Source organism: Zophobas morio, unplaced genomic scaffold, assembly GCF_036711695.1.
Source record: "Zophobas morio isolate AGI-343-1 ecotype UQ-CSIRO unplaced genomic scaffold, CSIRO_AGI_Zmor_V1 ptg000021l, whole genome shotgun sequence".
NCBI classification, from domain to species: domain Eukaryota; kingdom Metazoa; phylum Arthropoda; class Insecta; order Coleoptera; family Tenebrionidae; genus Zophobas; species Zophobas morio.
Window position 1 is genome coordinate 2823689 of NW_026972126.1, and position 72089 is coordinate 2895777.

Here is a 72089-nt window from a genome sequence, read left to right on the forward strand (position 1 = left end):
GTCCGTCTGTCTGCCGTCCCGGATTTTAATTAGACAGATAATCTCCGAAAGTACTGGACCGATTGTTGTGAAATTTTGCACTTATATTAGGAATATCACGTAGATGGTAAAACCCAAAATTTGTCTAACCATCCCCACCACAAATGCGATGACGTCACTTCAAAATTATACATAGTAAATGGGTTTTAAATTAAAATAACATAGTCCTACACATGTAGTTTACGACTCCGAATTGAGTTTTTACCCGAAACCTCCAGATTTTTGGAAAAAAAAACAAAATTATAAAACAACATTTTGCAATTTAATTATGAATCTGCTAAACCGAATATTTTGAAATGTTGCAGATGTTTTAAGGCTCTAAAGAGCATCATAAATTTTTAGTCAAAATATATTTGGTTATCCCGTCCAAAAACTTGATGACGTCAGCTCAAAAGTTTGCCGAATAAATCCTACCTAAAATGTACAAAATATGATGAGTGTGTACTTGTGATATATCACTCCATTCATTTTTTTTTTTGGATTTGCACGTACAGGGTGACTCAAAAAAATTAATGAATGCGTAAATGTATTTTACTGATTTATTCAGGAACTACAAAACCGAATGCTTTGAAATCTTGAAGATGTTTTAAAATTATCAAAAGCATGATAAATTTTTGATCAAAATCTATTTGGTCGTCCCCCCTAAAAAATTTATGACGTCAGCACAAAACTTTGCTGAATTAATCCTATCTCAAATGTACAAAACATGATGAGTCTCTTCTTGTGATTTATGATTCGATTCATATTTTTTTTGATTTGTATATACAGGGTGACCCAAAAAAATTAATGAATGCGTAAATGTATTTTATTGATTTAATCAGGAACTACAGAACCGAATGTTTTGAAATCTTGCATATGTTTTAAGGTTATAAAGAGCATAATAAATTTTTAGTCAAAATATATTTGGTTATCTTCTCCAAAAAACTGATGACGTCAGCTCAAAAGTTTTCCGAATAAATCCTATCTAGAATATACAAAATATGATGAATCTGTACTTGTAATTTATCATTCCATTCATACATATTTTTTGAATTTGCATATACCCGGTGACTCAAAAAAAATAATGAATGCGTAAATTTATTTCATTGTTTACTCAGGAACTACAAAACCGAATGCTTTGAAATCTACTGCGAAAAAAAACCATAATAGGCATGCAGTCGTCACGTTTCCGACAGGGAGGGAAGTACTGTCTAAACTCCTTAGACCAATTTTTTCATTCTCTGCTGGAATATGGAATAATAGTGTGGGGACACTCTGTCATTCGTCATAGAATCTTTGCTCTCCAAAGACGAGCCATACGTAGCATAACTGGTCTTGACTACCGTGCTGACTGCAAATCAGCGTTCGTTTCTCTTAATATTCTAACTCTACCTTCACTGTTTATCTATCACTGCTTAGTTTTGTCAAAGAACATATAAATAAATTTCCGAATTTCATCGTGTCTCATTTTCATGACACCAGAAATAAAAATAATCTAATTCCAATTTACACATGTTTAACAAGGGCACAAACAGGTACAAGATACTTCGCTGTCAAATTTTACAACATTTTACCTACTAACTTCCGAGATCAACCACTGAACATCTTTAAGAATAAGCAATTAATGACCTGTGTAAAATAATTTGTTTTTAACACCAATAAAAAAAAATTCTAACTAATTGCCATAATTTCTTCTAAGATTTTAGTCGCAACTTTTTTTTTTATTTTCTTTTGATGTACCCCTTCGCCACTGTATTTGATTTCCAGCCTCCACGGCGTTTTACGGTTAAGAGGTCTGCTCCAGAGTCTGCATGTATTAAAGTGGAAGAGCGTCTGAAGCAACGCCCAGTGTATTCTTCAGGATTTGATAAATTCAAAAATGTAGCAATATTCTTTAGCATACTCCCAAACGTATTAATGCCTACAGATTTTATTCTACAAAAACCTGTCCTGTATCCAACAAAAATTGTTCCATGGTTGGCATACTGAGGACGTAGTACCAACTATTTCCTTCCATATAAAGTCGTTGGATGTCACCAACCGTTACAAAGAATTCTCTGGAAATTTTGATTTTGGTGTTCTGAATTTGTATATGGAAAACCAACCCTTCATCCTTAAAATTTTCTAGGATCAAGTTAGTGAGCTCTTCTTTTCTACAAGCTCCAGCTATGCTAATTGTCAATGCAAGCTGGCAAAAATATGAATCAAAAGACATAGGGATATGTGACCTTAGTAAGCAAAAACTGCTTATCATCTTTCAGGAACCTTCCAATCTCATCTTTCGTAAATATATTTGACTTTTTGGGTCTGTACCCTTCTGGCTGCCTTTTTAAAATATGCAATCAACTGCTTGCATTTTCTTATGTCAAGATTGTTTTTCGTAAAAATCGTCGCCCTTAACATTGAATAGAAAGCCCAAACACTAGAGGATTTGTACTTTTTCGACAATTTGTCGAAGTACGCCAGCAGAAACTTCTCACTAGTTACATTTTGCACTTTTTTCTCGTTACATCAATTCAGATACCCCTCGGAAGTTTTTTTATACTTCAGTTTTGATTTTGCTGGTAATAACGCAGATAGAACACTGGTCGCAAATTTTTTTATTTATTTTTATTAGTTTTGTATCTTATCTAAGCGGTCGCAGGTAAAATGTTGTACATCACTCGTGGGCTAGAACATATTACACTACTCGTGTGTTTACCACGACTCGTTCTACGAACTCGTCGTGACAATCTCCACACTCTTTGTGTAATGATGCTTCTACGGCATTTGTAATGTAAATAACTATTATCTGCTATTATGTCATAATGACATCAATACCATAACGACGAATATTAAAGTACCAGGACTATAATCATTTTCATTATAGTGCTAGGACTATAATGAAAATTCTTATTCAGACATGTAGTTGCAAGAAAAGTTAATCCAAATTTCAGTTTTTATTAAATTCTGTACAAACGATATTTATGATAAAATTAATACAGTTGGAAAAGTGGAAATGCTACATCTGCATCTGCATCTGAAACTTATTTTCCACATTTTGAACTTGAATACTTGAAAAGAAGAAGTGCTGCGGAAATCTGTTTTTTACTTTCACTTGAACTTTCAATGTCTTTCTGCAACACTATTGCCCTACCAACGCATGTGACGTTTAACTGTGAGGAAATCAACACCAGAATCTGCTAATAAGCAAAACAATGGCCAGTATATTCCTCTGGATGAGCAAGTTTTAGAAAAGTTTCAATAGTCTTCGGCATATTTTCAAACGTATGAATCTGTGGAGTAGGACGCAATCGAATATATTTTCGAACAAGTTGTACCATATGTAGTCCGGAAATATTTCCAGATGTGACAAAAAATTCCGCGCAATTTTCGTTTTTGTGTTCGGTACAAGACATAGCCTTCGTCAATTATATTTTCTGTAATAAAACTCATTAATTCTCTCCTACATGCCCCAGTTATTCCTATGGTCACCACTATGTAAAGCAAAAATTGCTGAATTTAAAAAATCATTAAATTGGGCCTTTTACCTTTCTCAAGAAGAATTTTTCATTTCCTACTCTTCTGCTAAAAATTTTGTGATATCTGTTTAGTCAAAATTCTGGACTTTTTAACTTTTTATTTAACTGAGAAAATAACGAGCGTTCAAATAAAAACGACGTCAAGTTGGCTTTGGGAATATGAACGTAGGGCGTTGTTTGATTACATTATTTTAACTGACAATAACAGGATTTCATTAGTGTCATTGCAATTAACACACAATGGTTTTCACTTCCGAACAGAGGATTTTTATGACAGAATTTTATATTAGCAATAAGAAAAATTAAAGGTCAGTGGCAGTACTTTTTAGCTGATTGTTGGGACGAATTTCAAAATAAGTTTCCCGGCGTTGTTGATTACAACACCTTTAGAAGTTCGCTAGAACGTTCTTTGAAAGTGTTTCGGGAAACCGGCAGCTTGACGCGAAAAGAAGGAAGTGGTCGGCCAAAAAGCGTACCTACTCACAAATTAGTTCGTATTCCGGCTCAGCAGTCAGTAGTGTCGATTGGAACAAGCCACACTGTCCTAAAAAAAAGATTTACAATTATTTCCTTATGGCATAACTATTGTCCAAAAACTTCTTGAATTTGATTAATTGATTATCCACGTAGAGTGGACTTCTGTGAGTGATTGTTGACTAATTTTGATGATCTGTTCAACAGAACCTTCTTCAGCGATGAGGCTTAATTTCACCTCAGCGGGTACGTTAATACGCAGAAAGAATATGCGAATGTGGTGTGCTGAAAAACCACCAGATCTTTATGTTGAAGCCCCTCTCCATCCGCAGAAAGTAGGTGTGTGATGTGCTGTTAGCAGGAGGAGAATATTGTTGGTCCAATTTTTTTCCATGGGACGTTGACTGGGCAAAGATATCGGAGAGAAGTTCTTACCCCATTTATTCATGCGCTTGACGAAGATGAACGGGATTTTGGATATTTTCAGCAGGATAGAGCTAGAGTCCATACAGCGGCTGAAACAATGAATATGCTACAACCCATATTTCAGGATCGGTAATTAACCTGGGTGCTGAGCACGAATTGGCTCCAAGATCGTGTAATATCACTCCTTGCCACTTCTTTCTAGCGTTTTTAATTCTGTTAACAAGAGGTGTTGAAATTGAAACGAGCAAAACGTTGGTCAATTCCAACATCTTCTATAGAAGTTATTGTTATGAAAAATAAACGCTCCTTTCGCACTAAAACTGTACTGTGAAATGGCATAGTTTTAACGTAACATTCACTACGCCCTACGTTCCTATTTCCAAAGCTAACTTGACGTCGTTTTTATTTGAACGCTCGTTACTTCTTAGCATGGAGAAATAGAACCACAGAGAAGATACCTTTTTAGTCTTGGACAATTCTTCAAAATTTGTCAGTAAGACCTCCTCGTTTATGTTTTTGACATTCTTTTTCTTCATACTTGGCGAACACAGTCTGAAACTGTGGCTTCGGTTTTACGTAAAAATGATGAAACTACGTTTTCGGTTACTTCTATGTCGAAAGTTAAACTTGCTTCAGAATCGCTCTGCTTCTAGCATTAAAATTAAATGAGAACACCCAAAAAGAAAAAAAACGAGACAGGAAAATAAGGTAAACTGGATAAGTTACGATAGTTGACATAAGAGATAGTGGAACAAGTTAAAGAAGTAAAAAAATTGCCCAGAATTGTATTAGAAAAATCAAGTCACGAAATACAAAACGACAGAAAAAAATAAAGTACCTATTACTTTTTTGGAATCACTTGTCACTTTCTTGGACTGACTTGTCACTTTTTTGTACACATATGTCGAAAACTTACTTTTATGTCCTTGCCTTTTTGTTTTTGACCAACTTTTTTTTAATAAAAGGCCTAAAGCGCCGTTATTTGAACTCCACCTTTAATAAATAACGTTATGAAACATGACGATACCATTTTTTTTCTTAAGAGAGGAGCACTTTGGTTTTTATAAATTCTACAGGGCTTTTCCTATACAACGAAAAATTGTTTTCTAACCTCAAAACCATTCACATAACCAGTTATTTTCCGTATGGTCGCCTAAAAAACGTTGTGTGTACCTTGACCAAAGAGAACTTTTTCGGTCTCGTCTCATTTGTGCCTCAAATTTCAGATCGGCTAAAAAACTTCTCCTTTATGGCCTTGATACACAAATAACTATTGATTAGCATTGCTAAAGTTCAAAAGCAATTGGTTTAATACTTTCTAGGATAAACTGTAAAAATGTTAGAAAAATTTTGAATTGTTGAGCACTAAAGTGTAGCCTTTTTACACATTCTATGAAAAAATATTTGTAAAGCAAAATTTTTAAAATGACGTGATCATATTGTTGGTGAAGGTAAATACAAAAAGTTTGGTTAGCAACATTTAAGACAAACAATTTGGATTTCTAAGATAAATTTTCAGATTTCCTTGTGGAATTTTTAATTTTTTCCAAAAATCTAGACATTAAGAAAAAATAACAGGGTCTTGATAAACCACAAATACAGAAGCATATTATATTCTAAAATTCAAACAGACTTTCCTTACCAAGCCAAATTTCAAAAAAACGTCATCAAATTTTTGGGGGGAAACAACAAACAAATGTCGGTTACCGGTCTAGCAGTTTCGGAGACCATGGCTTGCTAAAATTGTGGTAATTGTGGTACAAGCCATCGAAAAATATGAACATAAAACAAAAATGTAGCAATTAAATTTTAAACTGATACCTAAATCACAGGGAAATTTCAAGAAAGAAACAACTGGTCTACAGTTATTTAAATAAAACTTTCCTTGTCACTGAAGCACACTCAGTTAAATAAACTACTTTTTTATGCAAAATTGATTAAATGCGATTTTGCAAATTTAATTTTTTTGTTAAGTTCTGTACACTATAATAAAATGCAGGGGTGGATGATTAAACTAGATGTAAATAAGCACAAGATGTATATTGTCAAGTGAGGTTTTGAAATTTTGTAATGAAATCATCAACATTTTAATAGGGCAAATATAACCAAAGTGAGACTAATTAACAACACCAGTAGTGTATTTCTAGAATTGTGAACATATTACGATTATTAGATACGTTGTTTTTGGTCAACGAAATTATTAATTTTTCCGAAAACGCATGTAAATGCAACAGTAGGTTAAATTAAGTGCAAGTATAAGATATCAGATAAATTGTAAAATTTTGTGGGATAATTTTGAAATGTTTTCTTAAACCTACATATTGTAAATATAGTTAAAAATATAAGTGAATTAACAAGTCACAGATACAGAAGAATATTATATCCCACAAATAAGCAGACGACAGAGAGAGACAAATAGACAAACGTTATGAAACGTCTAGAAAACATGAATACATACTCGTATAGTGAAATGTACTTTATTACTTTCCTTAAAATAAAAATATAAAACAATTATTTACTCTTTCTCGTTAAATTTTTGTTGTAACAAAAGGAGAAATAAACCAGTCACAGTGTAAGGAAAAAATTGATACATCAGAGATCAGACCTTTTATATGCAAAACTAACAAATAATAATAATGGCCCTGAGCCGTGGCCATGTTTTGAATGGTCACATAAATCACAAGTGCAAGAGTATTATATAAAATATGAAATAACATTTACTATTACAGATTTTCTCTCTCATTGGTGGTAAGAATGATGAGATAAATTTTAGTTAGCGTTTTGCCATCTATAAAATATCGCTAAAGTATACATACAAAATTTGACAACAATCCGTCAAAAAGTTTCTGAGATTATCTGGCTAATAACAATTGACACAGATGACAGACGACGTCATAAAACGTCGAGAAAACATCAAAGTAGCCATTCGTCGGACATACCGTATGATGATAGTTCCTTTCCTTAGGTTATGCTCAGAAACTAAACATATTAGAAAAAACAAATTCAAATGATCTTGTGATTTTGAAACATGACAATACAGAAAACAAGATTTCTCATAAAATAGTTGAGCATATCTGTCGCTTCTTTCCAACATAAAATTTGTAAGCTGTTCTCTAACTAAAAACTTATTGATTTTTCAGTAAGAATTGCCAGAAAAGACAATGCTCCGATGTGGACAGAAAATGATTGTGATTGTTATTACTATAAAAATTGATTACATTTTCTGTTTATTGATAACTGTGATCAAAAAACACTTGCTTGCAAGTTTTATGACGTAAACATTCTAATGCAAACAATTAAAATTTTACGGATGAATTACTAGAAATTATTTTAGATGCCGATCACTGCATGGCAATCAGCATCGTTTTATGTACTCGTATCAACGGAGTACAATAACAGTAGCGATCACAGGAATGACTAGCATCCATTAATTACCTATTTTTACGCGGACAGCAACAAAAGTAATCACCACTTCGGAAACAGATTCTATCTTGTGTATATCTACTGTTAATTGTGCATACCCATCAGTTTACGGTCAGCCTGATTTTATAATAAGCGAAATGCCATTGCAATGACTTTATTTTCCCAGCTTTCTCACTCTAACACCCGCATTAAAAATATGCATCGACTACCAGTGATAAATCGCGTGGTAAACGCCATTTAAAATTGCCCCCATCATCCTCACAACATCACGATGCGGAATGAAGTGTAGATCAGTTCCGCATTTTTAGCTAATTTCATGACGGTAGACGAACCCGAACAGCCCGGAGGATCCCGAATTGTCTCCCAGCCATGTTCCAGTTCCCATCCCATCGCGTCACGAGTCGACCCAGGGCCGGAGTTACAAATCTGCCTGCCTTCGTTTTTCGCCACTTTATTTTATAATTCATATTTTCTTTAACAGTTTCACCAGATGAAAGGAAAACCTAAAATCTGTTACCGTGGTATTTTTACTTATAATATCCCTAGTGCATTGATTATTTCCGAAAATTTTTTCTCATGCATTTCAAAAACGTAATTAGCTCTCGTGTTCCACTCGGGTTAATTAATACGTTTTTGAAATGCATTCGAAAAAATTTCCGGAAATAATCAATGCACTAGGGACATGATAAGTGAAAATACTTACTTATAATGTATATTCCGTAAGAAAATCGTACGAGACACAAATAGCCCTAATTTGAGTCATTTTATTCAAATCCGTGTGCCTAACCGACCTAGACCCAAAATATAATAACCTTAGTAACTACAATAATTGTGTGTTTTATTTAAATCAACAATAAATTTTATCCAAATTGTGATTATGTCAAAACATTTCCACTTATTAATTTCTGTTAGGTTAGTAAGGCAACAAAAATTTCTAGGAAATTTTTTGGTTGCTGCGGTTAACAGTCCTAAATTCTATTCTCTTATTGGCCTGTATTTGTGTCGTACGATTTTCATTTAAAAATTTGCTGTAGATGCCACCAATATTAAATTTTATATGAAAAGTAAGTTCAAAAATTAATGTGTCATGTTTCATTGGTTCTAGAAACAGAAAACACCGTTTCCTGAAAAAAAATTAATCCAAATATTACTAATAATAACCGCTATGAATTTTTGAAATCATTCAGTTAGTATGTACGTGAATAATCGGAGCCACATTTTGAATTGTTTTTTTTTTTCTACGTAATATAGAATCTGCTGATTTTATAAGCGTGAGCAGACTTAAAAAATTTTTGGAATGACATGATCACTAAAAGAATTCAGTTTATTTTTGTAAAAACAGAAAATTTCAAAATACTATCTTAGTACTGAGGCAGTTTCGTGAATTCATCCCACACTAGGTTACTATAGTTTGATGAACACTTACACACTTACAGATTGTGTCTTAATAATATCAGGGATAAGGTAAAAGTCAAATTATTTTTAATGCTGTTGAACAATAGTTGTCTTTTGACCAGTGCTGTTTTCTCTTCACATATTCAATTAATTTTATCCCTAAAAGATTTTTGACAAAATTATTAATCATCATCAGCATATTTAAATATGTATCACTGAGATTAAATGTATTATTAAAAAAGTAAGAAAAATGAATCATTCTGGTAAGCAGTGAAGGTGTTTTATGCTCTCACATAAATTCACTAATTTCAATGATTAATGTTTAAAAATTGCTTATGACAACAAGCAAGCGCAATTCGTTCTAATTGCATTAACTGTGTTGATCCACAGGTGTTAAATAAACAAACAATCTAATAAAGTTTGATAACCTAATTTTCCACGATTTTATACCAAAAAAAGTCTTTTATACTCACAGGAAAATTCGCATTACTTATTTGTTTAACTATGTATATACATAATATATGATGCAGTCTAATAGAATTTATTTGGGCTACAATTTACAATCACCTTTAAAAATGTACAAGTGTCCTATTGAAAGGTCACGCACCAAAGTATGTTTTTACAGATTTAGATTGCTTATGAATACAGAGTAAAAAATCGGTCGAAGGTTATTTCGCCCTTAAAGTACAGTCCGACAAATATCGGTTCTTTAAAAAATTATAAAATTTGATTTTGCGATTTTCGTTTTGTGGAGACCTCTATAAAGCAAAAACCAGTGGAGTAATTAACACCCAGCAACCCCTGCCCCGCCAGGGGGGCAATAGGACTCGGTTGGCAGAAGCGTGGACAACATGAAATTGTTTTAAGCAGACAACCAATGGAAATAAATTGGTCGAAACTTCTTTCGACAGAACTTCCCTCGCACCTAAAGTACAATGAAACATATTCAGCATTTTCGAGTTGAGTTTTTTCTTTACACAATTTTGTGAGGTGGGTGGATGGCAAAAAGCGCCCTGACTCGTGGCGTTTTTATTAATAATCAAACCTCAAACTTAATGGCGGCATGAATGGTACATTTTGAACCAAAAAAAAATTGTAGCTTTCTTGATTACAGTAACTGTATTCAATTTTTTCTATTTTAAATGGCCACATGCCCATTTTTTTTCGCTATTTTGAAAGATATTCTTTTCTGAATCTAATGATGTATGGTACAGCATAACCAATAAAAAAAACTAACAACAATTATGCAGTTTGTTGCACTAATAAAATGTTGCCTAAATCAAGTAGGCATGCGTCATACACATCTGTAAAAGTAAAAAGAAGGAAAACTACCTACGTATGTGGGAACACACTAAACATTTTATTAGGATTAAGTAATAACAAACAAAAAAAATTGGTTGAAAGTTATTTCGACAGAACTTCCCCCGCTGCTGGTTTCACTTTCTTTAATAAATTGACTGATTCATTAATTTTTTTTTCACCCTGTATAAGCAAATATAAAAAATATGAATGCAATGATAAATTACAAGTATAGTCTGACCATATTTTGCACATTTTCGAAAGAATTTATTCGGCAAAATTTTGAGATGACGTAATCAAATTTTTGGTGTCGATAAACAGGTACATTTTGATTAAAAACTTAACATGCTTAGAATAACTTCACAACATCAAGATTTCAAAGTACATAATATTCAGTTTTGCATTTCTTGATTTAATCAATTAAATAAATTGACTCAGTCATTAATGTTTTTCAGACACCCCGTATAAGCAAATCTAAAAATTGCTCGAAAGTTGTTTCGACAGAACTTCCCTCACTCCTGAAATACATTGATATTTTTTTTTGACTCATCCTGTATACGCAAATCCAAAAAATATGAATGGAGTGATAAATCACATCTGTACTTATTCATCATATTTTGTACATTTTAGATAGGATTTATTCAGCAAAATTTTCGGGTGACATCGTCATTTTTTTAGACGACCAAATACATTTTGATCAGAAGTTTATCATGCTTGTGATAACTTTAAAATATCTCCAAGATTTCAAAGCATTCGATATTGTAGTTCCTGATTAAGTCAATAAAATAAATTCACGCATTCATTAATTTTTTTGAGTCACCCTGTATATGCAAATCCAAAAAATATGAATGGAATGATAAATCACAAATACAGACCCATCATATTTTGTAGATTTTAGATAGGATTTATTCAGCAAAATTTTGGGGTGACGTCATTATTTGTTTAGGAGGGATGAGCAAATACATCTTAATCAAAAATTTACCATGCTTGTGATAATTTTAAAACATCTTCAGATTTCAAAGCATTCGGTTTTGTAGTTTCCGCTTAAATCAATAAAATAAATTCAGGCATTCATTATTTTTTTTTGAGTCACCTGTATATGCAAATCCAAAAAATATGATTGGTATGTTAAATCACAAGTACAGACTTATCATATTTTGTACATTTTAGATATTTATTTTTATTTAATTTTTATTCGGCAAACTTTTGAGCTGACGTCATCAATTTTTTGGAGGGGATAAGTAAATATATTTTGAAAAATATATCATCGTTGTCATAACTGTAAACCATCTGCAAGATTTCAAAGCATTCGGTTTTGCAAATTCCAAATTAAATTGCAAAATGTTGTTTCAAATTTTTGATTTTTTTTTCCAAAAATCTGGACATTTCAGGTAAAAATTCAATTCTGAGTCATAAACTACATGTGTAGGACTATGTTATGTTATGCATTTTAAAACCCATTTACTATGTACAATTTTGAAGTGACGTCATCTTAGTGGTGGGAATGATTATACAAATTTTGGCTAAAGTTTTACCATCTAGATTATATTCCTAATATAAATACAAAATTTGACAACAATCGGCCAAGTAGGTACTTTCGGAGATTATCTATATAATAAAAATACAAGACGGAGACAGACGGACAGACAGATGGGGTGACTCAGTCATTAATTTTTTTTTGAGACTCCCTGTATAAGGAAATCTAGAAAATATTAATGCAGTGATAAATCACCAGTAGGTATAAACTTACCATATTTTTCACATTTAAGGATTTATTCTCCAATATTTAGAGGCGACATCATTAGTTTTTTAGGGGGATGGGCAAATACATCTTGATCAAAAATTTACCATGCTTATGGTAACTTTAAAACATCTCTAAGATTTCAAAGTGGATTTTGTAGTTACTGATTAAAGCAGGTGTTGTGTTTCTGTTTGTCTTTCATCTGTCGTCTGTTTGTGTCTATTTTTATTAAACACATAATTTTCGAAACTACAGGGCCTATTGTTGTCAAATTTTATATGTATGTTTGGAACATCGTATGGATGGTAAAATACTAACCAAAATTTATCTCATCCCCACCAACAATTGACGCCCCTTCAATTTTTTTTTAGTAAACGCCATTTATATTTTATAAAAAACATATACTCTTGTGCTCGTAGTTTATGAATTCGCATTGAGTTTTTGTCCTAGGCATCCAAATTTTCACAAAAATTGAAAAAATTCAGATTGTATAATAACCTTTTATAATTATTATTAAGACCCACCACTGACCCGGAAATGACCGGCATTCAGGCAAGACTTCTATCATTACGGGTATTAAGACCAAATAATGATATGCATTGTATGAATGGCACATATTTTTTTTTAACTAATAAGAGTTCACAAAAAATAAAATTTCATAATTTTTTAGGAAACACGATTTGTTGGACTGTGCTTCAGCGGCGTGTTAAGTTCTGTCTAAATAATTTTAGACATTTTTTTTTTCTTAAACTGTGACTGGTATTAACGATATTTTTTAACTTAACTTATAAGACAAATTAAATTTCGCATAATCAAATTTTATAATTTTTCAAATAAAGTGAGAAACTGGGTTTGTTGGACTGGGATTTTCTGTATAAGTAACCTTAAACTATTTTTTTTTACAGTGGTGTGATGCTAGTCATTTATCACAAAGCAAATCACACCAAGAGTACCTACTGAACGCTAATCCTTCAAAATGCAGATGAACGATTATCAGAAAAAAATAATTTGTCAATATTAAAACTTATACGTGTCTTGTTGTATTAACTGACTTAAAAAAATTTGGTGGCCAAAAGAAATTTGAAATTATCCTTATGACAACATTACACATCAAATATTCGCAATGTCAGTGTAATTAACTTTTGATACCTATCTAATACTATCTATGTTTACAAATTCCAGTTTTCTCTGATGTTACTTTTGTGGGCATGATGTGGCACACAATGACTGTTCATTTTGCTCCTTGTAGTTGTATGTACAGCTTTATTAGCATTACTAGTAATACAAATAGTTAAATTTTTAATAACTCTGTAGAGTTCAGTAACACTGCACCATGACCCAGTGTAAGCTGCAATGATCATTATGACTTGTAACTTCCAGTATAAGTTGCAGTGATGATTAGGACTTTTAGCTAAAATTGTAACTGAAACCTTTGTGCAACCCCCTAAAATATGCCCTCTGTCTACAGATGAAAACGGTCTTGCAGTTGACCTTTTCACCGATGGGACCGGCCGTTTCGGCGCTTTGGTCGTCCGGAATCATCCGGAATCACCCGGAAAAAGCCCCCTACGCTCCGTTTCCGGTCAGCCGGAGCCAGTGGGCGGTGGCGGCGGGGGTGGCACGAATGGCCGTCACGTCACGATGGAAAGAGACGATCGGAGAAAGCGTGCGGGTGTGAGAATCTAGCGTGCGCCCGGTTCACAACAGTGCTGCCGCCCGGAGGCGATCGAATCACTCATCTCGTTCCATTCATCCGATCATCCGTGTGCTCAACCGAGTACTACGTCATTCTCCCGAGGACGCAGAGCCGTACATGAGGGGGGAGCAAGGGGCCATGTACTTTACATACGAGATGAAAATTTACTGTAAAAAGTTACCTCCAGGCTACTAAATTTTTCTTTGATACTGCAGCAGGTACGAGCGGTTACGGTTGTACATCGTGCGGTATTAGTTAGCATCCTAAATTACAGTTAATTAACGTGGAAATTAATTTAAATTTATCGTTACTGCACTGGTATTTAACAATTTATAAATGTCTAGCCAAATGTCAGGGGCGTTTTAAGTAGTTTTACAGATTTTAAATTGCAATTATTTAACTTGGGATTTTGATAGACTAGAAGTATAAAAATTACTTGAATACATAATAGTTTTTCATGTGTGGAAACGATTAAGCGGGACGTTGAACATGCTAGATGGCGCTGTCGTCAACATGCAGAAGATCAGTTGAAAGATACAAGGACACGACAAGGACTGTTAGAAGTACGTAATCAACCTTTTAAGTTTTGAAATATATTATTTTTTTATAATACATAGAAATTACAATTGTGTACAAATTACGATTCTTAATACTAAAAAAATTGCACTTTTTCTTTAATGTAAAAAATTTTCACAAGGAAATGTAAGTATTGCCACAGTAAAGTCATTTCAAAATTTTGAGTGATAATCTTTGATTTCCCCCATTATGTATAAGGAAAAATAAAATATAAAAAAAATATTCGGCATGATCAATCTTAAGACGCTGTTGTAGTAGAAATTTATACAAATTTTAATGTAACAGCACGAGAAAAAATATGTTCACTCTAAAGAAGTACACAAAAACATTTGTTTGAATTTTATAACAAACCAAAAATGAATTCCAAAATAAATCGAAATCTCAAGGTATAACATGATCGTAATATCGTCAACTTGGTTGTGAGCTAAAACTTTTCTCTGAAGGTTATTCAGTAGACTGATGAGACTGATGTCATTACTGCCCTGCGTAGTATGCTACTAAAGTTTCACAACCTGTCTTTGCACATCGTAGTCTTCTATATTTATGTAAATTTCCATTTTTCTAGTGAAATTTTCTAGCTCAAACGGTGAGTGAAAGCGGTTGTTTACCTACAACATCTCCAAAATTTACGGTATTGGTTTGAATAGGGCTCCTAGAAATACATAGTATCCATTGTTGCATGAGTAGAGCAAATGCAGTTGGTAACGCAAAAATTTCCCTGGTTTGGAACCAAATTTTGTCAACAGCGAGCTGACAGTACGTAAACCGTTGTTATCACGTGGTCGTGGCGTGCACGTTATTCTTGTTTAAAGTCAATTAATATAACAAATAATTATTAAATAAGATTTTATTGATTAAAGTTCATGCTTCTTAATATTTATCTAATCAAGACATTTTTTTAATTTTATTCAAATCAAAAATCCAAATTTTGTGTATCAACGTCAAACTTTACACCCAACATAAAACCATTTTAAATTTTGCAGTCTGTCAAACGGTGCCAATAATTTTTGTTTTTGTTAGGTTTACGCCAGGTTTGCTCCACGGTGACGATACTATGTGTTTTCTAAGGGTTATAGGTTTGAATTTCATAAAAAAAGTGGCCCTTAAAAGACACACTGACAAAATAAAACCATAGTTAATTACTAATCTGTGATTCTTGTCTTTTTTAACAAGAAACAAATTTTTATTCATTCCAAAAAACTAACTACTTATAATAATAATATTATTGACGATATAATTTACATATTTTATTTGTCGTGTGCAATTAAAAAAAAATGTATACACGAAGGTACATTATTTTGTATAGACTAGTGCCCCCAGGAGAGCAGAAAGAACAGAAATATATCGGGTGTCTAAATAAAAACTTGGTCAAAAGTGTTGTTATGTTAGCAGTTTTTTTTTTCATATGTCGTGACCGAAATTAATTTGAAAGCTGCCACCTGCTTATTACATCGACTGTTATGACTTAATAACCTTTAAACTGAGTTTGACATCGAAATGTCAACTGTCTCGAACACGATAACAAAAACTGCGACATACGGAAAAAACAATAAAGTAAAGAAAAAGTTCTGAGTATTTATATTTTCATTTTTAAATTTACATAGAAAAAGAACATTAGATCTTTATATATAGGTACATATTAAGCTACTAAATTGTAGCGTTTTGCTAATATTAATTCAAGTAATTCAAAAGAATGAAGACTTTGACAGAAATGACGCGAAAATTGTACCATATGATCGAAGAAAAAGTCCTTTAGTAGGTTTTGAAATTTATTTTTAAAACAACAATGCTGCAGCTAACTGTCAAACTGCACAAGGAGCTCATAAGTGTTACAAACATCATTTTTTAAAAAGTGGTCTAAAATTATATAGACAGAACTTCCCTTGTCCCTGAAGCACACTTAAAATAATCCAGAGTCTTGCAGAAACTATAAAATTTAATTTTGATTAATTTGTTTTTTTTTTATGATAGCCCTCATTAGTTAAAAAATAGAGGTGTATGAAAAACTGCAAGTAGAGAAGCATGGTGTGCACGTTTCAAGTGAGTTTTACTTAGTAAAATTTTGAGTCGACCAATGAAATAGTTAATGGAAATGAACACAGAAACTTTTTCGTCAGTTTGTAAGAGTAAATGTTAAAAAATTGTAATGTTGTAGAGACAAGGGAAATAATAAAAGTGTTTTTTCCGGCATGTTTTTTTAACTTTTTTTTCGGACGCAGAAATTGGAGAGTCCCGGACCTCAGATGTGTTTTTCGTGTTTTTAAAACAGATCTTGAACATATAAATACATAACAACTCTAAATAAAGGAGCTTTGAGAGTTAAATAATATCTGTAACGGCCATTATAAAATTATTACTTTGTAAATATTCATAACATAACTTTAATTAATTAATTAAATTAATAAATAATAAATAATTAATAAATTAATCGTTGCGTTAAATCTTTTCTTATATAAAATGTTTCAGTGTATCTCTTATAATAAAAAAAATTCATAAAATATTTTATGGTACCTACCTTAACTTACTACCAAATTATCACTTGAAACTGAATTTTCCGCATAGTTAAAAAATTCTAATATCTATATATTCATTTGATAACTAAATTTAATCCAAATGACTTGCAAGCACACTAACAAGTATTTTATTAGTAAAATATTTACTCTTATTATCAGCTATGTGGAATGTATTTATACAGCTTATTCCAGTGTTACATTTGTTAGTTATGTCATTTTATTGTCTTTCCAAATAACTTATTCACTACTAACTAATCCAACGATGGACACTATTTTGTTTTCATTTAACTAAAACTTTTACTAAAAAAAAAATCCAGTAAGTGTCATCGTACGTTTAAACCGAATTGTATAAAAAAACAAATGATTTTTCCGTGTGGAAAAATACCAGTACGTCGCAAAACCTTGAGAACTTTTCCACTGTACGTAGACTTTTGTTGACACATATATCTTTAGGTCATGTCTTAATTTCTATTAAAATCTGCGACTGTTTTATGTTTTGCATAAATCACTGCAGTAGGTATACGATAACCGAGTTAAAATTAGTACCAAGACACAGCATATGATGTCATTGCATAGTCTTTGGGACCAAACCGGATATTCAATTCGATGAGTCAAAAGTAAAACTTATACTCACGATTATGATCATCAATAAATACATGCAATAAACACACGCCAATCGAACCCAGAATCCAAGAAAACGCAAATCTTTCGGTTTTCCCAACCGACTTAGACCTGAAATTTGGTGGATGCGCCGCGCCGATTTTTACGTTGACGTCAAACACGTGACTCACAAAGCCAAGACATCACTATTCCCGACCTTCCGAACCCGGAATTTTTCCGTGGTCCCCCAGAGTCCGGAGACTCCGTCTAATAACATATAGCAAAACACTAATCGCTGATAATAACGATATTCCCATCGACTTAACTAGTTAAATTGCACCGTGTGATCGAGAAAACCCTTGTTATGCACGATCGTACAACAAAAACATGTAATAACGGTGAAAGCTGACTCTGGCGGCTACCGTGCTGCCTCCTTGCGTGCAACATCACTGTTTGCCAACCTCTGATTGCCCCAGGAGCACAATTTAACCCACGTATTTCCGTATGGACGATTTGGGATCTTCACCAAAGAAAGAAAGAAAACAACAGGCTGCGTCGGTTCATTTTTAATTCACATAAAGCTCTATAAGTTAATAAATATAATGCTAACTTACTTAGGGATTGCGCACTCTTAATTGCTACACAAGCACTGATGTAGTTTTTGCTGGGGCAAAAAGTACTCAGACAACTACGACATTTACATGATTTAGTACGTTATTACTTAAACTAAGAATTAGGAAAACAAAAAGCGAGACTGTACAAGTCTGGGGGTATAAGATCCTACTACATTATAATTAAAGTGAATTGCACTTATTAACAATGACAATTTAATTGTTAATCATAAAAAGTACATTTTTTTAGACTAGACGTTCTGTAGTCTGGCGCTAATTTTAATTGAGAGGGTTTTATAAATAGAACTTACGATATAGGTTCGAGGGAAAACTAAAAATAAATTTGAGATATGTACAACATGCAATAACATTCTAGTGTGTAATAAATATTTTTTGTGAATACTGTAGAAATAGGAATGTTTTGATTTTGGTTGATGGTTAGCATCTTGAGTAACAACTGTAGGCTGTAGCGGTGGAGTAATGTATTGTCCTGCAAAATAAAAACGATTAAAACATGGAAGAGGAGGTTGTGAATATTTAAAATGGGCGCATCACCAAATTTTATTGTTTGAAAAAAGCGTTAGTAAAGGCCCCAAAAGTGAATCAGAGTTGTTTTAGTATAAAAAATAGTGTGTGTTAAAAGTCTTACATTGCAATAAAAGAAGACAGGGCCGGAATTACCCATCGGTCAGGAGCCCTTTACCGCCATATGCATTGATTACATCTAAAATACCAACACATTAGGTTAACAAAATAATATATTTAAAAAAAAATTAGACAAAATATGTACAAATGGACGCCGTATTCTTGTGGCTCTTAATTTATGGGAGGCAATAAACCCGATTAGCGTCGGTCTCTCCGCCGCAGGATTTATTTGGCGATGCAACAGTTTTAATGTCCCGAACGAATCTTCAGACGCGTTGACAAAAGCCGGGACTTTCAATTAATTCGCGCGCGAATCCAGACAAAGTCTCGGAAAGGACGACACTGTTAATTTGTATCGATCGCGTTCCCCGACCTCGTCTGGCAAATTGTCGGAATGCGACCGAATTTAGAGAGCCATCATTTACCGAAGATACACAAAATAAGTGCAAAATTTACCTGTGCTGTTTGAGGTTGTCCTGGCGCTTGAAGCCCCTTCCGCAGACCTCGCAGCTGAAGGTGAGCTCTGGGCTCTTGTGGGTTCGTTCATGGATCATGAGGTTGTAAGACTTGGTGAACTTCCTCTGGCAGTACTTGCAGATGAATTCGTACTTTGGGCGCATTTTTCTACGGAACTCGCGCCCACTAACGTCGTTGTCAATCTGTATTATCGCAAACATCGTGTCTGATTCTTATCTGTTCCTGCTATTACTCAGCTGAGCGCGATGAGTTAATCCGAACAGACGTGAATCCTAGCGATATCCGGGAATTTGCAGGTTCCTGCAACAGATCGGCTGATTACTCACTGGGATCCTGCCGCCGACCCATCGGCTGCAGGAGTGTTACGGATCGGGAGCCCATCGAGTGCCGTCTTTGCCGCAAAGAGTGAAAGGTTATTTTCCCTCCTACTTGTTCGGTGTTACATTCGCACGACCGCCGCCTTCGTTACATATTAGTACACGACACTCCTGCAGTTTTGTAATAATTCCCCAGTGAAACAGTAATATTTAAGTGAATATTGGCGTGTAATTGCTGCCGATCTATCCGACAGTAATGTATACTAAATAAGACACGTGTTTGTGACTACTAAACGAACCAGAAACGCCACTTACACTTTGCACATATCGTGCGATTCATCGCCACTTGATTATTAAATGGATAAAACTAACCGTTGCGGCAGGACGATTTCATGCTAAGAAATTTTATGCGGTGTAAAGAATATTATTTGATCACATAATGGCTATTGTTACCACGTTAAGCCCACTCCTAGTCTGGGATATGAAGCTCGAAATTCATCCGGAACTATCTGATCTTAGCATATTTCGAAGTGGAGCATACTTATTTTTTAAATTCTGTCAAATATAAAGTTTTTAAATAACTTTTAAACTAGCATTTTCCAGTTTAATTTGCTCAAAACTTAGAACATCAAAAAATTGTGTCGTACTGATGATGCTTAATTAGGTTAAAATTATTGCCAGAAAGAAAATAATTACCTCTTTTTTTTTAATTTATTATTAACAATTTAGTTTTTTTTTAAGTCAACAGATTTAAATGTATAATTATTTAATAGAGAGTTGTATCAAATTTTTAAAATGCAAAAATTAATGTTAAACTACTTAATTCACTTTATTAAAAATATTTTCGTTTGAACCTTTCAAAATCCTTGAAATCGCCCGTACTAGAAAATATATCTATTTTTCTCAAAAATTTGTTTTCATAATATGTTTGCAAGGTCATTAAAAACAAAGGAAAAAACGGTTTACCTGGTAGTTGAAGGTAAATTCGTTTTTAGCATCTAAAAAAACAAGTGTTACTCAATTATCGTCTGAAAATTGACAGTGAGGAAAAATTAAAAAATATATAAATAGTTAAGATTTGCAATTTCCGTAACAAAACATATGTCCTCGTCGAAGTAGTTTCATTTTTTATTTAAAACAACCTACTTAAAATTGTATGGTTTTTTGCTTTTAACTTAATTATGTTGTAAAACGAAGTACGGTAATTATGTATAAACCTTTTTTTTTTCTCACAATCACTAAATTTAATATTTTGTGGTTATAAAAACATTAAAAAAACATACTGCAATGTTTGAAAAATGCTGAAAGTATGGTTTCCATAAAGAGCATAAAGAAGATCAACTTTCCTCTTAACGTATACCTCAAAGAGGTGGTAAGAAAACCTCACACACAAAAGCCCAACTGAACTGGGATGGACACTTCTAAAGCAATTTTGCCATATCTACAAAATTTAATATAATCATACTTTTACTAGTTTGCGACGGCTTAATCTAATTTTCCAGAAATGGAATTAGACAATTAGATTTTTTCTTACAAAAAAAAAACATTAAAAGTTTCTGCTCACATTTTAATAACATTGTAATAGTTCATATTTAAAATATATTGCTGTTAAAAATTTCAGTGCTTCTATCTTACAAGTAGAAAAGTTAAATGGAAGGAGAAAGAGAGGGAAACTACTTCTGAATTTAAAGATCTATAAGATTAACAACAGATCATATAGTTTTGGCGCAAGAGATACATAAATTTTTTGTAATCGAAATGTTTTTACAAAGAAATTAATGAACATAATTTGAAATTAGAATCATCGCCTGATAATGAACAGTGAGTTTTTCCGGGTCTGCTGCACTTCATAAATCATAATTCAGAGAAAGCAATGAAAGAAAATATCTGCGAGTTATAAAATCAATACACGCCTTTAGAAATAAGTAAACTATAACATATTTATTTTTCGTTTATTAGATACTTTGATCTAATTTGTCACGTTTGTAAAATTTTAATTTTAAATTCATCAAGAATGTGTACACGTTTATTCCTTGGTAAAGAAAAATTGAAAAACATGATTTTGTAAAAAACTTTCACTCATGGGCATTTCCAATACCCCATAAAAGTAGTTTTTCATAAATGAAATCATCCTCGTAAAGTACATATTCTGAATATATTTTTTTAGGATTCGCGCGTATGGGAAAAAGTAAAACCGTAGCGACGTCCACATCATAATTTATTATTACATTATTAAATTTATAAAATACGTAGGTAAACCAAATAAAAAAAGCAACAGCGTTGTGGGAAAGATGACAAGGCTACTGTACGTTAGAGTGTAATAAGTAAATAAAACATTGTTTTTCCAGTTGCACTCATGATTTGGCCAAGTTTCTGGATTTTCCATGACAAATTTATTATTTAATTACTGAGTTTACAATATCTTTAGTCACCGCAAACTTTAAATTTTATACCTGGTTGATTAGATTTGATTTGTATGCTCACTGGGATGTTATATCTATTTAAACTAGCTACAAATATGTTTTTAATGAATTTGTAGAAATAACTTTTCTTTTTTATTCACTTTGCAATGTAAAAAAAATGTGTGATGTATGAAAACGTGTATTGGTTTAAAATTTGCTTACGATATTTTGACGAAATGAAAAATTACGCTTATCTAAGGGTTATCTAGGATGTTCTATTTTTTTAAATTCACCATAGGTAAAAAAAGAAAAAGTTTAGATATTCCACTACCATATTATTTATTAATGATAAATGGTAATGGAATTTAAGCAATTTATTCTGACGTCTTTAAAATCCGGATGAAAATAGAAAAAACTAAAAGCGGTTTTAAAAGTGAATCCTCTGCACAAATCCGTTTGTACATTTGGTATTACATTAAGAACGAAAATATGACGCTTGCTTAAATTAATGCTAAAACTTCTATTTGGATATAAATCAATTCACAATTCGAAGCAGAATATCCCAACATACCACTACTGTATGATGTTATCTAAAAACTTTGTAATATCCACCAAACTGAATCTACGTACCTACGTCAAATTCTTACTGTCCTTATTTTTCTCCTGTTAAATGCTACTTTATTTATAATACCACTTTTTATTAATTATGTAAATGATAAAATTGTAGAACAATTTCTGCAAAAGCCTTAGTAATTAGATACCTAATTTTCAAGTAATAAATCTTTAAATTAGATTCGTACGAACCATTTCATCTTTGAATGAGAAAACAAGAAGATGAATTAAGAAACCTAAATTTTTGAAATTTGTATAAACGACAAAGATGCAAGACAATTATTGTTTGCACGACTTTATAATAAACATGTTTATGCGGTACACAGAATAGTGCTTGATCAGCATAGTGGCAATTTCTACAATCGATTGTCGTCATCGCTTTGACCTCAAAATACGCTCCATAAGCTGAAAGATGTTCCAGGTATTCCCAATAAAGCCCTCGAGTATCGTTAGATAATTGACGTAATAACTATTGTGAATTACCGTTTTTACGGTATTAAATTACCCAAAATTAGACCCAACAAATGGGGGAAAATTTTTAAAATGGTAGCAACAACAAACAATAACATTAATAACAGCCCACCTAATTGACACGATACGCCTACGGCTATTTTTTGTGAAAATAAAACTAAAGAATGTACAATAACGATGTATAACAATTTAACAAAATTATCTACTTAATAAAATTTCCTAAATCTTGCGTTCTGCAACCTTCAACGTCAAAACAACCTATATTTTAATTTCTTAATTTCACGTATCACATGCACGAAATCAAGTTTATTTTTAATGCTGACACCTCCTTTCGATCATAAAAGCATAAAATTTTAGGCACTTGCCGTCAGATTTACGACTGAAGTCATAAAAAAATGTTTAGTGAGCAGTTTAATCTACCCGCTCTTTTATCCACAATTGCGACAAATTGTAATCAATGTGTTAACATGGCGTTTAATTTAAGAAGTAAATATGCTCATGTTTTACTAAATGGCTCATTTTTTAATTTAACGTACGCTATTACACTTCTTATTTTGGCTTTTTACTTTACTTTAATCTCCGTAATTGGTAGTAAAAATACAATTACTGAACCTCTGAGCATACATCAAAGACTGTTTTGAGTAATTTTAATCCGCTTTTATTTGTTTGTGTACCTACACGTGTGACAAGGGCACAACGATTTTCTGGAGCATTTAGATTAGCTTAAAAATAAATTTCAAAATAAATCATGGCTACACATTTCGACTTAAAATTAAGTTAATTACTGAAGTCTAGTGATGCCCAACGGACTACAATGTGAACAAAGTTTTTGAACGAACATTTTTATTGTTTTAATCGCGTTATTATGATTATCAAGGAAGAACCAGTTTGTTTTCAGCTGAGTAGGTCTATTGATAAATTGAAATAATTAATACTATTTTTTATGTCAAAGAAAGGAGAAAACTCATTTAGTTATAATAGATGAAAATTAGGATAACACGTTAAAAAAATATCATGAAGACAACAATTACGTCAAAAGATTTATTCTCTGCGGTAGATAGTACCGATTTTTACGCCATTTCATTCCATGTATCATTTTTTAATTGGGCCATAAATAATAGTGCTGTCAAGCTTCGCTTTTAAAACACACCTTTTATTCTTATATACCAATTTTATTTTCTATATCAGGTTATTCCCAATACTTAGATGAATCGTTTCTCTTTTTTATATCTAATTGAAATTCTTGATTCTTACCTAGTAATACATTTCTCTGTTTCCCCCGCAACTACTTCAGTACGAAGTAATTAGTGTTCATCTGTTTTGGAAGTGACAACATTTACAGTTTAAATAAATGTGCAACGTCAGACGATATTTAACTGAAAATAATAATTTTGGTTATATGCTTTTCCAAAACATTAAATATTACTATATTTATGTCCGTATATATTTTTCAAAAACCATGTTGTATTTTTTAAAGCCTACAGAAATTGCACTTTCAGTACTTATTTCTGATTGCCCAAAGAAAATTAGTTGTTAATGAAATCTAAAATTAAACATTACATTCAGTTCAAACATTATAAATAACCAAAATATATAAATGAGAAAAAGCAATATATCTAGTCATGGGCGATTTAAATTTTAAAAAATTACCCTGCTATATGTCAATATTAAAGACTCATCAATCCTCGATATACCTAATCATAATTTTGATGTTTTTCATTGCGTAGAAATTTTAACTGCATACACATAACGGGTGTTCAATTAAAAAAGTCATCAAGTTGGCTTTGATTTTTTCTAGATATTATGAAGTATGTCTACAATTAACCTCAAATTTAATCGATGATAGCTGACAATGTGAAAAGTTATATAGACTATGAATTAATTGAATTAATAAAATACATGCATTTTTCTCTACGTTTACTTCTATCAAAAAAGCAACGCCAACTTGATGACTTTTTTAACTGAACACCCGATATATCTCATTGCAATAGACGAACTAAAAATCTCAGGCAGTTTTAATATTTTGCAGTAAATAATATTTTATCATTATTTTTTAACTTTTGGTGATTTTCTGAAAAAACTGAAATTTGTTATTTTTGAAAATTTTAAAAATCTGTTATGTATAAAATGAATGTACGCAAAACATAGATAAGTTTCCCTTTCTTTTAACTTTAATATATTAATATATTTTTAATTAATATATCGTAACACGAATTTATAAGATTCCTGTAACAAATTACTTGTTGCAAAATTTTTTACAGCAACTTAAGGATATTAACCACATTTTCTTTTGTAAAAAAATTTTAGAATATTAAAGTTATCAAATATAAAGTTTATTTTTTTTAAGCTGTAACGTAACAAATGTAGTTTTGACAAAATGCACCACGTTTGTTTTCCAAATACTTAGTATTTTAGTCATTTTTTCGAGTTTTAAAAAGACTTCTACAATTTTATCTCACCGTAAGGTTAGCATTTAAGAATTTGTAAGTTCGTGCTGATGTACCAATATTTCAAACATTCATTGAAATCAAAATTTCCAATTGAGATCAGCAATAATGAGGAGAGAGGTCCAAAAGAAACACTGATTATTGAGCTAACGTTTCGAGAATTCTTTTCTCTTCGTCAGGGCCAGTAATCACTTTGAAATATAATATTTAACATTGTTAAAAATTTTTAACAATTTTTGACATTTTATCATTCAACCGTTTTTAACGAAAATTTTATTCATGTATTAATTTATTAAATAACAATGTTAATTATTATATTTTAAAGTGATTACTAGCCTTGAACAAGAGAAAATAATTCTCGAAACGTTGGCTCAATAATCAGTGTTTCTTTTGGTCCTCTCGCCTCATTATTGCTGATTTACATTAATAACAATGGACGTGAATCTTATGAATCATTTTCAATTTATTTTTTTTTTTGTTCTTGTTTGTTCGCAAACTAGTAAAAAATAAAACACAAGTGTGTCATTTAAAAGTTTTGAGTTGTTAGAATTTGTTATGTCATCAACTCAGAAAAAATTCTAATAATATCTGCTTAATTAAACTCTAACACAAACTCTGATTGACAGACAAAGCACAGCTTAAACGGGTAAATCTACAAACACGAAATTTTGCACAGGAGTTCCTTATATAACATAATTAGGGCATGAAAGTTTGTACAGAAGTTCGTTGTTTTTGAAGTTAGAAATACTACATATTTAATTCCTCGGCGCAACATTTGAGAAAAATCGGATGATTGTTTCTCAACAATGCTCGGAGTTCTGTTGGTATGTAACCTGACTATTTTCGCACAGAAAAATTATAACTACATTGTCACAGTTTCAGCTAAAAATCCAGTCTTATCTAAATTTACAAAAATTTTATTAGATAAACCATTAGAGATTACGAGTTACCGCACTGAGGAGACAAGAAAATTTTGAAATTAAAACACAAAGTTGTGAGACCAGAAATGCTACGTAACTTTATTTTGAAGATGGCAATTTTTTGTAGATTATTTATTCTATATTTCTACAATTCTATATATAGGTTCAATGTTTCGTGTCGAAACATTTTTTTTTGCCTACTGATTTGTCAACCGTGGTTAATTAGTTAGATTGTTTTGACATGAAATTTTAAGCTACTGAATAAACACAATGAATAACTGACCTCGGTTTTGGCAAATTCTCCAAAAGACGGAATTTCCAATCCACAAAACAAAACAAAACTAAATTAGTTTCATACACCTTACTAACTGTCCAGTTATTTTTTAGCAAAGCAATCCAACCACATTAAAATTTAGAACCGTTGACAACTGAAATACTCGGAACCAAAGCACAGAAGAGAGACGATCATGTTCACGAATACAATTTCTATATTCTTTACAATCCATTTCATCCGCGACTTCGTGAGGTCACCTCCTTTAGACCGATTCAGAGTGTTTGACGAATCTCTTTTATGAATCCTCCACAACAATGAATTTGGGCACGGTGTCCAAAATTCGTCTCGGTGTTGCACCACCTCTCACGCCATCCGTGTTCGCTCAACAGTTACATAACCTCAAAAGAGTATCGTTTTTACGGCGAAGAAAAAGCGCGTCGCAAGCTTATTGAACAATAAACATCCCGAAGAATGTGTCAAAAGGAATGACAACAATTACTTTATGTTAATAAGTAGATGACTTGCAAATGGCCCGCTCCTTGTTTCACCGAGAGTGTTGTTTTCGTAAGACAAGGATGGCCTTTCGATCTGTCGGATAACATTCGAAAGGGAATCAAAGAAGGCGGTGTTGACTGGTTATTGTTATAGAAAGGCCCTGCTCTTTATGATGATGGACGATCTCTATGATAAATTGTCTTGGAATTTTGTGCGCCGGCCTACTGAGATCTGCATTAAAATTCATAAAAATTAAACAACATAAATCGTTGAAAAGCGGCCGGTGTCTTATGCGGGTTCGGCTTAATGCGTTCCGGTGAAACATTTCACAAATTCCGATCGTGAGTAATTAATGTCGCAGCGGTGATTCAAGAAAATTTTTACTTAATAATCGATCCAACACCGTTTTTGGCGAAATTTATTTATTTGCTTAAAATTGTGTCACAGCTGGAGGCACGACCTCAAAAATACCATACACACATCTGGTGAATGACTAACGGCGAATTATTTCTCATTGAGTAAACAAATAAACATTGCTACTTTTTATGAATGAATTATTTCCCAGAATTTGTGTATTTATCCAAGAGAAAAATTATTTTAATATTTATTCGTGTACGTCAACATGTCACGGCTACTGGAATTTCTCAAGTACGTATTCACAGCAAAAAATGTAAACACTGCATCTGCAGAGAACGCATTCTCAGACATAAATCACCGAAAACTGTCATAATAACTTTCAGACAACTAGTATATTTTCAAAACCCTGATGACTTCATCAAAAACCTTTTTTTTTATTATTTTTATACACTTAATTCGTATTATAATGGATACTAAGTATAAACACGAAATTTAATTTGTCTCACTTTTAAACCGCAACTCTTTTAACTTTCTTTTTATTGTATGAATCAGTCTTTTTTCAACCGGTGATAATTTTTGCTTCTGTTTTGTTTGGTCATCTGTGGTTTAAATTAAAAAATAAACCGTTTAACCACAGTCTAGAAAGTTGTGATTCAGTGATTCCGAAGGTCCATTCATAATTATTGCAAACGATAATTATTAATGTGGTACTGAAGTCAGCACAATTCTAAATAAATGTTTATCTAAGCTCAGATAAAAGATAACTTGGTAAATAAAACAACAAATCGATGATAAAATAAAAAGATGTTCTGTACTTGAGCAAATCTCTTCCCTTAGTTTAAAATATACAGGATTTGAAAAGTATTTCCTGTCCATAACTTGAGAGAGAGAGAGAGGTTTGAAAATTTTTAATCTTTGTTTTCAACAGAAGAAAAAAATTTTCAATTATGTAACAAGAAATTATTTTGTTGTCCACAATTTAGTTAAATCTTGATGTGATGTTATTTTTCATTCTGCCATATTTTAACCGACACTTTTGAACGAATATGACTATACAGGATGTCGCCAAAAGAAAAAGAACCTTGATATCAAATGACATTTTATAGTTGATAGTTATGCAACCAATAATACACTCAGTAAATCGATCTTCGTTCGATAATGATACTTATTACAAACGCTGAAATATTTCCAAGAAAATATTACTGTGACGCCTTATTTTTCTAATTTATATAATCATTTTCGATACTTAATATATAATACTGTTTCTCGTTCTCAGCACCTGTTAAATTATAAAAAATATCTTTTCTATTGTTAACACTGATAAATTTTAAATGTATCTATTAAATTCAACTGTAAATTAAATGAAAACTGGAAACGTATTTATATGAGTTCGAACACGTAAGTTAGAATTTTTGCATTGCAACGGGCATCCAAGTATGTACACCGTTTACAAATTTTTTTAGCATTTGAAAGGATATCTACAAAATGCAGTAGTTTTCGTCATTTGTGATAAATATTCATTCTATGTCTAGTTACAATTTAAAAGAAAAGTTCTTTGCAGACCTGAAACAGTTTCCCAAAAATTTAAAAGCCTCTTTTAGCAGTAGGTATGTGTCGCCATTAGCAAAATGCTTTTATAATGTAATTTGTACACCCCGTAATAATATCACCTAGACATTCCAGTGGTATCACTGATCTCAAAAATTTTAATTCGGTATTTTGTGTAGATATAAGTAGTTCATTGGATGGGCACCATAGACACAAAAAAAATCAAACAAAATAATAGTGCACCACTTAAATTATTAAGCATTGAATGTTGGCGGGAAGTTACATTCACTTGGAATGGAGTGGAATTATATTATTATATTCCGCCTCTTTCGGGCGATATAAATCAATTTCTTTCATTCTAAGGCTCTTCATCGCATTTAATGAAAATATAAGTCCCTAACTGACATAAAAGTTAAGTATGATTTGTGTATTAAACAAAAAACTGGCGTCACTAATAACATAATAACAAAATTATAGTGTAATCAGTGCTGCAAATTTAGAGTTTTAAAAGACCTCTAACGCAATACATATACATATACCTAATGTAAAATATTAGTTTGGTTTTGCAGAACCTTTTTTTTAAATACAAATTACTATGTAATTAATAATATCTACTGTATGCATTAAAAGAGAAGAAAATTAAATTTTATTTGAAGTATCTAATCTAAATAAATTTTATTTAAAAATGTTCTTCGAAAAAATTTGATGTCAGTATTGTTCTACGCTACTACATCAAATCCTTTGTCTAAAGTGGCAGTCAGCACTCGAAATTTTTTATTAAAATCGTTTCTTATAACAACAGTATATGTATAGGAGGTCGTTTTGAGCAGACATCAGGAAATATATGTTCTTAATTTAGTTATTAAAAATAAAGTTTATAAATAGTACTTAAAAATATACTCCCAATAAATATGTTTAGTGCAAGCACGAATTTACTAGCAGAAAATAAAATACATGGAAAACTATCACTCACAGGTGAAACATTAGTAATTAGTATGACACACACATTTTTTAACAAATTTGAAAATATTATATTTAAAATTAGGTATCTACACAACTTTTGTTATTTAAATTACAATTTCTTTCAAATACTTTTGCAATACTACATGTACGTAATGGTTAATAAAAATAGTAACAACAATTGGTAATTGTTCAGAATTTAATATAGTCACAGATTAATTTTAATCAAAAAAGAGGTCTAGCACATCAAATAATAATAATAATCAGTTCGCTTTATACATATTTAAAATGCAAGAATCTGATATTTATATCCTTAAAAAAAATTATAATAATATCCTCGCTACTAAGTATGCCCACGTAAGGAGCGTAGGAGATAAAAAACACAGCTGTCCAGTTTTAAAAAGTTTTATCTAGATTTTCATAATAATAAAATTTGAATGTTTAGCAGGTGCAAACTTTAACCGGCGATCATTTTGGAGGTAAAATATACCACAATCATAAAACGTAAAATACCTAATCTACATACAAACCTAAAGTAATTTAGTCCATTATTATTATAAATTTAAGACATAACTTATGGTGAAACTTGACCTTTTTGAACTTTACACCATTATAACAATAACATAATGACGTGTCGAAACCTAGTTTTTTAACGCGTAGGCAGCAACTGTATTTATATACATAAAATAGGTAAAATTAAAATATAGACGATCTTTTCCGTTAATAATAAGTTTTCACATTGCGTTAGAAACGACTTGTAAGGTTGTATCTTCATTGTTTGTTTAAGTTAATGGATGACAGCGATTTACTGACAAAAGAAAGACGTTAGACGATTTTATTATTGTGTAAAAAGCGTAAAATTTAGTAAAAAGAAGACAACTCACGACTATAATTAATTGCTGAATAATAAATAGTACACAATGGTATAAAATTACAATTACAACAAACTTCTTATGAAATGAGAAATAAAAACAAGTCTTCTTATTAAAAATCGACTGTACTCTCTTCATTAACCTTAAATTACGCTAACGGTTTTAGAGGTACATTGTTCCAATGGATCTTTTTATTTAGTGCAACTTTTTAGCATTAATAAAGCTCTTTTGTTAAGCTAAGTGAAAGACTGTATTCTTTTTGTAATTCTTTCTCGTTAATTTAAGTTGCTACACGCTGTCAAATGTTATGACCTTATGAGCAACCAATAGAAAGATTTGGGAAAAGTTATGTATATTTTGAATGTAAGTAATTATGTGAGCGAAACAAACGCTGTAGATACAATGCTTCGTTTCATTTTTGTAATTGAATATTATCAGTAAGAATTAACACTTTGTGTATTACATTATTACAATAATTCTCTTGCGTAGATTATTTTCATTGATTTCAACTTTAATGTAATTCGGTTTAAACTTATTTGTAAAAAATATTCATTATTATAACATTGAGGAGATCTAGTTAGTGACGAAAGTTCGATGATTGTAATTTTGACTATTTAAATTATATTGGCAGAGGTAAAGTTGGGCCCCTAACAGAACATCAAAAGCAAAAATTTAATAAAATACCTACGAATAAAAACGTTATTCAGTCACATCAGAAATTCATCAAACCATCAACGTGTGAAATAAATTGATTTGTTGCAGTCTGATTCTAGTATGTAAGTATATAACAAAGGCTAAAAAATGATGTCAAATAGTTGACTGAAAGTGCAAAACAGTCAAACTACTGAGTTACAACTAATTACCATACTTGTTACACTGTTAACAGTTTGGGCACTGTTACACGGAAAGAACAATAATCACTCTCTTAAACGACGGCAGTTTAATTAAAAAATTATTAAAAGAAATAAAATCAGAACAAAATCAATTTGTTGTTTGGTTTTTTAGTAGAAAAATAATAGGATACTTCGCTTGTCATAAAATATCGTTTACGTGTTATGTTCATTTTTGCCAGCAAACAAAATTTGTAAAAACAAGCAAAAAAATGGTGATCTCCTTGATCTGACGAACTTGCAAAACTGGTAAAATCTTTGTGTTTAACTTACCAAAACAATGTCATGATTATTCTAAGATTTTTGTTATTTGAGACACGATGGATGTTTGTAACGAAGAATGAAACAAAATATAAATTTTCAAAAGAGAAAAACAAAATGTTTAAAACAAATAATTACAGAATATTTTATTATACCTAGAGAGCAACAAAAATAGGATCAAAGACAGCCACAGATTTTTGAAATTGTAATTCAAACTTTCAAGTTGACGGTAATTTGACGACACGAATATTCAGTCTACTAAAGACAAATCTTAAAAAATTCATGATTGATCGTGTTTTTATTGTTCTCTCTGTCATGTACTATAGTATATAGGTATAATATATTTAGGTATATAAAAAAAGAGAAGATTTTGTTGCTAAATAATGCTCAGTTTTTAATATTGAGTGTCGACAGCAAAAGAGACATAAGTCCAAATGTCTTAAATAAATAACATGCACATACAATATTGGCCAAAATATAAAAAATGTATATAATTGAGCAAAAAAATCTCTTTACGAGACATTTAGAAATAAAAATACTTTGCTACTGTCAATAATAATAATAGAACATACGATTCAGTACTTCAAACAGCCGCCTACATTTCTCTTCATAAGAAAAGGAGGAACAATATTTAGATGTTAAATAAATATAAAACAATTGTCGGTTCAAGGTGGTTACAAAATGAATAACAAAAAGAACCTTCAGTGACAATGAATAGATGGACTTACTTTTGTGAAAAATTGCAAAATTTGTCAAATTCAAAAAATACTCTTTGATAACGTAAGTGCCAGTGATGCTAGTCTATAATAACAAGTTATACATAAGATTTTGTATCAGACTGCATGGCAACAAAATCGCAAATGATAATGTGAAACAGATTTTACGCATAGGTATGTCTTTAAAAAAATATGCCTATATACCTATCTATCGTGAAATTTTGTTCTGAAAATGTAGTTTTAGTGTAAAACCGGGAAATTTTAAAAATAGGTAGGTATATCGTTTACAGTTATTTAAAATGGCAGATACCACTTCTTATTATTGGATAATAATTTAGAGAAAATACTGGATCAATTATTTTCGAACATAAAAGGTAACGGCAAAATCTGATAACGTTCCGACGTAAAACTAAGTGTGTGTAATAATTTACCAAGTAAATGTAATAAATCTGAAGCAAATTAATTAAGGACAAGCATGATGTAGGATAACTTTTTTCAAGTGATGGTCAATTTGCAAAATTATCGAGCGAAGTCGACGACAAAGGCACGAACCTTTTATCGATGGTTCCGTCGATTAATCCAGTGTCTTAACCTCCCATCCTCCCAAATAAAAAACCGAATCGAGTGAACCGCAGACAATGGTGAATATCAATGGGATCCAACAATGAAGGGCGGGTACAGAGCAGTATTAGCATAAATACACGTTACATTGTCCGCTCCGGTGACATTCAATACCACAGGGGTGCGCCTCTTAATACCATACCTGAGCAAAAACAGTTAGATGGCGGCAATAAGGCCAAAAAGAGACAATCCATCAACATGCAGGAAAAGAACTTAACACGCACTAGCGACGCCGCTATTCCCACAGCGCTCTAGATAGCTACCTGTTTTACAGACACCCCGCCGTCTCGCTACTGGTTATAAGATCTGGTGGGGATAATATGAGTTGTTTTATTGGTATACGGTAGCCGTAACAATCGCGGCCGCTACTGGGTACCGCGAGGCCAATTAAACGCCAGATCCGGCGACCAACCAACGAGCGTCACACTTACGACCGGCGCGAACATGCATCACTGTACGATTTTCCCGAAAACATGTTCGAACATGTTAATCCTGCGAATTGCAGCGGCCGACGGGGAATTTTGTGAATGAAATAGCCGAATAGAAAGTAAAACGCTAAAACGGGTCCGGGCCCCACTACCTGGCGCGTAACGCGGTAGCGCAGGCGTAACCCGGTAGCAACGCCTAATAGCACATGTTCCGCAGCAATTAGCGCCCGGTAGCCGCAACAATTAACGAATCGCACAACTACCAACTGCCTATAAATATTAATAATCCGTCTGCAAGCGCCACTCGTCTAAAAATAGCCGCAATCAATATGCGGATTAGCGACTCGAACGCTACGGTAGGCGACGAACCGCATAATCGCAATAAAATCGCGCTAATTAAAGCAAGCTAAAATGGTACTAACCTGGTGCGGCAGGACCATGCAGGCTGGTGCAGCGGGCGCGATGTCTTAAACTTGCCAACGATCTTCAGGAGTAGTTCTAAGTTTTGCTTCTGTACCAAACTAGAGATGGTAGCCCAATGATCCTAGCAGTAGTGTGTAGCTCAGGGCTCCCTCGTGCCCCTCTGCCCCCCTTCTGGAGCTTACTAAGTCCAACCTACCTGTGGACCCCCCTTAAGAGGCCCTGGCATAAGGTTCACCTGACTGGATCCGCTTAAACCAGAAGTCAAACGAGTGCTCGCTGAAAAGCGACTCTATAGCAGAGGCGGTTAAGGCGGCGAGCGGCGGCGACGTTCCCTTGATTAAGTTTTTAAAATGAGTCGATGCGTAATTGTTCGTTTTTGTGATGTGTGTGTGTGTTTTAAGGTGCGAGTTTGAATGGTCGGTGCCTTACTTTTTCGTTGGAATGCTGCGCTGGAATTATACACCAAAATATTCTACCACTGACATTTGCACCAGCAGATTGCACACTTTGCGACGTTATTAATTGTACTCCCACCTAATCAAATATTCTATGTTAAGTCTAGACTTTTTATTGCTACATTAATTTGACTACCGGCAATTTATGCACCAATTTATGGATTATTTGATTACCTAAGTACAAGTAGCTGTTGAAACTTCCAGTGCTAATTTATTATATGCAAGTAAAACCGTCTGGAAAATCCTCCGCATACTGTAACAGTTTCAACATTTATTCTTATTCTTAAATAGGTACCAACGAGCTTACCTTTCAGTTTAATTTATTTGACATGCTATAAACACCGAATACAAATTATATAATACCTCTATAATATATATATAAATTTTGCATGAATTAAATTCTATCACATAAGCTGTAAATTAACTTTAATAGGCAAAATTTTAGTCGGTAGCGCCAAAAACATAATTGGAATAAATTTGTGTGAACGGTTATAACCAAATTGTTTGACAAACCGTAAATTAAAAACTAAATAGGTATATTTCTATACGTAAGTGCCGCTCTGAGATGCGCTTCTTCTTTCATTTTTTATCTCAGAAAACACAAAATATCTTAAAAAAATAATAAATGGATAGGTATAGGATTATCTCCAGGAACCGTACATTTCTCTGAAATTCTGGCAACGCGGTAACGTTATAAATCATTCTACTTTCAGTTCCGAAATAGTCAACGTTGACTTAATGATTTCTGATAGATTTGCTTGAAGACTTCCGGACCTAATAAACCACTTGGAATTTTCGTGGAATACCTAAGTAAATTCATAGAGCCTGAGTTCCTAATTTATCAACGAATGATTTAAAATCAACGTACTTGACATCAAATAAGCAGACGTACGTCGGATATTTTTGCTCAATGAGAAAATATATTGTTAACGAATTTAATTTTTGTTTGCATGTACCCCTGTTGACAAAATCTTTATTTCCTTCAATTAAAAAACTACTCAAGGCGAACATAACTCTACGCGATCCTTCCAATCTGATGAATCTTGTAAACTGTTTTTTGCTATAAGTGGCAGGTGCTATGTAAATCTCCCAGAAGCCATCGGTTTGTCAATATTCGCTATTTTAGAATCTACAGAGTAGTAGGTAGATAGTATAAAAATTTTGTTTGCACCTAAAGGTTGAAAACATCTGAAACAATTATTGAATGAATGTGTAAGTATACGTAGGTACACAAAAATAGGCGGTTATATGTAGGTATACTATTTGTTTTGCATCACAAACGAAAGAATTAGGTAGTTTATATAACTTAACAGTTATGTTCTTTAATGTGGTGGAATATTCTTGACAGAACACTGCAAGGTTGCTAACACAGAACTTTCCTCGCCGCTGAAGCACAACAAATGTCACACTGTCATGTCAAAGCGAATTTTCAAAAGTTTTATTTTAATAATATTTGAAGAACATTAATTTTGAAACGCTTACATAAAATTTGAAGAAAACTGAATCAAATTTTCCCGAGGTAACCGATTAACTAATATCTATCATTGTTTTAGATAACCTAAGCTGCCGGTTCCAATTTACCTGTTTCAGTTTAATACCTGAAAAATTTGAAAAGGCAAAAGTTTGAAATTTAGAACGGTTATTCAACATAAAGACATATAAAATAGATAGACTATTAACATTTTTTTTGAAGCATCAAACAGAATATGTTATTATATTTACCTTTAAATCACGGCATCTCTATTTACTGTTATTATGCCTAATCCACTCTAATATCTAAGATCTTTGTAAAAATAATTCCGAAATTTAGAACAAGTAACTAGTAAAAATTTTTTTTTGGAAATGACATCAATTTTTCTATTTCAAGCGGAACAGGATATGTTTTTTAAATGTTTTACATTTTTGTTATCAATCAGTAATTTAACATTTTTATTACCTACAGGCTGCTCGGAGTGTCGCGAACACACGCGAGTACATTATGAACGAATCTAATAAAAAAAATATTTTAGATGTAGGTACCTACTCGTAGATTAAAAGTTTTAAGGCATATTTTTATAAAAATAAATTTGGTAAATCTGCGTGTACCTAATGGTGAAAAAATTTTATTTTTTAAGACGATAACCATATAGGTACATATAGCCACGCTTATATATATTTTTAACTATATATTAGGTACCTAAACCTTGTTGCCAAATGAAATTTTATCAATTTTTTTTATAAAAACAAGATATTCATAGACAACATTGTCTGTTATAAGGGAAATGGTATTTAAATATTACCATGATGAGGAAAACAAAAATCATTGTCACAAATAACACCCTCACAGCCTGTTTGTGTTTACGCATCGAAAAAATGTGATATTTAAGCATGTAGCTACTAAAATTATTAATTAAGCTACAATGGAACAAAACACTCTGAATATTAGACATTAAAATCCTTATTTTATTATTATTAAATTTAGACGGGCGCAACATTAAGTACTCTATTCCCAAATGTTCTAGAAATCGTTCTTGATTTGATCAATAAAAAAACCCATGAGTAAATCCAGCTAGCTAATAATTCCACATTTTGATGGCACCACTACCTAGTTTCCCAAACGTCGGTGCTCCTACCTGTATACCTACTGCTATAAAATGTAATGACGTAATGTGATTTTTTCTGTAAAAATCTGGATGCTTGGTGTAAAAAATTAAAGCGGATTCATAGACCACAAGTATAGAAATATGTTATTTTATAAAAATTAAATGGTGTTTAATAAAAAAAAAATTAATTTGAGGGAAGTCATCACATTGTTGCTAGCCAAATTTTGACGACAGACAGACAGGCGGAATCGAGTGATCTATAGTTTCGTAGTCTCAGGTTATGAAACTTCGAGAAAACATGAAAGTAGCCAGTCGCCCGATAAAATAAAAAATATTCTATTTTGTTTGAAAAACAACGTTGTCGTTTCCGAAAAACTTAAAGATGATATGATGCTAAGCTATTCATATATTGATTTTGTACATTTCTTTGTTAATTAACCGTTCGTTTATTGTTTCAAATAATTAAAATGTATAGGGTAAATGTGTACAAGTCACTTAGTGTAAAATTGTCAACAACTTTTCAATTTTTTTGGATAGACAAATTTTATTATATGGGTTCGTCATATACATGTTTAGAGATTAGATATATTCAATTGTACGTCCCAAGACCACTATATTTTAAGAGTACCTAATTTCAACTTTTGTCAAGATGTGTAAATGCGCAGTCTTAGACAGTTCATTGCACAAGAGTGCGCATTTGAACGCTTAGGAGTCCGCATTACATTTTATGAAAAAATCTTTGTTTCTAAGGTAAAAATAAATGGGAATAAGTGACTACAGACTACACATAAAACGGGAGAACTATTTCTCCGTACGCTAGGGGTCTTGAAAAGTCGAGAAAACGTACATGTAGAGAGTCGGTCGACGGACTCGATTACAACACGCTCAGGAAGTAAAGATTAAAAAAAAAAAACGCCATAACCACCACCACAAATCTTGAGAAGCAGTACAAAGTAGTAGAGTTAAATAATTCATTATCGTATGATATGTATCTCAAGACTATTAGACTACGTATCGCAAGCAATGCGCTTATACAATACCTCGCTGTGCACTCTTGTACATTTGTACATAACCTAATGTTTTCAAAGTTAAAAGCTTTTAATGGAGAGAAAGTGTAAAACTGTTAGCGTATAACGACACCTTAAAAGTTACAGCTAATGAAAATTATTACTGTAAAATAAAAGAATTGGTACGTACCTTACAAAAAACTAAAACTCTGAGCGATAAAAATTACATCCACACAACGTGTAAACATAAAATCGTCAGTACGACCAAACTGTAAACTATATACAGGTCACTTTTGCACCATTATCTCAGGTTTAGCATTAGATTCTGAATGCTATAACTTCATCTTACCCAGATGGCACTAATAAGCAGAAATCATCAGTGCGTACTCTTATACATATTCGCACTCTTGTACACATTTACCCTAGTGAAATCTGTAGACTGGGACACCGATATAGTCAATTTTTGACTTTTTGAATTAGTACTCACAATAATACTTATATGTATTAATAATTTCGGAGGCTTCCACGGTCGGAATCAATACATGATCGTTTTCCGGGTTGGAACTGTGTAAATTGAGTTTTTGAGCTCAACGTTTCGCACACTTTCGTAAGTGGCATCTTCAAGAGCAGGGTTAAGAATAAGGCAAAAGAGCACGGTAACTCAATATGTCAACCATACTGTGCGAAACGCTGAGCCCAAAAACTCAATTAACACGGTTCCAACCCGGAAAACGATCATATAATATACGTATTAATTTCGCTTCGTTATATTTATCGTTAACATTAATCTCACTGTCTTTGCAGAAAATTAATTAAAACAATGATTGTTAAGCATTTTATGTCTATTTCCGTCAGAGTACACAGAGTACATGTTGATTTTAATAAATATTTTATTCTAGCAAATAATTCCCTGTTATAAGAACAAAATTGAAAAATAACATGAATTTAAGACCTTAAAAATAGCATTTTGTTATATTCGTCTCAAAAATTCTGAAGGAAAATCAGATAATCCAGGTGCCTATAAATATTTTTCATTTGACATGACAATAACGACTTTGATATATCTTCGGTAATGTAAAGCATTTTCCTCAATTGATTACACTTCAAAAGTCTTATAACAAAAAAATATAAGTTTTAACTTTTATGTAAGATCTACGCACATAAATTGATCCTCATGCTGTAACGTAAATTCGGTTAAAACAAAATTCAAATCAGTGCTTGTTAAAATTAAACTCTATGCAGAGAACGGATTAAGGCAATAAGAGGGCGTACAAGTTTTTAAAATTAGCCGGTATGTATATTATTGATTTTTATAATTGTGTGTATTTAAAGGCAGAGAACCAAATAGTTGAAACTTCTCTGATTTAAATATTCGTAAGGATGCACGATATTTGTATCGCTGACATTTGCGATGGCAGACTGTACATTTAACAACGTCATAACATTTTATTAAACATAGTAAATACAAAATTGAACATTTTGTGTTAAAACTAGACCTTTTATAGCTCCATTAATACGACTACTGGAGATTATGTACCAGCTTATCGAATATTTGATTACCTAGGTAGGTACAAGTAGGTAGTTATTGAAACTTCAAGTACTGATTTATTATCTGCAAGTAAAACCATGTAAGAAATTCTCCTCAATGGAAAAGTTAGATACATGTATGCATATTCTCGCTTATAAAATTTTCCTTTCAGTTTAGTTTATTAGACAAGTTGTAAATGCCGAATACAAATTATATAATACCCATACATAAATTTTGCATGAATTAAATTTTGTCAGATGTCATATAAGTTGTAAATTAACTTTATTGGCCAAGCTTTTAGTCGGTAGCGCCAAAAATGTAATTGGAATATGTCTTTGTAAATGGCATTATTCTAATCAAATGCCTATCGAGCAGTTAATTAAAAACTGCAAATTAAATCAATTCACTTTTTATTAAAAAATCCACATTTTATTCATATTTTAGTAAGTTAGCATACTGCTAAATTCCTGTGGCAAATATATTTGAAAAATTATGGAATATATATCACTTTCACGTTCTGTATGATGTATTTACCGATTTATATTTTACTTTCAGTTGTTTAAATATGCTATTAGATTCATTTTTTATTTCATTGTAGGTATGCTTTAACATTTATTTGAATTGTTAGTAATTTTGCTCTTCTGCACTCCTATTAAATATTGGAGCAAAATGTCCCTAAGTAGTAGGCTCATTTTAAGACATTTCTAACTTCATGCTTTCTCTTATTAGTGATTTTACTAGACATTTATCTCCGAAACTAGTGGACCGATTTTAAATGTAAGTACTGCAAGATTGTCATGTAGATGGTACAATTTGTCTGTTCTTTGTCATTAAAAAAGCGACATCTTCTCAAAATTTTGGTGGGTAAACCTTGTATATATGTATATATGTATAAAAATGTTTAGTAAATGTTTTTCGTATTCTGAGCTTCAATATCAGAATTTTTGTTCTATGTTTTTTTCTATTTTATTACTCAAAACATAGAAGTTCAAATTTTACAAATATTCTGTTTATTTTAGATAAAACCTTAATTGGCATTGGGTTCTTTTACTGAGTACTTTATCAACCTCAAGATTTTACGCATGTTTGAATTTTAAATAAATATTAGATATGCTGTTACAAAGAAGCCGACGGGAATGTGTGATTATCTGCGGAAATATTATTTGGACATTTTTTAAAGTTACGCAACCAATCTTCAGGACATCAGATGTAAATATGAATTTAAATTTCACCAAGAAACTGATAACCTGAATAACAAAAGATGTTTAAATATAGTGGGGTTACTTTTCATTAGAACTCGTTATGAGAAAAAACATAACAATTCGTAGGTACATTTTGCAATATTTGAATAAAAAAAATCCTAATTTTTCAGAAACAATATAGCTGCATTAAAAAATGTATATCTCGTCAATTGGCGCTTTAGGAAGTAACAGTTTCCACAGTACCTACTTTGTCGACAATAAAAAAAAAAATATTTGCTCTAAATATTGAACTATTGAAAATAACTATCTAAAACAATCTATATTTATGTGAAACAAGGAAAAATCGCAAAAAAATGATAATTCGCACATATCTAAAAGTACCTATGTGTAAATCTAACTTGAACTTTAAAACAATTTAAAATAAACTTCATTCATGTTCAAAAGAACAGATTTTTTTAAATCTGTTTTTGTGAAGTACCTACAGTTAAATCCAAAATTAAAAGAATGATTTTTATGATGGAAATTTGCAATTTTTTAACTGCCTAAAACCGACTTGCCAAAAATTTGAAAAATGGGCGATTTGCTGAAGTGACCACCCTTCATCCCACAACTATTTTGTCATGTTGATTCAAATTAACCCTCATCTTTGTTACAACTATTGAAACAGTTTGATCAAATTTCATGTCAGTGATGAGGTCATGACTCATAATCATGAGGCAGCTCGCTTTAGTTTGCAATAATTTCGTCGTTGTTTAAATTTTGCAATTAAACTGTATAGTTTTTGCCAAAATTAAAAAACTACCAATACTGCATTCTACCTTGACAATACTACGGACAACACCGTAGTACCTATTAGATTTAAAATTTGACATATAGGAGAAAAAAAAAATTATAAGTAACTTATAATGACGACAGACTCAGTGGCGGATTTCAGAGTGTTTTTGAAGTTTCAAAACGTTTTAAAGAAAGATAATAAACTCAAATTTTACAAAAGTTAAAAAAAATAAATTACCTATAATTTGCTTGTAACTCCCTATTTTGCGATGACAACTTTGATTGAACGGCATAAAATATAGTGCCACTCTAAGAATATGAAAATCGCTAATGCAGGTTTTTCTGTTAGCAACTGAAATCAACAAATGCTGTTTTTTTTTAATTTTAGCAAAAACTATATGCCCTTTTAAGTGTATTTGTAAAGGAAAAATGTCTAATAGTATCTACTGTGTTGAGAAATCCGCCAACTATTTAATCGAAACACCTCTCATAATTTAGTTAAATTTAAAATGTTCGTATGCTACCTACATTTTTCATAATAATTAATAATCAGTATGTTTATGCATGTTAGATAATTATACATCTTAACGATAACCCCCACATTAAGATCCGTGTATAAAAAAATATATATATAATTTCTATTTTTATTCAACAATCGCATTCATTTCTATCATAAGAGTAGATCATTATATGGGTAAATATAAATTAATATAGATTTTTTTTGGAATAATGGATTCCATTTTGTGTTATTATATGGTACATATAAGCTACATGCAGCACCGTCCTCGATCTGTCAGCAAAATATTTTCAAGTACACAGGGTGTTTGCATGCGAAAAAATTCAGAGAGTATTCCTTGGGTTATTTAAGTTTTCTAATCTTTGGTTAGAAGATATAGAGGGTGCTGAATATAAATAAAAATCCAAGGGATTTAAGTATGGTGATTTGTGAGCAGGCCCTAAGTAAGGTTCACTTCTATCAATCCAACGACTTTCATTAAAGAGGTACATGATGCTTTACTTTACTTTTACCGCCCTGTATCTTCGAAACAAAGTGTCTGTCCGAAAATCATTCAGGACAAAACAATCTTAAAATAATCCAAGGAATAACCCCTTAAATTTTTGCCGCAGGTTTGGTAAACACTCTGTATAGTGCTTGTTTCAATGGAAACTTGTGTATATTTTAACATGCCCTAATCAACTTGATTTCTTCTTAGGCCTTACAAGCGTACTACGTTACAAAGTTAATCAATTTTTTTTGTGTTTATAAAAAAAATCTAAAATATTATAATTTTCACATATTCATATTTTGAAATATCTACTTGAAAATATAATATTTTATTAGTACAACTTATCTTAATTTTTATTACATTTCATTCGATAACATAAAATCGCAGACAAACTTAGCGACAAAGTAGATTCCCAACAATAACCTATACACTTGTTTTGTCAAAATTTTGAAGCTTTGGCCACCACATTTAAGTGTCAAAACAGAGTAACAAGCACGGCCATACAGGGTGTCTCAGAAATAAGTACATTAATTTTAATCAGTTATAGAGCTCATTGAACTCAACAACTTTTTTAAGTAGAGTTTTGTCAAGAACTTTTTAATTATCAAGTTAAAAATTGTTAAAGTTATACCCCAATTAAGGTTACCCGCCCATGGATCCTTAGTCACCCATGGACGCTAATAATTATTATAATTAATAATTTATGGTCAAAAACAGTTACTAGGATACGTATTTTCCTAATCTTGTCAATGTGACAAACATTTAGAGAGAAATTGAAAATCCTGCTCCCTAATAGCGTACGGAATTTCATCGGCCCAAATGTGGGTGTTGAACACCTTCCCTCGTGTAACCGACCTCATCAGTTGATGGTATAAGAGAAACAAAATTTGCTAGTTCGTTTATTTTTCTATTAACCCACTCACAAAAGTGTTGCCTACGTGGTAAGTCTGTTAGTTTCAATAACTGAACTTTCTGGTCCTGAAAGGGATACATTTGTTCTCTGAGTATCCTCCAAATACTACTCTCCGATACATCACACTAGACAGTGATACGTGCTAGTGCCCGGTCGAGCTTCGACACTCTTCAAAACAGCCTCTTCAATATTAGCAATTCTATTACTATGTAACTTACCCCGATCCTGAGGTGCCGGTTTAAAAGATCCATACTCTCGAAAATGCTGCAACGTTCTTAAAACTGCGCACATTTGGCAGACGATTTGGGAAAAACATTGACATAAAAATGATTGTCAGTGTCAAAACGGTTGCTACGGTACCTTCTTCATTGTTGTAGTGTTGCTATTATTTAAGTTATTATTTAAGGTGAACATAGACGGCTCGTGAATATATGGGTGGGAAAATTCGAAATTCGACTTGAGTTTTGGAAAAAATGCTAGATAAAAAAGTTGTTCCGTTTCAGGAGTTCTGTTACTGGTTAAAATTAATGTACTTATTTCTGAGACACCCTGTATATAACAGGTCTGCGAACTCCGAGTTTAAAATGGTCTTTTTTCGAAGAGATCCCAGACGGCCACGGGAGCTTAAAGTTCCTAGCGCCGTCTACTGGATACTATGATGAAACTGTCCACAATAATGAATGAAATTTGCGTAAAAATGTCCTTGAATGCAAGTTGTCACAAATGTCAGCTATATAGGTTAGGTTTTGTGACATCTTTTTGAAAGATGAGGGGAAATATACGTCAAATGTCATGTCAAACGTCAGTCGGTAATGCAAATAGTACAATTAACTATCACATGGTGGCGGTCATCTTAAGCTCCCACAACCTACTACGATACCAGTTTTTAAGCTCCCGTTTTATGAAAATTTATGAATGGAGTTGAAACACCTTACTTATACCACCGTGGTAACAAGTGACAGATATTATAATGTAGATTTAAATATTCACTTGACATATAGTGACACTATGGTTGGTGTTAATCTATCTAAATTTTTACCACATTAAATTGTGGTTAAGCCACGTCTGTGTTTAGTTTACAATATGCGAATCTCCAGAAAATTATGTTCTTTGTCGCTATGTTTTGTCTACGACGTTATGTTAGTGTATGTATCAAGAATGTTGACAAATCTCAAAAACTATCAACTTTAGGATACAAAATACTTACCAATAAAAGAAATATGTACATAGATACTAACTAGGTAGTATAATACATGCAAAAAACTAGGTAGGTATACCAAAGTGATCAATATAAACACGTGATTTAATTTCACCAAATATAACGTTAATATTAATCTTTTAATTTTTAGTACAAACATGTTTTAAACTGTACCTAACTACAATATTTGAAATACTTTTTCTACGCACACCGTCAGAAACGCACTGCTGCGTTCGAAAAAAAAAAACTAACAATTGACTGTTTCGCAAGTGACAAAATATTTGCAATTGTTATCGTAGATATAGTTTATTGATACAATTATTAATAGTTTTTAAGTTATTTACCTATTATGTCTCGCCTAATGACCTTGTGTGCTCAAATTCAATATTACGTTCGCCGATTTACGCTTATTTAACATAAGGTACACCATATCCGTATAGTGACAAAGTGAAACACCAAATTATGTAATTAATTATTAAACGTAAAAAACAAAAATGGCTATAAGGGAGAAATTTCAGGACATATTTGTCAATAATCAGATTTGTATACTCCTAAGACCAAAGAGGAGTCGCTACGTTTTGGTTATATGGCGTTGTCAATATATTTTCAGAATGTAATGTCCCGTTATTAACGTACTTAATATTATGAAACTTTAAATATAACCTGTCCACAACTTTTCCTGTATGTATAATGCAGGAGCAGTATTTTTAAAATACGGTTTTTTATCACATATTTTTTCAATTTTGTTGAAATTTTTGCAACACGTATTTTAAAAATTGAGTATCTCAAATTTTGGCACGAGGTCTCCACCACTGTTTTCACTTACAAAACTTTATAAATCGTAGCAGATATAATGTCGATTGTGTTTGTGGGAACTAATTAGATACAGTAAAAAGAAGCATCTGGAAGCTTCCACGAGACAAACTGCTTTTTGCTGTGTCTTAGTTCCAACAACAAAAATCGACAATATATCTGGTACGATTTCTGGCATTTTGTAAGCTGAAACAGTGTTGAAACCTGCGTTCCGAAATTTACATAAATAATTGAGATATTGATTTTTAAAAAACTTTATGCAAAAATTTTACTAAAATTAAAAATATATAGGTACATAATGATAAACTCTTTTTAACAAAACTACCCTTGCTGTACATATAAAAAGCTGCAGAGAGGTTATATTTAAAATTCCACAACCTAATTCTATTAAAATTTATTGAAAATTTTATGCCCTTGCGTTATAAGAGAAAGCTATCGGTATTGGTTATATTTGAAATTTCATAGCTGTCAAGTCAGGTCATGATAATGGAGATATTACATTCTGAAAATGTATTGAAAATTCCATGTAGAAAACGACTGGCCTTCATAATATATACCTATATTTTTTATTTTGGAGCTTGTAATTTAGGATTTAAACTACACAGAATTGTACATTTTAGGAGAATTCCCTTAAGAGAAACTTAACTTCTACATCAAAATTACTGAAAGCTTAGCTTCCTATTTGTTATCTAGGACTATTGGGGAAACTAAAATTTTGAACGAATATTTACATTTTTTGTTTTGTTTTTAACATTATATATAGTAGCTATGCATCTAGTGATAACGCTAACTTTTTAATTTTAATTGAATAATGATAAATTTTGGTTTCTACGTTAAAAATAGTTGTTATAACTATCGACAAAATTGTTTTTTTTTGGTAACATAGTTGTTATATTTTACTGTAACACTTCATTATGACACAATTCTTCTTGTATATATTTAGTACATAACAAAAGTCGGTGCAAACATTTCAATATGTAAGGGTGTGTTTTTCAATATTTTTTAAATAAGATGTTCAAATTCTTGATGAAGATTCATATCACACTAAGATTTCTGATAGGTATAATTAATAAATTAATAATTAATCGATAAAATAAACTGATTTGCATGCTATTTTTAATGTATCGTCTGTCGTTTATTATCTTTTGCCGATTTTATTTAACACCTAGTAGACCGGTAATTGCTGTGGAATTTTTTATGTATTTTAAAAGTATCGTATAGATGGTTAAACGAGAAGCAACATATTTTATTTGTTCATGCCAACCAATACAATGATAATGAAATATTTAAATTTTGCTGGACAAATTCTCTTTAAATAAAAATGTTTTATTAATCCGTTTTTATATTTTACATAAAACTAGCGGAACCCGGCAGACGTTGTCCTGCTTGTGTATATATTTACTTTGTATATATGTGGATATAAATGTATGGTCTGGAGCGCAGAATGCGTTGTAGAAAACTGAATAATAAGATTAACTCATATTAATGCTATTCCATTTATTTTCATTAGTATACACAATGTACACATTTTTGTATTAGTAATTCACGTGAATGAACAAAATTTTTGACTATTGTATTCGCTATATAACTGAAACAACTTGAACACATTTTAATCAATACTAACATCTATCGTAACGCTAGTGGGTAAACAATATTTTTGGTTTTTCGATTTGGTGTATAGACGTACAGAGTTTTTGGAGTTCCTACTCTGGAGCAAGCAACATACAGTTGACCATGCGAAAAACATGGATTTCCTAAATTTAATCCGGCAACGCGTAGAGACTGCCCTTGGGCTTTGTTGATTGTCATCGCGAAAGCAAGACGCACAGGAAACTGTAGTCGTTCGAATGTAAAGGGCAAATCAGTAGGAACCATTGGAATGCGCGGAATCAGCACATCTTCACCTTTACATTTGCCGCTAATTATTGTTGCTTCAATCACATTCGGCATCAGTTTTTTCACTGAAAGTCTGGTTCCATTGCATAACTTCGGGGTATTGAGATTCCGAAGGAGCAGTATTGGTGAGCCAACTTTTAGCGTCAGTATGTGCGGTGGCATTCCAGGAGGCTCCAACGAATTGAGAAATTCGACTGGATAATTTACAGCTTGGTCCTCTTCTGTAACTGTGTCAATCGATTTGTATTCCGTAATCACCCCAGGAACTTTTAATTGAATCTTATTATTGATTCGATTGACATCATCATTCTTTGGAGCTAAGATAGCTCGCTCGCAAAGCCAATCATGATTTCTAAAGTTGTTAGCGATGTTGGAGAAAACTCTCTCTTCAAGTTCTTCAATTGATGACTGAAGTTGACAGAAGTTCGGAGGGAACGCTATCTCCTGTGTTGTAGGATCAGCCAAAAGTTTGCCGTCGCCGATATCCAAAAGTTGTTTGGCAAATATTTGTGCAGAAACATCTCCAAGTAAATGCACACGCATATTGGTCGACAGTGTAATTTTTTTCACATGTCTCCAGAGAGACGAATTTTTCAGGCATGCATTCAACTCGTCTGCTGGTGTTGATCTAGGAATCACGGGCAAAGTTTGACGGAAATCACCTGCGAGCAGGATCAGAGCTCCGCCCAGTGGACGTTCATCGCTTCGGAAATCTCGCAGAGTACGATCAAGTGCTTCAAGTCCTTTCTTATGGGCCATAGTACATTCATCCCAAATAATCAGTTGGCATGTTTTCAATACAGTTGCCATTCCAGTTGTTTTTCCAATGTTGCAAAGAGGATCAGCAGCTAGATTTAAATTCAATGGCAGCTTGAGAACCGAATGCGCCGTGCGTCCTCCATCGAGTAATGTTGCTGCAATCCCCGATGATGCCACAGCCAAAGCAATCTCATGTTTCATTCGAATTTCAGCGAGTATCAAATTGAGTAGAAACGTTTTTCCTGTGCCTCCTGGTGCATCAAGAAAAAGAAGTCCACCATTTCCGCCTCGCACATGCTCCATAATTGTGTCGTATGCAAGTCGTTGATCGTTTGTTAAGAGCCTTTTCTGAGTTTCAACATAAACTTGTAGCGCATCGACGTCGTATTGTTTTTCTCGCAATACGTCTCTATCTATAACATCGTTTCTGTCACGTTCCGGTGAAAACAGCCCAAGCTGATTGAGGATTTTGTTGTTAATCGACATACACACATCCTCAAGTGATATCAGTGCTTCATTGAAAATGTCTTCCGAATACTGTACATCCAAGCCGGGATTATTTCTGCGTGCTCGGAGAAGTATGTCTTCGCTCATAGTCTCTTTGTGTTTTTCCCATAAACATTTCGGATCAGAAGGTGCGCAGGTTGTCAAAATTATGGCAAACAGAGTTCGTATTTGGTGGGCATGACGTGTCTCAGATGCTTCCGCTAATGTGTTGTCCCAATGTTGATCATTTTCAAGCAAACCAAGTTTAAAACATGCTTCTCTGTATGTCTCACACTCTTGACCATCGATTGTTTTGATTGCTTGAAACGATGTTGGTTCTTTGAACACGTGAAGCAGCATTCGCAAATAGTAGCATTCACCATTATTTGGATGAACAGGGCACCAGTAGAAAATATGCCAGCTATAGAAGGATGCCTGGCGCCTCGTTTTCTTCTGCAAAATTTCTTCGTCGATTGATTCCAAGTGTAGTACTGCGGGACTTCGTGATACATTAATGTTTTTGCGAATTCGTCAGTTGCACACAATTGGAAAAAAGCGGTCAACGTTGTATTTGGTGGATCTGCAACTCGTTGGGGTGCGTTGTCTTCCGTGAAGTAGACTCGTTGACCGTTTTCCAAGTGAACACTGAGATGCATGACAGCAGGAAAGCGTTCATGAATGTCGAAACCAAGAATTCTCCATACAGCTTCATTACTGCTAATGTAACGTCCCATTTGAAATTGCTCGATTTCATTGACGGGCGCATTGGGATTCGCAATTCCGAAAATTGCCATATCGCTGCCTTTATTCACGTATTTGCATATGTATTTTATTGCCTTAACTGAATTACAGGACTCCACGTTGATATGTGCATTGAATGATTTCGAAAGGATAGGAGAGTAGGGCACAATCCATCGGTTATCAACTTCGAAATCAACGTTATTGATTTTGATATTAGTTGTGGTGTATCCTCCATCATCTGGTTTTCGTCGTCTGTACAACGGATAACCGTCGCCACCAGTTTGTGTTTCTTGCAGCAGCTGGCGTGGATACTTTTTGGTGCATTTTCCGTCTTTCATGCATGGCGAGTGTGGGTTGTGTCCCCCACATGGTCCGTGAATCATATTTTTTTTCACAATTTCAAATAATTCTGGATCTTCTTCTGCGTTGGGCAGCTCAGCAGTAATGATATCATCAATTTGAGTTGGAACAATTTTTTCAACCAACCAAATTAAGATATGAGCATGTGGTAGACCTCTTTTCTGCCATTCGATGGAATACATCCAACAGCGAGTTTCTCCATATATATGGTTCTTAGTGATGAGATCCATAAAACGTATCAATTTTTGTTTGAAAACTCTCGCTGTGAGGTCATGCCGATCAGATGGTTGTTGGCCAGGCAAAAGTAAATCTTTGATTTCACACCAAGATGGATTACATGTGAATGTGATGAAAAGATCTGGACGTCCATATCTGCGAACATATGTCAGAGAATCCTGAGCATATTCTTGCATATGTCTTGGACTTCCAGTATACGAAGCTGGAAGTATAACCGTTTGTCCAATATTACCAATTGTTCCATCATTCGCGATTGCATCTCGCAAATGAATATAATCTTCGACTCGAAGCTTCGATTGATTGTAACGAATGTAATTGAGTCGTTCGCTTTCGACTTTGGCGTACATATCAACGATGAATTGTTGAAAAACATGACGACACTTTAAAATATGGTTGGATTGTTCGGCTCGAATCATGATGCGATATGCATAAAAATCCATACAACTGACTTTTTTCGTTGTCGCAGCACCTGTGACGGGATGAGTTTGATACAATTCGAGATGATAACCGTCTTCTCCTCGCGGAAATAGAATTGGATATTGAAGTGCGTCGTACGATCGATGTGTTTCAGCAATACGTTGCTTGGTTTGATTTCGCCTGCTGATAACAATATCTCGCCGAGTAATTTCTGTACCGACAATTACAGCTGCTACTTCAGGGGCTATTGGAGCATTGAAACGTCTTTCATGCTCATTCGATGGGGTTTTGTCTGCTCTGATAATGAGTTTGAAGTCATCCGCTCTTACATTCTCCAATGCGGATTTGAAATCTCGGACCAAACAGTTGTGCTCGTGGAATAATGCTCGTAATTCAGCAATAATCTTTCGATCTGTTGCTATACTAAATGCGCATCGTCGATCAATCTCCTTCTCCACATTGTCCATGAAATAAATTTGCAAAAATTGCGGATCTTCTTTGGATACTGGAAGGAGTGAACCAATCTGATGATACACTTGTCCTTGCACTTTAAATGTGGGCATAAAATTATTATATCTCACAATATTCGTCGCTCCAAACGATGTCATCTGAAAGCATGAGTTGTATTTCCGAATATGCTGTAGAAAGTGTTTGGACTCCCTAGTAAGTCCAGCAACGTAAGTGAGCAGTGGTTCTGGTGGTTCAGTCAGTGGTGGCAAATTGATTTTGCCATTGGAGCAACACATGCCAGGCGCTTCTTTTTGAAACTTCAAAGCGCGACAGTGTAGACACAATTTAGTCATCGGACCAATGACAACATCGCGATGCATTTTGTAGTCTTAGGGGCCAATTCCAAGTTGGTGGCGCAAGTCACTGGTGCAGCGCAACTTTATAATGCTAACTTGGGTATCAAATGCTGGTTGCTAGGGGTGACGGAATCAACAAACGCAGTTTTGTCGCACTTTCCATTGAAATTTGCACCATGGAGTTGCGGCACCTCTAGTAGGCAGTGCAAGTTGGCGCAATTTATCTCGAAAAATTGCGCTTGTTTATTCCGTCACCCCTAGCAACCAGCATTTGATACCCAAATTAGCATTATAAAGTTGCGCTGCACCAGTGACTTGCGCCACCAACTTGGAATTGGCCCCATAGTCTTTATCGTAATTGAACGCTGCTTTCTTGAGATCGATTTTGTTCTTGATCGAGTCTGCCGTGAGCGTTCTGCTTCACGTCGTGTGTCTCGCTCTTCTGGTGTTGCAGAAGCTCTTGACGTAGACGCTCTTGCTCGAAGATCTTCAACACGTACGTCATGCTGTTGTGATGTTTCGGCAGCTCTTGACGTAAAAGCTCGCACCCGCAGGTTTTCAATTCGTGAGTCTCGCTCTTCGGGTGTTTCGGCAATTCTTGAAGTAGAGGCCCTGATCCGATCAGTTTCCAGTCGCGCGTTTCGTATTTCAATGGTTTCACCAGCTCTACTGGCTGCAACTTGCTGCGCATGTCTGGTTGATCTTCCAATGTTTGATTTTTTGGGTGGCATTTTCAATAATCTCCAGTAATTAGACAGATGACTCGTCTACCAACGAAAACAATGTTGTCATAATGTTGTCATTGATGCCGCTGATTCTCGAATTTCATAATGCTTTGACAGGTGCAGAATCAGCCAACGCGATCTATGTTTCAGCAGCTCTACTGGCTGCCAGTTGCTGCGATGTCTGGTTGATCTTCCAATGTTTGATTTTTTGGGTGGCATTTTCAATAATCTTTAGTAATTCACTCTTTGTTATTACTGAGGATTGTAGACAGTGAACATCACTAATTATTTTCTTTTGCGGTCAATACGAATTTTGTTATAATACCAACGAAAACAATGTTGTCATTGGTGCCGCCATATATCTAATACTTGCTAACTCTTCAGAAGTAACATAGAAACGGTGTTCACGGACAAAGGGAGACGGAAAATATTGTTTTCTGTCTAGAAAAGTACTGAGGGTCTGTGCGCACGTACACAAAATAGAAGCGAACGTATGAAATGTCAAAACACATCTAGTCACGTTATCGACTAAAAATCAAGCAAGTACGAGTATATGAGCAGTACTGTTTGGTACTATAGAGAGACAAAGAGGTCCGATATATTGCTCTGCCGTTGTGTTTTCGGACTTTTTTGAGGCCTGATAGCAATATAGTAGTATTAGATATATGGGTGCCGCTGGAAAATATTCTCCATGGTCAAATACCAACGTATATCAATTTTGATGAGGATCGGTTGATTGGTACAGAAGTTGATGTGTTGCAGCGCCATCTAGTGGCGAGTTACAGCAAAATGGATAGGGCGAAAATATTCTCCATAGTCAAATGGCAAGGTGTACCAATTTTTATGAGAATCGGTTGAACGGTGTAGAAGTTGATATGCTGTAGCGCCATCTAGTGGCTAGTTACAGCAAAGCGGATACCACAAAAACCTTCTCCATGAAAAACCACTTACATGTACCAAATTTCATGGTGATCGGTCAAGCGATTTCGGAGTCTATCGATCACAGATATATATACCAACATCCATCTATATATATAAAAATGGATGTTGGTATATATATCTGTGATCGATAGACTCCGAAATCGTTTGACCGATCACCATGAAATTTGGGACATGTAAGTGGTTTTTCATGGAGAAGGTTTTTGTGGTATCCGCTTTGCTGTAACTAGCCACTAGATGGCGCTACAGCACATTAACTTCTACACCGTTCAACCGATTCTCATAAAAATTGGTACACGTTGGCATTTGACTATGGAGAATATTTTCGCCCTATCCATTTTGCTGTAACTCGCCACTAGATGGTGCTACAACACATCAACTTCTATACCAATCAACCGATCCTCATGAAAATTGATATACGTTGGTATTTGACCATGGAGAATATTTTCGCGTCATCGATTTTGCTGTAACTTGCCACTAGATGGCACTGCAGCACATCAACCTCTCTGTTAAAGTATTATGAACTTAGAGAATCAGCGGCACCCATATATCTAATACTACTATATTGCTATCAGGCCTCAAAAGAGTCCGAAAACACAACGGCAGAGCAATACATCGGACCTCTTTGTCTCTCTATAGTACCAAACAGTACTGCTCATATACTCGTACTTGCTTGATTTTTAATCGATAACGTGACTAGATGTGTTTTGACATTTCATACGTTCGCTTCTATTTTGTGTACGTACGCACAGACCCTCGGTACTTTTCTAGACAGAAAACAATATCTTCCGTCTCCCTTTGTCCGTGAACACCGTTTCTATGTTACTTCTGAAGAGTTAGCAAGTATTAGATATATGGCGGCACCAATGACAGCATTGTTTTCGTTGGTATTACAACAAAAATCGTATTGACCGCAAAATAAAATCATTAGTGATGTTCACTGTCTACAATCCTCAGTAATAACAAAGAGTGAATTACTAGAGATTATTGAAAATGCCATCCAAAAAATCAAACTGATTCCGCGCATTCCAATGGTTCGTACTGATTTGCCCTTTACATTCAAACGACTACAGTTTCCTGTGCGTCTTGCTTTCTCGATGGCAATCAACAAAGCCCAAGGGCAGTCTCTGCGCGTTGCCGGATTAAATTTAGGAAATCCATGTTTTTCGCATGGTGAACTGTATGTTGCTTGCTCCAGAGTAGGAATTCCAAAAACTTTGTACGTCTATACACCAAATCGAAAAACCAAAAATATTGTTTACCCACTAGCGTTACGATAGATGTTAGTATTGATTAAAATGTGTTCAAGTTGTTTCAGTTATAGTGGACCAAAAGCTATAAGGTTATATGGCCATCATAAAATCATCCCATTGTGTCGAAGTTAAGTTGTTTACAATAGAAAAGGTTTTAGGGTCGTAAATAACGTGTCCAATGGAGCTCGACCGGCTGTTGTGGTTTCGTTCAGGGGCGGCTTTCACTAAATATGTAAATCCACCACTCCACTATTTCTTTACTACCTGCAGCCGCTGAGGGTTCCGAAATCACCACTCGCTTTGAAAGCCGGCCCTGTTAAATATGAGCAAGAAATGTTGAGAAGACGATTTATTGCCAACCGGTAAGCTTAGTGCGAACCACACAAAGGGGGTACTTATTTGCGGTCAACTACTTTTATAATGGTCATATAACCTTATACCTGTTGGACTAGCATATATAGCGAATACAATAGTCAAAAATTTTGTTCATTCACGTGAATTACTAATACAAAAATGTGTACATTGTGTATACTAATGAAAATAAATGGAATAGCATCAATATGAGTTATCTTATTATTCAGTTTTCTACAACACATTCTGCGCTCCAGACCATACATTTATATCCACATATATACAAAGTAAATATATACACAAGCAGGACAACGTCTGCCGGGTTCCGCTAGTTTATATATATATAGATATGTTCGGAAAAAATGCAAAATTTTGAAGAAAATTTGAAAGTTTAGGTCTTGCAAAAAATACAAAATTGACTACATCTTGCAAGTAGTTTGTTGGTCCCCTCCAAAAATTTCATGACGTCATCTAAAAATTTTGTGAAATCAATCCTGTCTAAAATGCACAAAATGTAGATAACACATCTAAGCATATGATTTACACTTTGTCTTAAAAACTAAAAGAAACCAATTGCTCTTATTAAATTTAGTACGTGCAATAAAGTTCTTAGCAGTCTCGTAGATCGCCAAACAAAATTTGTGCATTGATCCCCACGAACACTTTGTAACGTCACTTCAAACGTTTCCGAAGAAAATATTCCTGTTTAAAATATGTCAAAATAATGTGCGTCCTTACGCGTGGTTTATGAAACCATATTCTTACGAAAATTTCTTCTCAAAGAAATTTGTATGAAATAAAACCTGCACCCTACACACTATGTCTACAATTCTCTAACACTCTATTTTTTTGTATCGCTTTTTAACTATTTTTTCCTGACTTTAGTTTTTATCAAGTTGTGATTATGTGTAGATTATAAATCCATCCATATTTTTAAACATATATACATACATACCTACAGGTGTTTAAGAAATACCGCATCAACTCAACGGTACATTATTAAAAAATCCCTAACGTCAATGTAACGTTCACTTACAAAAACAAAATATCAATGTTGACAGATGGATCAAAAAACTTGAAAAATTAGCCACTGTTGTTCAAATTCATAGTAAACAATCTTTAAGTTTCCTGTTATATCATAAAGTGAAGCAAACAATGGACAAGATACTCGTATCTCCAAAATTATTTTGAATTATGGAAGTCCGATCGATTTCACATACCCAACACAAAATTGTGAATTAAAATATGGTGAAGTTTCGAAAAAAAATAAAATTTAAAGGGATATATCTTCTACATTTGGACAAAAGAATGTTTTAATATATTTTTCCTCTGCTCCATAAACAGTCCTGAATAATTTGTCATAGTGTCAATGTGAGCAATTTTTTAAACACCCTGTATAAGTATGCAGGTAAATTACATTAGACATGCACCAGGTCACGAGTTTTGAAGGGCAGGGAAAGTGATGTCTAAATTCTTTAGACCCAATGTTTTAAGCTACCTGGACATATTTCGTAAACTTCAGTGCTTATAATCATAATAAATAGATACGTGGATGAAGTGTTACAATTTCATAACGTCTATTGGAATGATTATTAAATTTTTCCACTAGTACATCTACAGCAACGCTAGTTACCGATGCAGTGTATTTGGTGGCAATAAGGATTATGGCTTAAAAATTACTGAAATTGTATTAATACTAACTACTGATTATCTTTTCAGGGCTGAATCACTAAACAGAAAGTGTTAACCTTATAATATCTTAAAAATATTCGTGAAGAGAAAGCGAACACAAAAAAAATCAGTTATTTTATTCCGACATGTCAGTCTGTAATTAAATCCGCCTAATTTAAGAACAAGTTGTTATCTCACATACCTGATTTACTTACTTAAGTTAGCTCTGGTTACTATTTAGCTTTAAAAATTACATCGCAGTCAAAGTTTTCGAACACTACAAAACGGTTATTTTAGAAACTTTAGGGAAAGGATAACGACATTAATAATCCGTTGGACAGATTCTTTGAAATTCAAAAAAAGATATTAAACGACAAAAATAAATCTAAAAATTACATTTCTTCATTATCAAGTAGTAAATTTTCAAACGTCCCCCATATTTATAACGAATATTTGAACTGCGACTTGTTTACTTAAAACTAAAATAAATATCCTACACGTGCAAAAAATATGTAGACGAAATTTAACAAAAGTTGCAGTCAACACCCCCACATGAAATTAATTCTGATATTATACTTACAAATTTTCAAGCTATAGATTTGCCGATTTGCCAATTTGGGATTATTTTTGTGGGAGAGCAATCAAACATTTACATCAACGAAGAGAAAATAACGTACTTATATAAAATGCAAAACAGAATATAAAATTAAGAACTCATTTAAATAAAAATAAAATTTCAGACAATTATAAATCAAATTAATGGCTGTCACCCATTGTGGGTAGTATAATGGACATCTGCTTCTTTTTATGTTACTGTCTTACTACTGTCTGAAAAACGTTATAATTATTGTTGAAACGTTTTACCTAATTTATTTATTGTTGGAATGTCCTCGAAAAATAATCGCTACATAATGGCTGTATAATATTATGAAAAGCAAGTACAATTAGTTGTTGTTTATTTAGTTTGCTACAACAAAGAAATGACATAAAAACCTAAGCAATAAATAAATGCAATATAAATGTTTCGACAAGCGTCGGTGGTTTCAATTAACTAGAATTACATATTTGAGAACTTCTTATCTACTTTACATTATTATTTTGTTGTCAATAAAACGCTGCAATAATTTTTACCATTATAAATATTTATTTCCATTGTTACTCATTTCTCAACGTTATAAAAGTGTTTGCTCGAAAAAACTTATGGAAATGTTGTAACGCTGATATCGCTATCAGTTTTGGCAACAAACCGTTTCTGCGTATTATCCTAAACGTTGTACAAGAAATTGCCAAATAAGAACCCGAAAACAAAAGGTCAGGATTTACATTAATTTAAGTAAATATTTATGTTAATTAACTGTCACAATATTTAACGGCAGGTATACAACACCGTGCAAACAGTTAAAACATTTTCTCGTAAAGTAGGTGTAATAAATTTCTAAAATTAGTCTCAATTTGTCAACTGGGTGTAGCTATTTATCAGAGACCGTTTCCAGAAAACGACACCTCGAAAAAAATTCGGTCTTTTTGAGGGAAAAGCGCCGCTGACTATACAACACCGCAAATACTGATAACACAACTATTTATTGCTTCAACGACACGTTTGGGTTTTGAGTCATAACTTGACAAAACCGTGCGCCACACATGAAGAAATCTGATATGTTGATCTTCGGATCTTGACTGAAAAAGATGACAACGGAAAGTTACGGTGTAAAGAATAGATAATTAAATTACCTGTTATCAGTAACGGAATTTTCAAAGTATCCTGTATTTAAGCTAAATTACATTTTGTTTGTGCTCAGTGCTTGTAAATTGTGACGATGATTTCAAGACACATAGAATTTAATAAATGTGCAACCGAAATTTATCACAATGGATCCATAATGAAAATAATTTCATAAATTGTTCGTATTCGCCAAGAATATAAACTGATTACATTTAATATTATAGTCTGATATAAAGTGTTAGTGAAAACAATGGAAAAACTGATATAAAATTACTTATTCAGAACTGTTCCCGCCTTGGAAACAATCAATTAAATATAGCCAATTCTAGAATTTTTTATTTGATACACTAGTAATATCTGTTAAATATAAAAGTAAAGGTACATTCTAAAACTACGGCAAAGTAGTACGCAGTACAGTAGCAAATGATGAATTTTAATTCACTCGTTTTTTGTTTCTTTTAACATTTTATACTTATAAATAGTACTGGAAAATAAGAGTCACATATTCTAATTTTGAAATTTTGAAATGACGTTACCAAATTTGTAGAAGGGATGAACAAATAAACTCTAATTTACGGATTATCATGTTAAAGCTTAAAAAGTTGTGCAAAATTTTGGAGAAATCGGTAAAAGGTCAAATTCATAAATCACAGGGATAAAAGCTGTAATTTTACATATTTTAAACTGAATTCACTAAGCGAAGTTTTAAATTGACGTCATCGCATCTTTGAACAATTTTTCATTATACTTTTGTATTAAAATGTAACTAAAATCTTAGAGTAGTTTCCAAGATTATTCTCCTAGAAACGACTTAGGATAAACGACAGATATACAGAAAGCAGACACCTACTTTTTAATATTCTAGGTACTATGAAACGTCGAGAAAACAAAATTAAATATTCATAAAATTTAACCCTAATACAATAAATATTTCTCTAGCTTACGGTCAACGGGAATTAAAAATTCGAAAAAAAAATTGAGCAATGAAATCTGACAAAAGGTTTGAAAAATTTAGAACCTATTATATACCTACCTACTTTAACGTATGGATGCCAGACGTGGGTTTTATCACAAAAAATGAAAAGCAGACTAGAAGCGAACGAAATGAAATATCTAAGACGAGTCATAGGAGTAACGTTAAGAGATCATATAAGAAGTAGCCAAATAAGAGAACAATTACAAAGCAAAAAACTGATGGACGCAATAGAAAACAAACAATTAAGTTGGTGGGGACATGTACAGAGAATGAATGCAGATAGAGCCGCTAAACAAGTATGGCAAGCAAAAGTTCAAGGAAGAAGAAGCAGAGGAAGACCCCAAGAGACATGGAACAACACAATACAAAAAAGTCTACGCAAGAGAGGGAAAACATGGATAGAAGCGAAAGAAATGGCAAGAAATAAGAAAGAGTGGGGTAAATTTGTGCACGGGGAAGAGTGGAATACCTAATAATATTAATTTAATTACAATGTATTTATTTAGTTTGTAACCCTACACCGAAAGGTAGATGGGAGTTGATTATATATATATACAATAAATATTTCTCTAGCTTACGGTCAACGGGAATTAAAAATTCGAAAAAAAAAAATTGAGCAATGAAATCTGACAAAAGGTTTGGAAAATTTAGAACCTATTATATGGTTTCATGTGATTTCTTAGGATGACATCATTCAGATCTAGGGATTACACAGGTTGATCAAAGTGGATTTATTTACTCCTTCCAAAAATTTAGTGACGTCCGCACAAAAAATTGGTACCAAGTAAATGTTGAGATATATTAAATTGGTTTTTTTTTTTTTTGGAAATTAGCTACTTATGCAAAAGTGCCACAAATAAATGAATAAAGCATAATCTGCATTAATGCAGTCCAAACGAGGCAACCTAATTCTCTCTAACTTCCTTAACAATTTTAGTAATTGCTAAGATACATACAATCAATGCTTACAAAAGGGCAACCAATTTTTACATTCATTTATCTTTTTCAATTATAAACGAGCATTTTTTACGAACATATTTCATTTGTTATCATTTAAACATCAAGCAAACAAAATGTTCTAAAATTGTATTTCGTATTTATCAATAATTTCAAAATTGTGTCTTTATAATTCTGAGATTTTGGACTTTTATTTAGAATTAATTTTCCCAAAAATAAATGATAAAAATACTTATTTTGACATTTTAGTTGTTTTTTGTGATTATTTAATAATAATATTATTATTAATTTTTAATAAATAATTTAATAATACTTTAATACCTATCGGTGAATTCCAGTAGCAATGACGAATATAACAGAAAACATTTTATACATTTAAGTCCCAGATACAAAAAATGTCTAAGGTTATTTAAACAGAACTTCCCTCACTCCTGAAGTACAGTACAACATATCCAGTTTCTTCGAAAAATAATAAAAATTTGATTTAGGAATTTTATTTTTTATGATAACCACTATAAGTTAAACTAAAGGTATGTGTGTAGCATTAAAACATAGGTAAAAAAGCGTGCTATGCATATGTTTGAAATGAGTTTTTCTATTACAAAATTTTGTCATGCCATCATCAATAATAATAGCAAGAACAATAAAAAAGTCCTCAAGTAGGCCATGAAATCTATCTTTAAAATAAGGATGTTGTCGTTGTCCTAACATACGTACATATAAAAATTGGCAACACGCGGTCCAGCAGTTTCGGACAGACGACTGATTGACAGACAGACGAAAGCGGGAGACATAACTTTTATTTTCTAGGGGTCATAAAATGTGGAAAAAACATGAAAGTAGCCATTCGTCGAATAGGCTCTATTACCATACTTCCTTAGTTTACGCTCCTTAAGAATCAAATTTTTTATGGTATGTAAAATTAATAATTTATGATATTTAGTATACAAAAAAATCTCTTTAATTTTATAAAAGCAAATGAAATGAATTGAAACTAAAACAAATCTTGTCAAAAAATTGGATATTTTTACTGCCTGGGCGTAAGCTACTTTCATGTTGTCTCGACAAGTCATGACTCCTAGAGTACGAGAAAATAGTTTTCCCGTCTATCTGTGTCGATTTTGTTAAATCGATAATATCCAAATTTGATTTTGAATTTATGTATGCCGTCTATATGGTAAAACGCTTATCATAATTTATCTAACCACCCCCATTAGCACTTTGATGACGTCACTTCGAAATTGTGCATAGTAACTGAGTATGAAAATTTAAAAAATAATACTACTTGCGGTTTATGAATCCCCTTTGAGTAGAGTTACCCTAGGCACCCAAAATTTCTCAAAACAAATCCAAATTCAAGAACAACCTTTTATAATAATAAAAACGGAGCCGGTGTATCGCGTAACTTTAGACAAATTTTTGTTGCAAAAATAACTCCAGTTCCATGCAATATCTGTTAACGAGTTCTCTAAAGAATTGGCCAGTGGAGAACACTTAGTGAGCATATACTAAAAGAAATAACATTAAAAAAAAATTAATGAAATAATGAATGATTTCACAAATAACGTTAAATATTTATTCGGTCTATCTAATGGTTGAAAATGAGAAGAAAGAAAACACTTACACCATTTTGCAGAATTCGGAATATAAAACAAGTTACACATTGGACAAACAGGAAACTGTCTTTGAAAGCTTTTTTATTATTATATTATTATTGCAAACTAACCTAACAAACATCGCAAACCAAGCGGAAACTACATCCTACTTTTATTTGCTAAACTATTTCCAAGGAAGGCTGTTAGGTTATTTATTATTACTCAACAAGTTCATCAATGTAAAATTTCATATACTTCTCGAGCGTAAGCTAAGGAAGTATAGAAATCGGGTTAATCTTGTGACTTGCCAGTTTTATGTTTTCTCAACGTTTCCGAGGACGAAAAAAAGGTCTTCCATTTCCGCCTGGTTGTCTGTCTGTGTCGACTTTTATTAGACAGATAATCTCCGAAACTACTGGACCGACTATTGTCAAATTTTGTATGTATATATATATTAAGAATATCATGTAGATGGTAAAACGATAACCAAAGTTTAGCTAAACATCCCCACCAACAATTTGACGGCGTCATTTCAAAGATTCCTATTTTAAAATGACTTAAATATACTCCTATACTTGTGGTGTACGAGTTTTTTCCCTAAACGTCCATCTTTTAATGACTGTGTGGCGGAGCCTTAAGTATCAGAGCGTTCGATGCTAAACTTGGCCGTTTCATTTTTTGATGACGTCATCACAAATGTTTTATTGATCAAATTAACAACGAGTCGTTCCATTTTCTCGCAAATGTGAAAGTATGCATACCTTTGTTGCATAATGATGAAATAATATTTAGAAAATTTTATTATATTGTCACCTTAATTAATAATTTTGGTCCTCTGTTTTGAGGAAACAAACTCATTCAACTCATATAAACTTCTACGTGACATTCTTCCGTTGTATAAAGATAAACACTCGAAGTTAAACCTGTTATTATTGCTAAGAGGACATTTTCCCGTTGGTTATCTGCTTAAAATATATTTTACATTGCCCGTACTTGTACGTCTCCTTGGAATTTGCGCTCCCATTGCGTAGAGGTTGTGGGGGTGTTATTTATACCACTGCTTTGTACTTCATAGAGAACAAAAATTGCAAATTAAAATGTTATAGTTTTTCAAAGAAGCGGTATTTGTTTACATTAAAATAATCGTGGAAGACTTAAAAGTTGAATGACGATTTTTCTACCAGCTCTTCCAAAATAACTTAAAATTAAAATATTGTTACGAAATAAACTCATCGGCCGCGCGGACGCAAGCGGATGTCCCGACGGGCCCAGAAAAAGTCTCGAAGCGGCGCTCGAAAAGCCTGGAAACGGAAGTCGCGAATACCCAATTCGAGAAAGAGCTCGATCGCCGAAATATGGATTTGAAATAGAGGCCGCCTTCGGGAACGGATCATTATTCATGAAGTCATCACGTCGAGTTCAGCGAGTATCCAGACAAGTTACATCGAAGTTATTTTGTATATAATCGCTGTAATAGTAGTGTAATTCGAGTTATTATGGAATAAATTGTTGAGTTTTACCTACATCGGATTTTATTCACCCGCTAATCGTAACAATATTCTATATTTGAAATATAGAGTACCATTTTTTTTAATCTTCGAGCGACAGCTGAAGGAAATATGTTAACGTCATTTTGACCGGTGTGTAATTAATTTGATAGTACTTACTTTTCACACATCGCAATTTAAAAAAAACATTACATGTTTCCTGTTCGTGTACGTGGTATATTTCTTGAAAATTTATTAAAAAGACAATCTCTAAAATAAATAACAATATTAAATCATTACTCAAAAATCTAGGTACGGCAAAATTATAGTGACAGCGATAACATGTTAGCAAAATTTATTTGTCTGTGTATCCTTTCATTAATGATGAATAGCGACTTCAAATGATTATTATGAAAATCTCACTATTATTTAGAAGCTGCAGCTTAAAATTAGTTTATTTATCCCCGCTTTATAAAAAAAAAATGTGTACAGAGATCAGTATTGCCTCTTACTCCAATGATTTAATTTTTTAGAATTTAATATACACTATTAATATTAACCAAAAAAAAGGGCATGCCTATTTATTCGATTATATCGGGTGATCCAAAAATGGCATAAAAGCTCGATGGTACGTTGTTTAGAAGATTCGAAGAACTCGAAAAAATGGTTAAAAAATCAAAATTGACGAATGGACTTGGTAATTCTGATTTGTTTTAAAGAAATCGAATGTCTAATACCTAGACAACTAAATAATTAGTTATTAATAATTTAATAATAATTTGCTCGAATACGATCCACAACGGCAATTTTTACTGTTGACAAATGTCATTTTTGAGTATTTTTATAGAAATTTTAGACTGTGAGTTAAATTCACATTAAAACATACCTATCAGCATTACGAAGTTAATTCTTCAACTCTGAAGTCTAATGTTTTCAAAAATTCGGTTCAGGATTTTTTACCATTTTTAGAGTCCTTCAGAGCCTTCTTAACAAAGCACTCGTATCATCGAGCTTCTCTGTCATTTTTAGATCACCCTGTATCAAAGAGGGCTCATGTGATTTACCTGAAATTCCAGGGAAAATAGAATCGATCACAAATCAAAATAAATATATTTATCATCAATAAAAGTTGCCCCCCTTCTATTTACATATTAGATTTATACAATACTCTAACCGTGAAAAATGTATTGATAAAATGCACGATACATAAAAATTATACACACAAACCATTAAGAATGTTTAAAAATTTCCAGAACCGTTCTGATTTTATGCATGTTTGACTTCATCGACACTGGAATAATTAAAACTCGTGGAAACAAATATTTTATAATGCAAGTCATCCTACTTGCAATTCAAACAAACAAACAAACAACTTTATCCTGTTTTCGAGAATGTTAAGTTAAAATGTCGGTCTTTGAATATCAAACCTAAAGTCTCCTAATTTAAATCAAACATTGTTTAAAAAATATCTTCGCTGATAGTATTTTAGCTTCCAATATCGACTTTTGTTATCTTATTTCTGAAATTAAACTAATTGTGAATCTTATCAGCACCAAACTTCAGATTTCGATGTCATTGACAAAAATATCATTTCAGCATCGTTTGTATTGGAAGTGTACATACACCTAAACGTTGATTCGATTGTTTCTCACAGTTGTCTATATTTTAAAGCAAAAAGTACAATTTTTGTTTTTCTTTCTATTGCTGTATTTTCATAGTTCTTGAGTACGTATGTTTAAATCGTACTAACTTTTACAACAGCAAATTAGTTCAAAATATTTTACTGAAAAGACGTTTTAGACGTTTTTTGACATGTGGTAATAAATCTAACACAAGCGTACATTTTTTATCAATAGTGCACTAGTAAAATGTTACAAATTTCAGCAGCACATCTGTTCATCTAAATACGTATATAAAAAAAAATGTAAAAGTGAGTTCTTGAATAATTCCAACGAAAATGTACCGATAACCTATTTAATAAGCACTGTAACTGTCATTTTTTCAGTGAATTCCTTTCCTCCTCATTAACTGCACCGAATTCCTTCGAGATGAATTCCGTGGGCGTGGGTGGACTGACCATCCGCTACTGCTGAAATTCTTCAAAACTCTTCACGGAAACGAGCAATATTGTAAAAATAATCGAGATAAAGATCTGCATCCGCCACGCTCATCGGGAATTTACTAAGAAGAAAACGATTCGATGTGATTCACGATCGTCGCAGGAGGCCTGGGATGCTGAATGTCCGCTTCAAATGTAATCAAATTGTTATTTTCAGCACTCAGGTATTAGCCGACTGATCAGTGGTTAAGGCATTTAAATGTGACTATCTTTACAACGAAAACTGTCGACGCCACATTATACAACGATTAACTATTATTATTTGACATTATTAACGATTATAGCTGATGCACGTAGTAATGTGTGTACTTGTACGTACGATACCGAGTAGTTTTCAGTTAATTATTGTCGTATTAACATATAAACTTTGAGATTTAAGCATCTAATAGTAATAGCGACTAACAGCCTCATTTGTGCACATTCAAGTAATGGCTTACTTGTTACAATAGCTGTTGCACAACGTTAAAGATGTCTCTTTTATAAATTGTACGCTCGTCAATGCAATTTCGAATGGAAAAATTAATTTGTAATTGAAACAACTAATAATAACTTTCACCTAATCAAATATAGGTGAAATATATGTGCTTGATTAATATTTAAAACCATAAGTGGTAGACTATCGCAATTGTTAAGTACAATATGTGGCGCAACATTTAAAATATTTACTGGTTTTTCAGAACCAAAATGTTTAAAATTCGTATGGTACATTCGGTTTTGATTAGTACGAATTAACTGTTTTCATTGCTTCCGCTTCAATAAACTTTTCTTTTTAGAACTAATAATAATAATTATCGACAATTGTGCACCCAATTTTCCCTGAAAATTTAGGAACCCAGTATAGTTTAATGTTACACTGTTCATATGAACATTAATATACCTATACTATAGGTAAAGTTTCTATAAATGATTATAGGGTCGAAGTGCCGCTTATCAATTTATGCGGATTTTACTAAATCCCCAAGGACTCACGACAGAACCACACACATCTGTATAACTGGTTGCCTAACTTCTTCATATGTTATTAAAAATAAAACTATTTCATTACATTAAAAAAACAAATTTATTATGGTTAAACATAACAGAAAATGTTGTAAATATTTACCATTTTGTTCAAGGCACATGTTCACTCTCCTTTTAATTTCAAAAATGTTCTGTAACATTCTTTCGTCCATGCTACAAAAATACATAGTATGCTGCTCCAGTGGATGAATTTTCGCCTGTTTTGCACACCAACCACGTGACGTCACATTGCCTTGAAACGCTCTTCTATCAGTGCTATGTGAGGTTATAACGGATGTTGTGATTCAGTTTATTTGAGTTTTCAATCATTCAAGGTGCTAAGTTGAAATCAAACGCCAATAACATGTGTTCAAAATTTGGCATCGTTTGTTGATAGTGATAATACGAACATACATTAAGCCAGAATTTAAAGTTGGCGGTCATGACATCCACATAACTTCACACAAAATGCGCAATATCATACCATGTCTTATTGTAATACCATGCTTTCGGCAATACTTTGGACCCATTGTTCAATTTTATGTTGCAACAGGAATTCCTGACTGTTGAGATAATCTTGTCAAAGATGTTTGCGGACTCTGCTCGAGTGGTCTCAAATCATCAACAACTTTCTCAGATACCGAAAGTCCTCCAGGAGATTTCCCTTTGTTAACACTGCCACATCGATCAAATATTTTTCATAATTTCAATGAAGCAGGATCTTTGAAATCTAAGAACATCTAAATCCATAGATGTACTGGTAGTTACAATTTTTTTTAACTCAACGTAAAATTTACAGCTAATGCCTTTAACAACATGGTCACCTTCGAAACTGTGTTGGTCAGAAAACACTATAGAGGACAAATTGCTGACTTAAAAAATTACTATAAAAGAGCAAAGTTCCTCATCTAATGCAAATGAGGTGAAAGCATCACTATTTACAATTTCCGAAAAAATAGTCTTCAAGGGACTGATTTTTCATAAGACTAGCAAGTAGAGATGTACCGACTACAGTCGGCCGACTGTTTATAAATGCAACAGACAGTGGGTTTTTTTTTCTATTTCTCTGACCACCTTAAAAACTTGTTTTATTTTAATAAAAGGAATAACTGAAGTTTCTTTTTTTTCCAAAAAATGTGTTAAATTTTTTTGGATAATTTTAACATTTAATTTTTTGTAGTAACTCAGTACAAAAATAAAGAATAACACAATTTAGGGCAGTTTATACAATACTTAACCAATTTTAACCACTTTTTTGGAAAATTTTTGGAAATTTTAAATTCGTTTTGCGTGTTTATTGGACCATATATCGTGACGGCGATTTCAGAATCGTAACTAGCGGAAGATTATCTACACTTTGACACCAATTTTCGGTCGATTAAACTAATTTTAACCGGTTTTGACAAAGCCGACTAGTCGGCCGACTGCAGTCGGCACATCTCTACTAGCAAGATTTTTTGGTATTTGTCTTTGTCTGTGCCTTTGTCTTTAATGGATGTCCTAATTGTAATTAATACTTCTTCAAAAGTTGTTATGCTGTATTGTCAACATGTGTTGGTGATGTATTTATTAAAGACGAATTGAAAGCCAGACAACGTTTAGTGTCGTCCAAAAATATACATGAAATAGTTAGGTAGAAACATGTTTCCAAAAATTAGAGTAAAGTGTATTAAAAATGTTTACGTAAGTCGCCTATGATTTGTCATAATTTGATTTTTCTCACAATTTTATAGGACGAAATTTTCTGACAGAAATAGTCGTGGTAATTTGTTAAACAATTTTGTGACGTGTCAAAAGGCTTTGTCTAACAATACAATAAATATTAGATTTTTTTCGGTTCTTTCCTTTACAAATTTATTACTTTGGCAGCGTAAACTATAACTTTGTGCTGTGATTTATCAGGAAGCAGTTTATTTTATTGATCAAATTAAGAACGGCTCACTCCATTACACTGTTCTGAAATACAGTGGTACAAATAGGTACAGCCGCTTCAAAAAATTATAAAATTTAATATTAGTTTTATTCTCGTACATTTTTCATTAGATTGTCTTTTATGTTTTTTCAGCACACGTGGACATAACAAAGAAGACTAGATGTCATCTACGTCAACAGTTTCACAGTTTATTTACCGCTTTTTTTTTTGGCCAGTGACATACCCTCTAAGAAAGCTTGGTAAGATAAGACTGATTTTGGCAAATGACATATACAAATTAAAATAACCAAAAACTGAAAAATAGGAAAATAGTTCAAAAATGGGATAAAATCGAAAAAACAAAATATTGTAACAACGACAACACATCGAAAAGTTAAAGAATTCGAAAAATTAAAAACTGATAGACAAAAAATCACAAAATTGAAAACAACAAAAAACTAAAATATCTAAAAATTGAAAAGCCGAAAAATCTGAAAAAGTGAAAAACCGAGAAATTGAATAATAGAAACATTGAAAAGTTGGAACACCGAAAAATTGTATAATCAAAAATGAAAAATCAAAAAATTAAAAATTGAGAAACGAAAAATCGAAAAATTGAAAACAACGAAAAATTAAAATAACCAAGCCTTGAAAAATCGAAAAGTAGTTCAAAAATCGGAACATATCAAAAATTTGAGAAATTGAAAAACTCAGAAATTAAATAATCGAAAAATTGGAAAATCGGAACACCGAGAAATTGTATAATCAAAAATGGAAAATCTAAAAATTGAACAGTGAAACATCGAAAAACTGAAAAATTGAAAATCTAATACATAATCCAAAAATCGCAAAATCAAAAAATTGAAAACTGAAAAATTGAAATTCGAGAAATAGAAAATCGACAAATTGGGAAATGTAATAATCTAAAAACTGCAAAATCGAAAAATTAAAAATTGTTAGACGAAAAATGGCAAAAATGAAAACAACGCAAAATTAAAAAGTGATAAAACGAAAAATTACAAAATTCAAAACAACAAAAAATTAAAACTTCTTAAAATTGAAAAATGGAAAAAATTACATATCCTGTGAAAAAATAGGGAGAGGGTGGACGGGGCTAGTACTTGGTAAGATAAGGCAAATGGCATACCTTCTACGAAAGTAAAGGGTGGGTGGGCGGCGCTAGTACTTGGTGACATAAGACTGATTTTGGCAAATGCCGTAAGAAAGTAAAGGGTGGGTGGGCGGGGCTAGTGCTTGATAAGATAAGACTGATTTTGGCAGATGACATATCCTCTAAGAAAGTAAAGGGTGGGTGGGCGGAGCTAGTGGTTGGTAAGAAAGACTGATTTTGGCGAATGACATATCCTCTGGGAAAATAAGCGGCGGGTGGGCGGGCCTAGTATTTGTTAAGATAAAACTAATTTTGGGCCTGTAAATCTTGTAAAAACTTATGAAATTTAAAGGTGTTAAATTGCAAATTTCCATAGTAATGTGTTAAGTACCTGAATTGTGTACAATATGATTTTTATTTGCGATTTATCATGCTCCAAATGTTTTTTTGGAATGTGATACCTTCTCGGGGGTCCCAACTGTCTTTTTTTATAAATGTAAACCTTCTCGGAAACCCCAAATGTTTTTTTAGAATGTAAAACCTTCTCAGGGGTCCCAATTGTCTTTTTAAAAATGTAAAGGCTTCTCGGGGGTCCCAACTACCTTTTTAAAAATGTAAAACCTTCTCGGGAGCGCCAAATCTCTTTTCTTTAATGTGAAAACTTCTCGGGGTCCCAATTGTCTTTTTTGAAAATGTTAAACCTTCTCGGGGCTCCCAACTTTTCATGGGCTTTAAATGTAGTTTTTTAAGAATGTGAAACCTTCTCGGGGGCGCCAAATGTCTTTTTTAATGTGAAACCTTCTCGGGGGTCCCAATTGTCTTTTTAAAAATGTTAAACCTTCTCATGGGCCTCAAATGTAGTTTTTTAAGAATGTGAAACCTTCTCGGGGGTCCCAATTGTCTTTTTTGAAAATGTTAAACCTTCTCGGGGCTCCCAACTTTTCATGGGCTTTAAATGTAGTTTTTTAAGAATGTGAAACCTTCTCGGGGGCGCCAAATGTCTTTTTTAATGTGAAACCTTCTCGGGGGTCCCAATTGTCTTTTTAAAAATGTTAAACCTTCTCATGGGCCTCAAATGTAGTTTTTTAAGAATGTGAAACCTTCTCGGGGGTCCCAATTGTCTTTTTTGAAAATGTTAAACTTTCTCGGGGCTCCCACCTGTCTTTTTTAAAAATGTAAAACCTTCTCGGAGGCCTCAAGTGTATTTTTTTAAGAATGTGAAACCTTCTCGGGGGTCCCAATTGTCTTTTTAAAAATGTAAAACCTAATCGAATACACGAAATATTCTTGAGGCGAACAACAATTTGCGTCTTAACTTAAAAAATTTAAAAAAGCAGTAAAAAAACTTGTCCCGAAAAACATAGTTAAAAAACAATCTAATGAATAATGAAAAATGGACGAAAATAAAACTAATACTAAATTTTATAATTTTTTGAACAGGCTGTATTTGTACCACTGTATTTCAGGAGCGAGGATGTTGTAAATACCTTCGCTTTCAAACGCGCATCCCCTAGGTGGAGGTTAGATACTCCCTTTCAAATGTATTTGTATGTATTTTTCAACTCATTCATCGTTGTCAACGTTTTTTTGTGTTTATACTGAGCCCCATTGGCAGATCAAACGACATCAAACAAAGGACGTACTGTTTAAATGACTTTAAATTAAGTTTTACAATGGTGTTTTTTTATATAAGTATATATCATCAATTTTGTACAATATTTAAATCTGTGTCATGTGACACGTCAAAACAAAACAGATATTTCTTAATCGCCCAGATACACCACAATTTTTTTTCAGAGATTTCTTCTTCAGCAGATTTGGTGACCAAATCTCATTATTTCTTTCCTTCCAAGTGAAAGTGAGTGTGCACTCAGTTAAGGGTGATTCATGAGTTCGAAATTAATAAAAGATGTCTCAAAAAAATAAAAAAGTAAAGAAACATTTTTTTAAGCATTTTACGCTCTAAGTGGCTTTTGTTGATCGGATGTACCTATCGTTGATAAGGAGGAAAGTTTATTCACACAGACAATTGTATTTTAAAATGTATGCTTAGTGTTTTCATACTTGACTCGCGTGCTGAATTCATGTTCGTAACCAGCAATTTCAGGAAAATGTGTTCGATTTATACTAAGGAAATTTTAACTGTGCATAGACAATAATAGACATCGTTACTAGGTTATTATAGACAATTTTACTCCGTTAATCTTATTGTTAGTAAAACTTTCATTTATAAATACGAGTAGGTGTATATTACTAACCGGGTTTAATTAATACTTTATTAATATGTAAGAGGTAGGTACCTATTATTATTTATTAAACATTCATAAGTTACTTTTTGATCCCTGAATGATACTTTCTTTTTAAGAAAGTTAAAAAACGTGTTAAAGATTGAGTTAATGGTTAAATAATATATATTGAACCCTGCATAACAAAAAGTCAGTATATTAAAACTCGTGGAGGTTGTAATCTAGAAAATCTGCAAAGAAGAAAAAATTTAATTTAACAATAGAATTTATAGCCGGTGATCTTCAATTTTACAAGATTCTGATTTTATTAGTGTGTATTTAAATTAAATAAATCAATCTAGCAAAACTAAAATTTCATACATTTTTTCCAGTAAATTAAAAATCAACGTATATTATTCCTGCTTTATCTTTTATG

At 32.7% G+C, this 72089-nt stretch overlaps 3 protein-coding genes across 5 annotated transcripts; all 3 read right to left on the minus strand.

Annotated features, from left to right (window-relative positions):
- Positions 1-18233: 18233 nt before the first annotated feature.
- On the minus strand, positions 18234-34871 carry LOC135132783 (protein drumstick). Of its 3 annotated transcripts, XR_010281089.1 has the most exons (4): positions 34429-34611; positions 19395-19715; positions 18943-19017; positions 18234-18783 (listed from the first exon to the last, which is right to left on the minus strand). XR_010281089.1 is itself a non-coding variant. In XM_064060980.1 (3 exons), exons 2-3 carry the CDS (start codon positions 19613-19615, stop codon positions 18732-18734), a joined length of 273 nt encoding a protein of 90 aa, XP_063917050.1. In that variant the 5' UTR covers positions 19616-19715; positions 34429-34871; the 3' UTR covers positions 18234-18731. The 3 variants fall into 3 exon arrangements, 2 of the variants coding, with proteins under 2 accessions (XP_063917050.1, XP_063917051.1); XM_064060980.1 differs by lacking the exon at positions 18943-19017 and having other exon boundaries at positions 34429-34871; XM_064060981.1 differs by lacking the exons at positions 18943-19017; positions 34429-34611 and adding an exon at positions 33721-34063.
- Positions 34872-47534: 12663 nt separating this feature from the next.
- Positions 47535-49157, minus strand: LOC135131573 (ATP-dependent DNA helicase pif1-like). The gene has a single exon (XM_064059384.1). The coding sequence runs from the start codon at positions 49155-49157 to the stop codon at positions 47535-47537; it is 1623 nt and encodes a 540-aa protein (XP_063915454.1).
- Positions 49158-49270: 113 nt separating this feature from the next.
- Positions 49271-51634, minus strand: LOC135131574 (uncharacterized). Its single transcript, XM_064059385.1, has one exon. It carries the CDS (start codon positions 51632-51634, stop codon positions 49271-49273), a length of 2364 nt encoding a protein of 787 aa, XP_063915455.1.
- Positions 51635-72089: the final 20455 nt, after the last annotated feature.

Bases quoted from the DNA above. Each gene is read 5' to 3' on its own strand.
- LOC135131573 (XM_064059384.1), bottom strand. From the start codon at position 49,157: ATGAGCGAAGACATACTTCTCCGAGCACGCAGAAATAATCCCGGCTTG.
- LOC135131574 (XM_064059385.1), bottom strand. From the start codon at position 51,634: ATGCATCGCGATGTTGTCATTGGTCCGATGACTAAATTGTGTCTACAC.
- LOC135132783 (XM_064060980.1), bottom strand. From the start codon at position 19,615: ATGTTTGCGATAATACAGATTGACAACGACGTTAGTGGGCGCGAGTTC. The intron at 18,784-19,394 runs GTAAATTTTGCA...TTTATTTTGCAG, and splicing joins GACAACCTCAAACAGCACAG to GACAATACATTACTCCACCG.